Genomic DNA, 65450 nt, shown 5'->3' on the forward strand with positions numbered 1-65450 from the left:
CTGTGATAAGACTGTAATGAAATAATACCACAGGTCAAGATCGATATCATCAAAATACTTCCTGGAGGAAATAGGCTAATGTCAGTCCAGCAGTGAGTCTCTGGCTACGTGAGCTACTCTGCTCTCTACTGTCGGCTCTCAAGCATTCCACTTTTTGTTTCAGGGTGGCCTGATGGTTTTAGGGATGCCGGGTAACCATTTCGATCGCAAGTGATAAATTATGCTGAAATTAGACCACGGTTGGCCAACTGGAATTCAAACCAGCTGTACTCTGGCTCCCTGGTATTTAAGTTGAGAACCAACTTCAAACTGCATGTGGGATTAAAACAAGAAAGAAAATGACTTGAAGTCATATTCTACCAGGTGCTGTGTGTGTGTGTGTGTGTGTGTGTGTGTGTGTGTGTGTGTGTGTGTGTGTGTGTGTGTGTGTGTGTGTGTGTGTGTGTGTGTGTGTGTGTGTGTGTGTGTGTGTGTGTGTTTGTTTTCATAGACCTGATTACTTGTTTTTCGGAATGCTTATTTCTCTCGCCAAACCTGGCAACATAATTTGCGACGCGAAACGCTAATAATGTTTTTTATATAAGTGGTGGCAACATTTTTAGACACCACACAGGTCTTCCCAACAATAGCGAAGATTGAAGTCAGTGTGAACATGGCCAAATAATAACTTAATAGCCAAACTAGGTCTAATGAAGCACGCTAGCATTTAGGCTAACTGTGTTAGCCTGAGGCTGCAGTACAACTTGCACTGTCTGCTCTGCAACTGTTGCAGTGTGAATGAGGGGAGCGGAGAGCGGAGGGCTGTTACTGTGGGGGGGCGGGCCGTCACCCCATTCGTGTGGCCATTGGCTTCAAGGAGTGAAGGACAGCCAGGACAGCCAATGACGCAAATGTGTCGAAAATATGTCTAATGCAAATCTGTAATATGTCGACCTCTGCTCTGACGATTCTTAGACTCAGGCGCTCTTCGAGCACCTGGTAACAACTGGTAGGACCTGCCTACTTTGACAGACTGGAGGAATACCACACTGCAAACAAGACTAGACACTGATGAGGGAGAGAGGAACGAGGGAAGAAGTGAAAGAGGGTGGAGGGAACGAGGGAGGGGTGTGGAATGCACTCAAGCAAGATGGACAGATGGACAGTCAAGATAGAGGGCGGAGAGGCAGTTAGTGACAGACAGACAGACAAACTGAGAAACAAGTGTAACACTTGTATCACTGTTTAACAGGCAACTACTACTAGCTACTGTACCAAGCAAGCAGACAATGAATCCCAATGTGCAGACCACAACAAGAAGATCTAACAGACCAATCAACTGAAGCTGTTTAAAGGCATAATCACAAGGATTTGTCGGCTGCAGTTTGTAAACCCAACAAACATTGTAAAGCTCCTCCCCACCTCAACGACACTAATATTTGGTGGATTTATGGACACTTATGGATTTATGAATTTTCAGATACAGACACTGTTACACACTTACAGTAATGCACCAGAAGGCTTATTTTTCTATGAATCTGTACAACTCTGTAGTTACATTGTTGTACCTTTAAGGTCTGCAGTTGCCAAATATACAGTAGACCACAGGAGGAAATACCAGCCATGCCAAGATGGCAAAAATAACCAGTTACCATAGACCTCCTCAAATAACAATCCATCCAAGCAGTACTGACGATTCCAAGTCAATAACAAGAACTGTACAGCATTTTAGACAAACCCCTCACTCTGATGGAACAACTCATTACACAAAAACTGTGGAAGATAACTAGAAAGCAGTGTGTATGTGCGTGTGCGTGTGCGTGTGCGTGTGCGCGTGCGCGTGTGCGTGTGCGTGTGTGTGTGTGTGTGTGTGAGAGACATGTGTGAGACGTTTGTGTGTATACATTTATGCAAATCTATTTTTGCATCTCTGTTTATGTGTGCACAAGTCTATGTGTCTACGAGTTTCATGTGTGCGTTTGTAGAAAAGAGAGAGTTGTGAAGCCATTTCAGATAGTTCTAATTTGAACTTATTTTGAAGCCTCTCTGACCACATGATAAGACTCAAGGCTTACTGACATGAACAGCTTTGTGTGTGGCAATACCCTCTGGTTGCACTTGGAACATTGCAATAATGAAGCTGTTGTTTGGCACGATAAAAGTGGAGTCGCACGTCTTGATTCTCACAATTGTTCATCCTATTTTGACCCCTGCTGCACCCCAAAGAACATGTACGTTAACGTTATACATATTACTGCACGTGTTCTGGAGCTTGTTATGAACAACTTTGCATCAATCTCGTACAATTGCATAATGTTTTAAAAGTGACATTTGTGACATTTGGCAGCACATATATGAAACATTTTGTCCTCACCTCTCCAGCCAGCTGGCGGAAAACCTGTCTGAACTGTTTCTCCTCATCGCTCTCGTGGCTTTCAGCGTAGACTAGGGGTCTACGTGCAGGGGGCTGCACGTACACACGCACACACGCACACACACACACACACACACACACACACACACACACACACAGCCGCTACTGTTAGAGCCGACAGAACGCTGACACACACATTCCTCACAGTAATTGCATTTAGAATGTTTTCACAAGAAAACTTCCACTCAGGAATATCAAAGTTTCAGTTAATCAACTGTGACTCTACATCCTAAAGAGTTCATTTTCATACGACACTTAAATCCATGTCTGTCTGACTACAATATTGTTACACTGGACTAAATTCATTCGACTATTATGCCACCAAAATGTTGAATGCCCTACCATCAGCCATCAAAAAGTGTGACTCCCTACCCTCCTTCAAAACCGCCATGAAAGAGCACCTGTCTGCAATTTGCAACTGGACCAAGACAAGTCTACTAGCTTGCCAAAATAAATTACCCCCCCCCCCCCCCCCCCCATATTCTGTAAATATACTTTTACTGCTCCCAGTATTGATGATTTTTTGTATATATTGTATGTCTTATATGTCTTGACGAATTGAGTACATAGGACCACTATGGAAACAAGCCCTCAGGCGTTTTTAAGTTATTCTTTTAGCATTATTGTATAACTGTACCTCTGTACTTTTTGCAAACTGTTAATAGAGCATTCAATCAATCAATCAAACATATTTGGCCTTGTTTATCTGTGAGGAGTACATAACTGTTAACTGCAGTGATATCATCAGTTCATAGTGATCATAGTGATATCAGTATGTAAAACAACTTCTAAAACAATGACCAAGAAGCCACTGTACCCCCACTATGTATTAATAATTCATAAACTATAGCATCTCTGAGGTCCCCTGTGAGCCTGGGACTTAAATTGCCATTAATCCAAACGTCACCCTGTTCAGTGCATCTGCTTCTAACACTGACTAACACAGACACACATTAATAATGTGTAAACGCTAGGGGTGTGCCGATACACTAATTTCACAAAACGATACGATACGATATTTGGCTCACAACTTCGATACGATTTCGATACGATACGATACGCACTTTTTTTATTATGAAAATATATGGAGGAGAAAAAAAGAAAATGCAAACAAATAATTCTGTTTTTGCATTATTCAGACATGCAAACTTGTAGCTTTTCAGCTACAATAGCCGTTTTGAATCCAAATAGTATGACACCTGACCCGAAAAAAAAACATGTTGTCACTCTTTTCACTTCGGGGCCGTTTGCATGCCTGATTATTATGATTGTAAAAAAAAATAAAAAATTCAAAAACGATATTTTTTTTCCCCAAAACGATACATATCGTCGCGAAAACGTATCGCGATATATCGCGGGACGATATATCGGCACACCCCTAGTAAACGCATAATGTTTGAGTTCATAAAATTATTATGGAATATAGCTGAACACAGAGTTCATATGAAGGAATAGAATTGAAGGTAGTGGCGGTTTACTCACTGGATCTGAAGGCACAAACTGACTAGGATCGATGTCGCTGTAGAGGAGAAAAACACATTTATTACAGTAACTGTGTTCTGAGTCTGACAGAATGCCTGACAGGCTGTTTGTCTGAATGGCTCAGTGACTTGATAGAACTGATGAGACTGATTGAATGACAGTCTGTTTGACTGACTATCTGTTTGACTGACTGACAAACTGACCCCATAGTAGTATGTAGTATTAAAACTACTATGAAACAGAGAGCAAGTGATGTGTGTGTGTGTGTGCGTGTGCGTGTGCGTGTGCGTGTGTGTGTGTGTGTGTGTGTGTGTGTGTGTGTGTGTGTGTGTGTGTGTGTGTGTGTGAGAGAGACAGAGAGCACTCACCTCACAATATCCACAATGCCCCCTATGAGTTTCTTTGCAAGACCAAACATCCTGATTTTAATCTGAAAAAGAGACAGACAGACAGACAGACAGACAGACAGACAGACAGACAGACAGACAGACAGACAGAGAACATAACTTAAAGGATTAGTGTATTTAATGACTGAATCAAAAAGAAAGAGGTCATAATTAATAATCATGGACCGTCCACATACCTACCAGAACCTGTATTTCATTAACACCTTCAAACTAATTTGGATGCAAACAACAAAGCACCGTAAACAAGACTAACACCATTAACTCTGGTGTCCCTATTTTGGGTATGTCACTATAGGCAAACGTAAAAAAAAAACATTAAATGTTTTGGATAATAAAACCCTCTTGAATATTGAAAATGGCCGATCTACACGATCATGTGTCACATTGCGACACATTGTGAACCTGATGGCTATATATTGGCTATATTCACTATTTGCCGTATAGGGATTACTTTTTTTCTGATTTATTAAATTCTAACATTAAAGGTAACACAGTTAGTGAACACAAGCACTCAAGGAGCAAAAGCTCAGCCCAGATGTGCACAACTATAAGCACATGCTCAGCTTCACACAATTTGCTAAACACCGGACACACACTGTTTTGCAAAACACACTTCTCTACATTAGGCACAGTAATCTAACACTATGTCACTTCTTTGCCATGTCAAGTCCCTGCCTTTCAAAATGCCACACCTATCAACCAACAGATCAAACAAGGCTATCAGGTACAGACACTTGGGTGCTTAATTGTAAACTCACCAAGCCGGTGTAACTTGCACAATAAAAAGGCAACAGGTAAGTTTACATGGAAGGCAGTGTTTGATCAATATATTAATTATGTACTGTACTCTGTAACAATATCTCTGTAAAAAGTCAAACCCAAACTATATCATTAGAAATGTAGAAATGTTAACCTGTGATCAGAGTGCTAGTATAGTATAGCCCACACTGGGTTAAGAAATGCAGTGACATACCAGAACACATGTCTTTGCCACAGTTGTTATATTACCATATTACCTCTGATCTGTTCATTTGTATTGGCTTTCATCCTTACTGTAGGGTACTTTGCTCTTCATTTAATTAATTTGTGAAGCACTTTTAAAACAATGGTTTTGAAAACGGTTTCATAGACTAAATACAGTTATTTATTTATCTACAGTGTTTGCTGTTTCTCAGCACAGCAGCCCCATGGTTTACACACAAATATAAATAGTGTATCATAATACTGCATCAATAATTAACAACCTTTATCAATAAAACACATTTGAGAAAGAGCTGCAGTCTGTGTGTGCAACTACGACAACTATAGTACTTCATGCAGGGGAACACACTATGGAAAACTCCAGCCCAGCAACGCCTCCAAACTCTTCAACAGTAGGCTAGTTTATCAGGACTGGAGGCAGCCCCGTCGGGGCGATGGAACAAACATGGGCATATAGATAGAATATGTACATAAACCACCTAGACCTACCGTACAAAAAAAAAAGATTTAACACTAATAGTTCTTCCAGGACTTCTACTCACAGTCACAAGTCTTCCCCCTATTAAAGTGTCGACACCGCACAATCTCACATACATACGCCCAGTTCACACACCTTTCGGGTGAAAAAGGACCGTCTAACCAAAACTATGAATATAAAAAAATAAAAATTAACGATTGGAATACTTACGGAGTTGTTTTCCTCTGTGAAGAACAAGGGAAGAGAGACAGTGACAGTAGTATAGAGCAGAGAGAGAGAAAGACAGTTCAGTCAGTGTGTCTGTCTGGTAGAAGGTCACTCCCTCCTCCCACAGAACAGAATGCATGAAAAACCAGCTTTACAAACAGCTCATGAGCTCAAGTTCCTTTTCAATGCATCATCACTGAACCCAGCCCACTAGTGTAGCCTACACTACTGTCTGTATCCACACCCAGTGTGAATAGTACAGAGCGAATATAGGCGCTGGAACATGTGACCGTCTGCATGATTCATTTTAACAACGAGTGCAAACAAATAGCATTTTTACTATTTTGAGTGACGTAACACTGGCATTAGTAGTTTTGTTTTAATAGTTTTATTACTGTAGCAGGACATTGTTAAACAGTCTGTAGCAGTCCTAGCCCTGAAACATCATGTGAACCATGGCAATAGCAGTCCTAGAGATGGGTTTTGTGGTATTTTATTTTATTGTTTATTTTTCTTGAAATGTGTTAAATTGTGGATATATTTTTATTTTGGGTGAGATATTGTATTTGTTTGGTGTAAAATAGTGACATCTGCTGTTCAGATCTTTGCATTATGGCCTGCTGTATAGACAGATCACGTGACAGCTGTTTGAGCTAAGGTGCACGAATAAAAGCCTGGAGATCGAGGCTAAGGTGCACGTAATCAGAACAAACAGAGTTTTCAAACAGAGTTTTCAGGTGAAAGGACCTCTGTCTATGTCAAAAGGAGTCTCTACAAAATACAAAATAAGAAAAAGTAAATGTAACAACTCCTGAATATTCTGGCCAGAAAGCACAAATGGTATGTCCATATGTGTCTTCTGCTTGTTTGTTTACTTTGTACAAGTTATTGTTATTGTCCTTTGTGTTACGTACGTATGTGTGTGACAATTCATCCATCCATCCATCTTCAACCGCTTACACAGAGTCGGTCGCGGCCGGCAGGGGCAACAGTTCCAGCAGAGAGCTCCAGCCTTCCCTCTCCTGAGCAACATTAGCCACTTCCTCCACTGGCCAGGTGTTCCCAGGCAAGTGTGGAGATGTAATCCTCCCATCTGGTCCTTGGTCTCTCTTCCCAGTGGGACATGCAGCGAGGGCCTCCCTAGGGAGACGCTCGGGAAGCATCCGTACTAGATGCCCGAACCACCTAAAGCTGGCTCCTTTCCAAGTGAAGGAGCAGCGGCTCTACTCCGAGTCTCCCTCGGGTGATGGAACTTCTCACCATATCTCGGTAACACACTTGCTCATAAGGTACCCGTAATTAACGCTTAATTTATGATTACGTAATACATTATTTAAGTGTTAATTAAGCATTAATTAAGCTTTCATTCATCATGAATTCCTTGTCATGTATGAAGTCACTTTGCTTAACTAATGATTAACTAATGATGTTAATTAATGATGAATTACAAGGAATTCATGATGAATTAATGCTTAAATAATGTATTAAGTATAAACTAGAAAAAGTGCTCCTCGGAGCACAGGTCTCCGCCAGGTCAGGTAGGTTATTGTGGGCCAGCAATGTTCGGAATGTGTACTAATTTGCATGATGTTTGGACAAAATTTGTAGGAGTTATATAAAAAAGAAAAATCGTCCTCCTGGTGGCGCTATAATAGGGCAGTGTTAAAAGGGTGGCGTATAATGCACAAACTTTTTTTTCTTTTTTTTTCTTTTTATTGCACTTTTTTTTTTCTGTCTATGCACCTTAACGTCTATAAGTATATCATGCACAGTATACATACATTGGTGCTATGCTCAGGCACCTTAGTTAGTTTCTTTATCTCAGGTACTTTGTAAATATGTAGATAACTTGTTTGGCCTTCTATTGTTCTCTTGTTCGATCTCCTTCCCACTTGCCCCCCTCCCCTCTTCTTCTTCTCTCTCCCCACTCTTCTTTCTATGGAACTAACGTTGCGATGGGAATGATGCCGCAATCGGACGCTGCGTTCATGATTTGCGGCATTTTGTTCAAAACGGGCCACTCCTGCAAACTTTATATGTCAATGTTAGCCAATCAGGATGGAATATGAAAAATCAAACAGATCGATCCCCCAACGGAACCTGAATGAGTCTGTAACCTGCATATATGGAAGTATCCAATCTGATATATGATGAACCCTTGGTGTGTGCCTACTTATCACCTCACTGACATGTACAATTGCTTTCAATGACCTGTGCCTAACTCGATGTAGCGTTTATAGATCATGGACTGTTTTCTATATACATACATGTTTTTTGAGATTTTACGTTGTGTATTAGTTTTGTTGTCTGTTATTATTTTTTTTGGAGATACTCTGTTTATTTGCTTATTTGCTTCAGTTAATGTCTGTACTACCTATGAGTATGTAAAATAACAAAAACGAATAAACAAAACGTTAAAAAAAAAAAAGATCCATCTTGATCACTTGGCTATACAGATCATGTGTACCGATTTGCGTGACATTTTGATAAAATCTGAAGGCTTAATCAAAAACAACAGGTTGAGAATTGATTGCATGAAACAATCACCTGTGCATCCAGTCTCAATAGTAAACAAATAATTGGTCTATAGAGTGCTTCTTGTGGACACATTACATTAGTGATTGCACTTGATTTTGATTGATTGAATACTTTATTTAGAAGTTTGCAGAAAAAATCACATGAAAGTATACAGTTCAAAACTTCAAATACAAGGTCAAATATAGCTGCAAGCAGCGATAATACGGGGCCAGGAGAGAGAAAGAGAAATGATAATTCCTTTAACAGGTCAGTTCATGAAAGTCCTTGCAGTCTTGTTTCCAATAAGGGCCTGTGAGCAATTAGGGGTTAAGTCTTGCTCAGGGACAAATTTCGTTTCATCGACACATTTGCTGACCTGGCCTGGAATCGTACCTGGGTCAACCAGAGCCTCTGGCTCCCTAACCACTCAGCTATGGCCGACCCTCAGAGAGAAGAGAGAGAGAGAGAGAGAGAGAGAGAGAGAGAGAGAGAGAGAGAGAGAGAGAGAGAGAGAGAGAGAGAGAGAGAGAGAGAGAGAGAGAGAGAGAGAGAGAGAGAGAGAGAGAGAGAGAGAGACGGAATAGATTGAAGAGACATGGAAACGGAATAGATTGAAGATAGAAACGGAATAGATTGAAGAGAGAGAGAGAGCCATGGAAACGGAATAGATTGAGTCATGTTTTTTGCAATTCAACTTAAATGAGTCTGCATCAAGTGAGGCTTGAACCGGCAACCTTGCAATCGTGAGGCACTCTTAGGTAACTGCAACACTACCTATAGTGCTATAGCTTTGTCCAGGCTGATATTGTCTGTTGAGGATCACAAACTCTTGCCTTCTGTCATGACCCAAGCCCCTGTTTCACTAACACAAAGATCACTCGTTCACAAACCATTTACCAATGAAGAAATTGTACATCTCCTCAGAACTAAAACTAGTGAAAGTAGCCGATCTACAAGCTCACAAACCATTAAAAGTTGTCAGATTGTACATCGGCTATTTTCACAATGAAGTATGTTATACATTGAAAAAACATACTCTCATTGCTATCTGAAAAGTTGTGAGATTGTAGATCAGCTATTTTCACAATGAAGTATGTAAAAAACACTCAATTAAGTATTTCATGTTATCTTTAACAATTGCAAATGTATTCATTGATAGTCATGTTGTGTGAAATGCAACTTAGATGAAGTCTGCACCAAGTGAGGCTTGAACCTGTGACCTTGAGGTTGTGAGACATACACTTAAGCGGGACGCTATTGGACCAACAGACAAACCTCTGAAAAAAGAGATCACACTGATCATACAGTTTCATGCAAATAGCTGAAAAATCCTGGGTTTAAGTGTTTTTCAAACTGCTCAAGATTGCGGACAATCTAAGGGCGGTGCTTACTGGTTAACGTGATAGATGTGTTCCTCATTAGTCAAGGCACATGTGTAAGCAGGTCTAATGGCTGTCGGCCAAACGAGGCATGACTTTTGCCTGTTTAAAGTTTCAATTTTCAAAAAATTGCTATAGCGCCCCCGTTTGACCAATTGGAGTAAGATTGGTTTCAGTGATATTTGGAATGGCCCTTTACATTTCTGCAAAGTTTCAAAGAATGGTAAGTCTGCATGTATGTGTTAGGGGCAGATGAATAATTGTCATAAAACTGTAATATTCATTGGCTCATTAAAGCTTCATTTTTTCACTTATGGAAAATATTTTGCAAACGTTTTTTGGCATAGGTCCAAAGTTCATGTGTAAAAAGTTTCGTGCAGATTACTCAAAAATCCCAGGAGGAGATAGGTTTTAACTGTTTTTCATATAATTCAAAATGGTGGGAGATCTAAAGGTCAGAGGTCAAAAGTCAGAGTGTGAAAGTTGTTCAGCATGAGGAGACGCATGTGTGCATCGAAGTTTCATGGCTGTAGGTCAAACAGGGCATGAGTTGTACCTGTTCAAAGTTGCCATTTGAGTGCTATAGCGCCACCTTTTGACGAAAGATTGTGAGATTTATTTCTTGATCGTTTTTCATGACCATCTATCATATGGCCGAGTTTCATAAAAAGCGACTGCACGGTTCAGCCAGAACTGCCAAAAGTGGCAGAAGAAGAAGAAACGGAATAATTCCAATAACAATACGGGTCCATGCTGGAAGCCTGGCCCCGTAACTAAATAGGACTAAAAACAAACAAGAAAACCCAAGAAAGACATTGCTTGTTTCAATTGGGGTCCCTTTTTACTCAATTCATAGGGCACATCATATGTTTCATGTAATCTGTTTTAATGTGGTTCAAATGTTTGTTATTGTTTTCATTATTATGTATTGTATTTCATAACTGTACTTTCTTTCATGATGTAATCAGGTTGTTCTCAAAAAGCTTGCTCTCAATGGGCTTCCCTGAAGAAAATATATGAAAGGGAAAAGAAAGAAAATACGATTATTTCCACTATTTTAGGATTATTTTAAAAATATGATTCTTTGATTATTCTGAAAACGCATCCTCGCACCCAGCCATTCTAAAACAAGGCTCTGCTTGCACCCAAGACGATGTCATCGCCCCGCCCTCTCCAGTGACGTACCCAGCACACACAGCAGAAGTGGGCGGGGCGCGAAGCGTCTCTCTTGTTGTAGCCTGGGCAGCATTCCATTTTCGGGTATATGATCCGGTGTAAAAAAAAGAAAAAGTGGCCGGATAGGCAGAACCGGAAAGACGTCTCACCCCAAAATAGGTCCGTGCTAATAAAATCCTTGATACGGCATTGTTTAGCTTATTTTTTAAATGTAAATGTGCGTGCACTATCCGGAGACTATTTAGCGTCGGTATTATCCCACGGGGAAATTCTATTCCATTTAAACCGCAAAACCGGATAGGCAGAACCGGAAAGAGGATTCTTTTTTCTTTTTTTTTTTCAGTAGGCGTGGTCTAGACCGGATCATATGTTGTCTTCTGGAACGCAGACCAGGCTTTCCTCCGAGGTGGAAAGACTGGTGATGCGAGGTTACTCTTGTTGTGAGTTGGAGGATCGGATGTGTTCCGGGACCGACGACCTGGCTGTTTCCTGGTAGAAATGGCGAGCTCCGTGCAGTGGGCCAAGCTGCTGCTGCTGCTGCTGCTTCTAATGAACGTTCTCGGGACGTCAAAGGCCGTCTCAGAACCGGGCAAGTGGGTCCTGGACGTCAATAGCGTGAGTGTCCTGGCGTGGTGGCGGTGGTGACTGTGTGTGTGTGTGCGTGTGTGTGTGTGTGTGTGTGTGTGTGTGAGTGTGTGTGTGTGTGTGTGTGTGTGTGTGTGTGTGTGTGCTGGCATGATGCAGTCGGCCACTGTGTGTGACTGTCTGCGTTGTGTGTCGCTGCTAGCTGTAGAATATAACTCTCGTAGACGTATTTATGATTCTGACGTTTTCAATCTACGAGAGTTTTAGGGTTCACGCCCCATGGAGACAGGGACTTTCTGCGCTATGCCCCGTAGACACTCCAAACATGTACACATTGAAAATAAAGGTGCTTACCCCCACGCCCCAAATGTTAACTGTCTCTACGTGGTAGTAGTTTAATGTAATAATCCATATCTTTCAATAAAGAAGTGTTTTAATGCCGTCTGTGTCCGAACGCCATCTTTTCACCCTCGTTTACTTCCTGTTTACATTGAGTGTAATTCCGGGTTTTACCGAATGCGCCCCGTCACTACCGTCCATTGGGAACTTCCGACAGAATCGGCCACAGACGGCATTAAAACACTTCTTTATTGAAAGATATGGATTATTACATTAAACTACTACCGCGTAGAGACAGTTAACATTTGGGGCTTGGGGGTAAGCACCTTTATTTTCAATTTGTACATGTTTGGAGTGTCTACGGGGTATAGTGCAGAAAGTCCCTGTGTCCATGGGGGTGAACCCTACAACTCTCGTAGATTGAAAAGGTCAGAATCATAAATACGTCTACGAGAGTTGTATTCTACAGCTATGTCGCTGCCGTCCATAGCATCCAGCGTCATAGTGTTGTTGTTGTTGTTAGCTGTATAGCCCCTACGGAACCTCTCCCTCCGCTGTACGCTGTATAGCTCCGAGATGAGGTCCCTCGTTAGTTACTGCCGTCTGTTTTCGAAATGGTCGCACGTCGTCCACTTTACATGTTTCTTACCCCTTTCTGCACATCGTATCCAAAAAGTAAAGCATTTCCGCCACTCTCTCAGATGTTTGAAGTTTTAACGCGCCATAAAAGCTATCCAACGGGTTGAAGAAAGTATTTAATTTGCCTCGGTTTTCATCCGGTTCCATAATATTTTGCATTAGAAGATGCAATTCAACATTTGACCAGTAGGGTAAAAAGTAATGTTATCTCTACGGGCGCAACTCTTGCGCAATGTCTTAAAAACCATGTAACCGGATGAAAACCGAGGCAAATTAAATACTTTCTTCAACCCGTTGGATGGCTTTTATGGCGCGTTAAAACTTCAAACATCTGAGAGAGTGGCGGAAATGCTTTACTTTTTGGATACGATGTGCAGAAAGGGGTAAGAAACATGTAAAGTGGACGACGTGCGACCATTTCGAAAACAGACGGCAGTAACTAACGAGGAACCTCATCTCGGAGCTATACAGCGGAGGGAGAGGTTCCGTCGGAGCTATTAGCTGTATAGCTTTAATCACAGCTTAACGCTATTACCATTCAGTATATAAACATTTCACTTCTTATATTGTGTTTCCTACTAGAACAAAGACTCCACTGTACCACCTATTAACGCGTTACTCACTCTCTCACATGTAAACAGTGGTGGAAAAAGTACTCACATGTTTTACTTTACTTAAGTAGAAGTATCAATACTAAGAATCATCAAAATCTACAAAGTAACTAGTAACTATAAGTTTTCAGATAATTGGAAATACTCCAGTAAAGTGAAAATACCTAAAAATTGTACTGAAGTACAGTACTTGATAGAATCTCTCGGAACCCTATACCTTTTTTTTGTATTTGTGAAGGCGGTATCCAGGATATCCTGGATAAAAAGGTATACAGGGTTCTGAAAGGGGCTAAGCACTTGAGTAAATATACTTACTACTTAGTGCAGGGGTCTTCAACGTTTTCAGGCCAAGGACCCCCTAGCTGAGAGAGAGATGAAGCAGGGACCCCCTCTATATTCTATAAAATTGTGTTTCAGATTAAACTTTTTATTTGTTTTACTTGGTCTGCTCTTGTTTCCCTCTACACCTATACCTCTTTGCCAAAAATAGCAGATCTACAAGCTCACACTGTGAGGCGTTGTGAGCTTGTAGATCGGCTATTTTTTGCTAAAGTTCTCCTCAGAAAAGGGATGCTAGGGTTCGAGTGGTTAAGGTAAAAAAAACATTTTATCACACAAAGATTTGGCGGACCCCCTGTAGTAACTCTGAGGACCCCTTAGGGGTCCCGGACCCCCTGTTGAAGACCCCTTACTTAGTGACCTTACACCACTGCATGTAAACAAAGTGGGCTAAGCTGGAGTGATGATGTGTCAGGGTTCGATAGAAGCTGGTTTGTTCACATCTGACATAAAGATTGAATGGTTTGGATTTTTAACCGTCCCTGTGTGAATGACTGTCTTTGTTGGTTGGTTGTTAACAGCCGCTCCAATCACATCATCACAGTATAATAATGGTACCAATCACAGTATAACATTACAATACAATCACTAATTAGAACGTTATGTTGTGATTGGTATACAATACTATACTGTAATTGGTACAGGCAATCCAATCACATTATGATAATGTTATGCACCTACCAATCATAGTATATCATTCTAATACCAGTCACCAGTATAGTATACACATTAATACCAATCACAGTATAATGCTGTTATTTCTAACCCATCATTTGTCATAATGTTGAATTACACTTTCATTTTCATGAATTACACTTTCATTTCCTGTAAGAAAACATAGCAGCAGAAGATGACACATAACTGATAGTTTGAAATAACTTAACCCATTAAAACCGGGAAAGCATCTGTGTGTCATTCTAGATTTTTGCATTGGCTATTCAAAAATAGCAGATGTACAAGCTCGCGGCACTGCGTGCCCCGCTGCGAGCTTGTACATCTGCTACTTTTGACCATTTTTGAAAAATCTTGAAAGTGTGAGAACTGCTGATTTTAGAAGGCATTTGTAGAGCCGTTATTATGATAGATTTATACCTGGTTGCACCACATGTCACGCAAGCCGGCGTGCCACAAAGTATACTGTTCGCACATCTGGTGAGTGTCAGTGTCATAAAACCTACATCTTTTCCTTTATGAAACACTTCTTATGTTTTACACACACCTTTTAAAGAAAATGTTTTATCTGGTCGCAGAGAGTTGCAATATTTTATACCTTCAGAAAAAAAATAGAACACAACACTGCGTGACACGTGACACGGCCTAAGGGCACGGTCTCACCGCACTTTTATTTTACCTTTAATTTCAATCCACGCATTTGCATTGACAAAGCATTGGCAGATCCCGCCCCAGAGGTAAAATAAAAGTCAAAGTGCGGTGTGACCGTGCCCGTAGGATGTTGAACGATATATTGAAAATCCTATCAACGTAATCTAGAAAGTTCTCTCTTCTGGGTGTGATCGTGTGAAATTTCACAATTTCTGAAGCACACCCGTTTCCTTCTGCTTCTTCTGCGTCACAATTTAATAGCTAACTTTGTCAGTTGGCTATTATAAAATGTAACCAACATTAAGGAGATCTGTCCTTAAAATGTAGACTATAGCTTGTAGATCGGCTTTTTTTGCCAATTAAATATAAAATCATATCACTTAGAATGGAAATATAACATAAGCAATAAGCACAGAATAACACAAAACTCATATTCCATGCTTAATAAAATGAAAATGAGTAAACATAACTTCAATGAAACTGCTTTCCAGGATAAAGATTAACAAATTGTGTACTTTACTTGCTTCTGTGCGTTTTCCACTGTGTTTCATTGTTATCCTCCACTTTATTTGCTTTTTAAATTAGCTTTTGATTATACTAGTGTTGGCCTAATGCCTGAATTTATTTGCTAGACCTTAATGGTTTGTCACTGGCTCCATGTGATGATAATTTTCTAGTTTATTTGTCCCCTACATCAGGGGTTTTCAACCTTTTTCATGCCAAGGACCCCCAAATTGACACATATGATCAGCCCAGTGACCTCCATTTGAAAAGATAGTATGAAGTAGTATCATCATCAGTGTTCATTTAACTCTGAGAGTGTACAAATGTTAGGGTCCATTTGGTTCCATTTGTACACTCTCAGAGTTACAGACACACAAGGTTCAATTTGGTTCCTAACTATTCATTTGTCTGGGGACCCCCTGGAACCCCCTCAAGGACCACTGGTGGTCCCCGGACCACTGGTTGAAAACCATTGCCCTACATCGTCACTGGATTGCTCTGGTTAATCCCCAAAAATGTCTCCTCTCTTCCATTTAATTTGAAACTACTCTAGAACAGCAGCTAAAGGCTTAAATATAGTGCAATGATTCAGCCTTTCTCTGTGTCACTTGTGTTTTAGGAGACACTGAAGTCACACAAGTCTCTGTTCCTGTTTACTAAGACGCTCTTCAACAACACCTACATAAAACTCAAAGGTAAGCAGTGATGGAAGAAGTGCTCACGTTTTTTACTTAAGTACCCTATGGTATAAAATACTCTGTCAAGTACAAGTTCGGTATTCAAATTTATTGAGTAAAAGTACAAAAGTATTGTTATCAAAATATACTTAAAGTACCAAAAGTAAAAGTACTCATAATGCAGAAAGTCCCATTTCCCAAGTTTTCAAATAAATGTATAAAAATCCTTTGAAAATAGCAGATCTACAACCTCACAACGCATCGCTTTGTGGCGCGTTGTGAGCTTGTAGATTGGCTATTTTCAACTTCCCCAAAGTATATACATAGGTCTGAAGTTGTTTTGTAATAATAATCAAAATCTACAAAGTAACTAGTAAGTAACTCAAGTTTTCAAATAATTGTAGTGGATTCAAAAGTACAACATTTGCCTTTGAGATATAGTGGAGTAGAAGTAAAATTATTGAAAATTGGAAGTATTCCAGTATTGTAAAAAATACCTAAAAATTGTACAGTACTTGAGTAAATGTACTTAATTACTTTCCACCACTCAGGTAAGAATGAGAATGGTATGGAAATACTGTATATGCGCTGAGAAAACAATTACACAAGAACATGGTTGACGGCCACGTTTTGTCCATGTTGGACGTAGTGAGTTGCTTCTGATTGGTCAGCTGCCGGAGGGCTATTTTCAGCCTTGTCTGTCTGTCTGTCTGTCTGTCTGTCTGTCTGTCTGTCTGTCTGTCTGTGTCTGTCTGTCTGTCTGTCTGTCTGTCTGTCTGTCTGTCTGTCTGTCTGTCTGTCTGTCTGTCTGTCTGTCTGTCTGTCTGTCTGTCTGTCTCTGTCTGTCTGTCTGGTATGTGTGCATGTATGTGATTGTCTGTATATTTCTATGTGTGGTAGGGCAGGCCTAGGGTTGGGCACTTGACTTAAAATGTATCAAAACCGAAATTTAGAATCATTATCCGACTTAATCTAGCTCATGCAGGTTAACCGAATAAATCGAGAAGCAATTCATTTTTTCTTATATCAATGAATCAACATGAAAATATTGTAATCGATTTTTTCCATGATCGACTAAATTGATTAGTCTGATCAACCATTTGTTTTACAATGGTGGCATGCAAAAATAGACGATCTGCAAGCTCACAGCATGTCACATCACAATGTGTTGAACTTGCGTCTTCTGCTATTTCTATATCATTCATTAATCATAATTGAGGCAAAAGTTCGAAATAATTGTGATATTGATTTGAAGTCATATCGCCCAGCCCTCTGCAAGTGTGTATATCACAAGATTACTGATGATAAATCAAACCCCTCTGGGGCCGCAGTGGCTAAGCTAAATCGCTAGTCTGGGAGTTGGGAGGTCTCCGGTCCCATCCCCGGCTCCACCAGGCTTTGTGTTAAGGTGTTGACACCACTAATAACCCAATCTTTTCCCTACGGCCCTATACTGAAGCTAGTGGTCCACTGTGTCACAATGTATATCTAGGATCTATAGGCCTGTCACAATTATTACATAATCTACTAATCGCAATTATTTTATATAATCGCAATTATTTTTGCGTAACCATCATAATCAATTCCATGTAAAAACAAGTAATATATTTTCCAGAAATGTCAAAAATAGTGGAAATAGCAGATCTATGAGCTCAAAACGTGTCGCGATGCGACGCGTTTTGATCTTGTAGATCGGCTATTTCCACTATTAATGTTGATTTTTAAGGATAAAGTAGTTAAATATGTGTTATTTGTCATATGTGCCCCGTGCAACTTTTGTGTCTAAAAGCCAAACAGAAATATAATATTTATTCATAACGTTCCATTAATTTTCAATGACAGAAACACAATTAAATCGTTAATCGTTAATTATTTGAGTGACAATTAATCGTCAACTTAAATTTGTTATCGTGACAGCCCTAACGATCTAGCATTCTAATATTAATAACGGTAAAATTGGTATTACTTTGTTGTGTGTGTGTGTGTGGGTGTGTTCCAGGGATGTCAGAGACGTGTGGCACTTCTCCTGTTCAGCTGAATGTCTCCTGGTATCTGAGGAACTCCCATTGTTCTGATGAAGTCTTTCAACTGGATGGACTGGATGTAAGACCTATTCTCCTCTGTTTTGTTCTGGGTTCTGCTTTCACAGCTGGTGTTATTTATAGCAAATGGGCAACGCGCTAATAATATGTTTAATACTTTTAACCGAGGTCCTCGTGCTGAATTGTTCTGTTGTTCCTCCTAGCTACCCAGGGTTGTGTGAACAAACGGGGTAATTGTAGGAGGGGTAATACTATCCATGATAGAGGAAGAAAGTGGATCGTTTTATGGATGGATACCTTCTATTTCAAAACTTTGCGCACAGTTCCTACACAGCTCAAACATGAATATCAGCGTAGTGTTTGGGGTTTAATGCCCCTATGGTTATTATGCAGTACCCGCTATACCTGTTGTACCCAGGGACGTGCACAGATAGACTCGAGGTGGTGCTAGAGCACCTGCCCTTTGCCCTCTTGACCAGAAGTGCCCTTTTGAAAAAAAGAAAAAAAAAGTGTTTTTGTTTCAGTTTACAGAAGGGGTCTTCAACAGGGGGTCCTGGACCCCTAGGGGGTCCTCAGAGTTACTACAGGGGGTCCGCCAAATCTTTATGTGATATGATTTTTCTTTTTACCATAACTACTTGAAACCTAGCATCCCTTTTCTGAGGAGAACTTTAGCCAAAAATAGCAGATCTACAAGCTCACAACGCCTCGCGCTGCGAGGCGTTGTGGGCTTGTAGATCGGCTATTTTTGGCAAAGAGGTATAGGTGTAGAGGGAAAAAAGAGCAGACCAAGTAAACAAAAAAAAGTATAATTTACTTGAGCACCTGCCCCTCAAAATATATGTGCATGCCACTGGTTGTACCTGTTGTCAGAGTACCTAATGCAGTTCCCATTATCATAGCACTGCAGGCCTGTCTATGACGTCAATACTATGCCGTCTTATTGATGACATCAGGGAGCTCCATGTATGGGCATAAAATGAACATAGACAGACAGACAGACAGACAGACAGACAGACAGACAGACAGGCAAACAGATACAGAGATCTCCAATCTCCGTATATGGGGAACGTTGTCCCACGGCGGTGATCTCCATGGGGATCCGTTGACGAACGTCGGTTGTGAATGAATTTTCGGTTATTTTAAGATTAGATCATTTGAAGTGGTCAAACTAGCAATATGTTCAGAATCATCTTCCATATATATTTTTTAATATTTCATATAAAAGCAAAGGTTAAAGTCTGAATCTGTGATTTCTTCACATGGTCGGCAGTATGTTGAACAGCAGGAACAATGTTACTAAAGCATCCTAATTTTACATTTTACACGTTGTGTTCGTCGTGTGTGTGGGGGGGATCCTTTCACACTGTTTCACAAATCGCACATTGGGACATTTTCAGTCGTGAGATTTAATTTAGCTTTAATCCATGCACTGGGCACATCACTCTGTGATACGCACGCCGAGTGGGAGGTCGATCAGCCCGACGGTTCTCGAGATATGTGGGGGAATCACACGCTCCCTGGATTGATTGATTGAATACTTTATTAACATGCTTATTAACAGCACAGGTAGTACGGTAAAGGGTTCTGCTAAAAGGATAACACTAAAATCCCATGGGGGCTTCTTTCCATTGTGGTCCTTTGTACTCAAGTACAAAGGACTGAGACAGACTGAGACTGAGATAGACCGTCACCACACTAGTCGACTAACACCAACGTTCCCTTAACTTCTGTTAATTACGTCTCTACATGAACACAATTGGCCCGTGTTCGGGGGAGGGAAGCTGGGCAGGGAGGGGGATAATTGTCACTGCATGTAATCCTACGGGCTGGGGGTGGCACCTGTCAGCAAGGAGTGTTGGACAGGAGGAGTAGGACGAAGGCTCTTCGTTCTCCCGGTGAGGGCTCCTCACTGGCAGTGGTGGAAAAAGTACTCAAATGTTTTACTTAAGTAAAAGTATCAATACTGCAATGTAGAAGTACTCTGTTACAAGTAAAAGTACAAAAGTATTGGTACCAAAATGTACTTAAAGTACAAAAAGTAAAAGTACTAAAATGTTTGAAAATAGCAGATCTCAAGCTCACAACGCGTCGCATCGGCTATTTTCAAATAGCCTATGTACAAAATAGGGCGAAAGTGACTAATGTATGCTTTATAATGTAATATATTTATATCTGCAAAGTAACTAGTAACTAAAGTTTTTAAATGATTGTAGTGGAGTAAAAGTACAATATTTGCCTCTGAGATGTAGTGGAGTAGAAGTAAAAGTATTGAAAATTGGGAATACTCAAGTAAAGTACAAATACCTCAAAATTGTACTTAAGTACAGTACTTAAGTAAATGTACTTTGTTACTTTACACCACTGCTCACTGGTAGGTGAGTCTGTAGGATACGACAGCAGTGACAACACAGGCATGTGTGTGGGGAGGAATCAATTGGAATTGAACTCTCATAGCATTGCCATTCCGAGCTTGAGGGAATAATTCAAAAAGCTATTAACTTTCCAACGGCTTATCGCAGCTTTGAAGTTATGCCCCTGATCCACATGGATATCTGTGGTACAGATGGAATGGTAAAATGTCTATTTGAATGACACAAACGTTTTGAATCCAATGTTTCGACAGCCTGCTAATGTTTCCATCATTCAAGTATGGTTCCACGCTAGTGCTGCCACCTGGTGGTAGAGACAGCCATGTTTGAAGTGTGCACAGGCTGTCAAAATATTGAATTTAAACCTTTGTTTCACGATGTCTGCATTACAGACATCATTTTGGATTACGGGCATACCTTCAAATACATATACCATTGGAGAATGCAGCCTAACGGGTCAGAAATTGCTTATTGGAGCTTTAATGTTAGGTGTAGACTATCATGGTACCATGCTTTCATGGCTAGACACTAGACAGAGGACATGCTGTACCTTAAGGTAATGACCTTAACGTTCAAGGACATTCCTTTATCACTTGCAAAAAGATGCAGCAGGTAGCAGAATTGCTGGCAGGGAAATTCCAGCACCCCACTGCTGAATGAAAACAGGAAATGCTAGACTGTTTGACCTTGTTCTCTTCAGACTGAACGGTTGCACCGTCTTTTAAACCACTGAAACTGGACCTCATTGCAGAACGCAGCCCTATCGCATTCTGAGAACATTATACACTCTATAATCAGGGAAAGGAATGTATACTTCAGCTATTTTACCGATGGTTTGAAACACAAGTATGGACCCATGGGGGGACTCCAGTCAATATATAGGGTTTAATTGGGTTAAAATATTTTTTTATCTAAGGCAAGGCAGTTTTATTTTTTATAGCACATTTCAACAAGGCAATCCAATGTGCTTTATACAGAACATCAAGCAAAGGAAACACAATTATAAAATGACATTAGGATGCATAAAACAAAATAAGTAAAAGTTAATAGATACAGTTACAGTGCAGAAGAGAAAAGGAAAAAAAACTCAATCAAAGGCAGCGGCAAACAGAACAGTCTTTATTTGTTTTAAATCCACATTCATTGAATTATAATAATTATTTCTGTTATTTTGTAGAATATTTGTTTGTGAAATATAATTTTAGTATGTGTACTGTAATGTGTAATCTATTAGAATTTAGTGTCTTAATTATCAGTATTATCAGTCTCTCTTTATTAGTGTTTGCTGTGGTGTTCATTTTGACCGCAGTTTTTGAAGTACAGTAGTTTTATTCACAGCCTTTTGAATACAATTCCATTTAGATGTAGTCACATTTTAGTCACCTGAAAGGTTTTAGCGTTAGTCTAGTTTTAGTTGAGTAAATATCATAAGATTTTAGTCGACTAAATCTACAGTTGATTTAGTCGACTAAAATGTCTCTTAGCAGGCCGTGTTGGCGACGTGATGCCTGATTTATACTTGGCCAAGTGCTGAAAATAGCAGATCTACAAGCTCACAAAGTGTCGTAGCGCGACACGTTGTGAGCTTGTAAATCTGCCATTTTCGGAGAGTGACGCCCCCACACAACCAAGCATAAAATGTGTTGTCTTAGGACCTCTTGGACCTCTTGGACCTCTTCTCCACTAGTTCCTCTTGGACCTCTTCTCCACTAGTTCCTCCCTAACATTTTAGTCTAGTTTTTATTTGTTGACAAAATTGTCAGTATATTTAGTGATAGTTTTAGTCATCAGAGCTTCGTTTTTATTTCATTTTTATGTCGTTTTCGTCAGTGAAAAAAGGTAGTCGACGAACATAGTCGACAGAAATAACACTAGTTTTGCTGTTAAGTCACGGTTTGTGGTTTGGTCCGGCTTCCTCCCTGCAGCCACAGAGTGTAGGAAGTTACTTCAGGTCAACAGAGGTCATCAAGGACGGAGGAAGCGGCTTCTTCGTCTTCCACCAGTACCCCCTGATCAACTGTACCACCAACATCATTAAACCAGATATGGTAACACAAACACACACACAAGCACACACACACTGTACAAACCATGCCAATAAGTACTCAAAAATGTCAATTATACATTCAAATGGATATACGTAGACATACACACGTTATTATATGTCTTATACTTACAGTGTATTACAGTTGTTGTTTTTTCCCTCAGCTCAGCGTGAAAGACTTTGACCCTCCCACCATGCTGACAGAAGCACAACCGGAACAGGTGAGGATGGGGTTGTTTTAGGTGCGTGACTGACCAGTGTTGCCAGATTCTGTGAGAGAAACAAGCAACCAGGTCTAGGAAAACCAGCCCAAAAGAAGCAACTGTGGACCACATGTGCACTTTAACATGTACATCAGCTATTTGAAAATAGCCGATCTACAAGCTCACAGCGCGTCGCATCGCGACGCGTTGTGAGCTTGTAGATCGGCTATTTTCAAATAAAATCTTGCGGGGAAATTATAATAAGCAGATCTGGCAACCCTGTGCATGACACCGGTGTGCAATTAAGTATGAATTATTAGGCTTCAGTGTACAACACTAGCAGCAGCAAGATGTTGAACAACCGAAGCGCCAAATATGTATCGATGCTTTTACCATCTATTCCTCCCTCCCAACTGACTGCTTGGTGTATATGCTGTTGTTTGTACACAGTATAGTAGCCTACATTTTACTTGTGTTCGTGTTGACTAACATTCATATGTTTGTTGATCGCTGAAACCTGCATGATGGCATTCAACCGATTAGTTGCGAACACAACAGATGTCTGTGTAGTTTTAGTGCTAATATGACCGCCCCACTAGTACTGTATGTCTTCCTATCCTAAAGGTCCTTACACACCGGGGCGATTTTTTCGTGCGAATAATGCGTTTTTTTTTAAAAACCTTATAAAGTCAATGGCTCCGTACATGGATCGAAAAAGCGAAGCGAAAAAGCGTCTTTTAATTATTCGGAACGAGTCCGAATTTTGCGTATATTCGCTATATTCGCCGGTATGTAAGGACCTTAACCGTTTCTTTCTGTCTTTCTGTCTCTGTGTCTGTCAGCCTGTCACAGGGAAGACTGCAAGCAGGAAAAGGAGAGATGTGGTGCCGCAGCCTCCAAAGCCCAAGGTTTGGACAGCTATGTCATACAGCTTCACTATCATACAACCTCATAAAACCCAAGTATATGTAAAGAAGTAGGGGTCAGACATAGCTACCCCATAGCATGCGCCATAGAGGCACTAGGAGGCAAATTGGAACTGAAGTTCAACGGAATGCTTTGAATAGAATGAGAGCCGACTGGACCAGCTTATGAACAAACAATATATTTTTTGATGATTGCGACCTCTTGACAGTCGGTTCAGGAACAAAAAAGAAGACATGTTTTCTGATCTCTTGTTTTCCGATGTGCACACTATGTAATTTTACTGAGGTATCTAAAGAGCATAGAATACGTTTTAGAGTGGTCAGTAATCACTCTGGCAGATTTGTCAGGTTTCAAGGCTAGCCCAGTCAGGACCTTTCTCTGTGGTGGTCTTTAGATACCTCAATAGAATGTCATAGTGTTCACATCGAAAAACAACAGACAACAATGTGTGATGCGTCTTCTTTTATTTAACAAAGGTTGCAATCATTAAAAAATAGTGTTTATTCATAAGCTTGTTGTCCTGCCAGCTCTCACTGATTTCAATGCATTCCATCGAACGTCTGGTTTGCCTCCCGCTCCCAGTGCAAATAGGCTTAAAGATGCAATGCTCCCAACAGACAACACAAGACACTTTGAATGAATATACTGAACAGTGTAGAGTGCAGAAAATGTCTGCATTTTTTACGACATACTGTGTACCTCACCTTTCATGGATGGTTCTTGTTATCATGTCAACTCAAAACTATCGCAGAACTTCACAGGTTCTGTGAAGTTTCAGGTTATGGAAGGTTCTGGGTTAATCCTTTGTAGTCAAAAAGAGCCAATTGATATCAACCATTTTCTTTCATCAAAGCTATTATTGTGAGACGACTTCTTCCTGTTCATTATCCTGTCCTGTTTGCTTGCACCTCGCCAATGCAGCTGTGTGTTCTGCCTCTTGTTTATTCCCGCTGTTGTGTGTATGTGTGTGTTCTCTAGCTGGCAGGGGAACACCCTCATTTTGACCAGGTAGCAAAGAGCTGGGAGGACGGTCCATACATGTTTATTCTCCGTATCGTAGAGGTTAAAGACAAGAGCAGAGCCCCCGATCCAGGCCCCACGCCCATCCCTTGGAGCATCCAGTGTAAGCACACACACACGCGCACCCACACCACACCACACCACACCACACCACAACACACACACATTTACAGCAGTGGTTCTCAAAGTGGGGTCTAGGGACACCCTGGGGTCCTTAAGGAAGTTCCAGGGGGTAACCAGCTTTTCAAAATATTTTAACAACACAAAACTTGTATGGCGGTCCCTGGCACAACATGTTTTCAGATGGGGTGCATGGCCACATGAAACGTTTGAGAACCAATGATTTACAGTATACTGTATGACCCATGATCAAATAACTTCATGTCCAATATGGTGTTTTTCTGTGTCTCCAGTGCAGATCAGTATGCAAGGACCCCATGACTATATATCAGCTTCAGAATGGCCCCTCATGATGGTGAGCAAGCACGCACGCACGCACGCACGCACGCACGCACGCACGCACGCACGCACGCACACACACACACACACACACACACATTACGATTTCATTAGAAGACTGCTAAATTATAACGCGCTTCGGTTAATGAAGACCTCGTCTCTCTGTCCCTCTGTCCCTCTGTCTTTCTCTCCTTCTGTTCCTCCTGCTTCCTTGTGGCCTGATGCCCTCCTTCTCTGTTCCACTTGTTCTCTCTCTCTCTCTGTTCTCTGTTCTCTCTCTCTGTCTGTCTGTCTGTATCTCTCTCTGTCTCTCTCTAGTTCTACATGGTGATGTGCATAGTGTACGTGTTGCTGGCTGTGTTCTGGTTGGTGCTGTCTGCGTGTTACTGGAGGGACCTGCTCAGGATTCAGTTCTGGATCGGCGGGGTCATCTTCCTGGGCATGTTGGAGAAGGCCGTCTACTACGCCGAGTTCCAGAGTATAAGATACGACGGACTGTCAGGTATGGAACAGGATCAAAAGAAGTCACTCACGTCCAAAAAAAACAAAAGACTTTAGAAGGCAGGTGCTGGTCCCAGAACGAACAGAGATCAAATGCAAACAGGAACTATCCATTCCATCCAAGTACTTTAACCCATTAAGACCGGGAAAGCATCTGTGTCATTTTAGATTTCTTTGGCTCTTCAACAAATAGCAGATCTACAAGCTCAAACCTTGTATATCTGCTATTTTTGCAAAATCGTGGAATACATATTTTATATTTTATACTCTGTACCGCGCTATGAGCTTGTAGATCTGCTATTTTTGAATAGCCAAAGAAATCTGAAACGACACAGATGCTTTCCTGGTCTTAATGGTTTAATACAAAGTCACTTCATGGGCGCTACAGTCTTCTTGTTTGCCTTTGATCTCTGTCATGGATGGAAGACATACAAGGAGAGGTAGATAGAGCCGTAAGAGACCATATTCACCACCATATATCGCCATTTTGGAATTTAACATTGAAAGTGCCACCCCGTTGCCGTGGCAACCGGGGTGGCACTTCATTGACTTAATAGCAACATGGCCGCCGTGTGAATATGGTTTAGAGGGGAGACACGGTGAGGCTTATCTTCTTGAGAAGGCTGGTGTGGACTGTCAACTATATTGACTTCATAAAATAACCTGGAAATATCTGCACATAACCACATGAAGCGTAGCGTCACTAGTCTGTGCATATCATTATTGGTGAACATTCAGCAAAAATAGCCGATCTACATTGGTCACTGGTGCAGTGACAGAGTGATCACCCTCCCCACTTGACTTTCCCTTCACGAACACGGCTAGTTTGTGCTCCAATGGATGGACATCTGGCTATGCCTTTAGCATAGCCAGATGGCGGATTCAAACCCCTAGTCTCCGCAGTGGCGGGCAGGAACTTTACCCCTGTGCCATCCGAGCGCCCAGCCCCATCGTTTCTATGCAATGACATGAAAAGAAACCAAACCAAACAAGGACACACACTTTTAAAAGATGGAGAGGTCTTCTGGAAGCGAAGGGGGTGAAATTGGGAGGCAAAGTAAACACAAGCAAAGAGTCTGTCAATAGAATACTTTTTTCAAAACGGGCAACCACTGGCAGTTACACTTGGCATTAAGTCAATTATTTCAAACATTATTATTTTTCCTATAGTTGTGAGGACCATCAACTGATTTCCAGTGACCACCGTCTGACTAAACCTAGTTCTGACCATGACACACACACACACACACACACACACACACACACACACACACACACACACACACACACACACACACACACACACACACACACACACACACACACACACACACACGGGGGGAGGAGAAGATGAATTGTGTTGTTTATTGATGTCATGTGTCAGAGTCGTGTAATGATTATGATTGTGGTGGTTGTTAATTGAATGAATCCTTCACCAGTCCAGGGGGCGGTAGTGTTTGCAGAAGTACTGTCAGCGGTGAAGAGAACTCTGGCCAGGGTGTTGGTGATCATTGCTAGTTTGGGATACGGCATTGTCAAGTGAGTCAACACACGCACGCACACGCACGTGCGCACAAACAAACAAACAAACACACGTGCACAGACATGTACAAATACAAATACAGACCCACAGTGAGTGATATTCATCAGGTTACGTTAATTAATTCTCTCTCTCCTCTCTCTCTACTCACTCTCTCACTCTCTCACTCACTCTCTCTCTCAGGCCCAGACTGGGTGCGTTGCTGCACAGAGTGGTTGGAGTGGGACTTCTGTACCTCGTTTTCTCCATCGTGGAGGGAATCCTCAGAGTCAACGCCGTAAGTCGTGTGTGCACACGCGTTTCTAGATGTGATGTAGGACTGCACAATGTACAGTATGACATGTTTTGAAATTAATGATAACATTTCTCCTCCCCGACCCCATTTGCTAGTGTGTTAAGCATGTTATTTATTTTATACAGCCTATACAGTGTGAATTTCTTTTGGTTATGTGTGTCTGTGTGTCAAGGTCTGTGTGTGATCTGGCACACGTGTGCCTCACAGGGCCTGTGAGCGTGCCATGTGTCTAACCTGTGTGTATCTCTGTAGGATCGTGGAGATAACAATAGCAATAGACTGCTGTGTGACCTTGTGCTGGCCTTCACTGATTCCTGTGTTGTTTGGTGGATATCCTTTAACGCACACACACACACACACACACACATACAAGATGACTTAATTACTAGATTTTACTTAACCCATTAAGACCTGAGACCGATTAAAAAAATGTCTTCTAAATCCTAATCCTTTTCTGAAAAACGTTTGTTTCTATGTCAGTGGTGCTCGAACCTTTTCATGTCAAGGCCCCCCAAAATGATATGTATTTGGCTGCGGACCCCCATCTCAAAATATTTTGTTCCAGGGACCCCCAGACGCAAAGAGTTTTAAAAAATCACTTTAAATTGTAGATCTGCTATTTTTGAACAGCCAAAGAAATCTAAAATGACACAGATGCTTTCCCGTTTTTGAACTCATTCAGTGCCAATGTAACACGTACATTTTTTCCAACGCCTAGAGTGCCGTCAAAACGGTGTTTTCAGTGATCACGCTAGATGGCGCTCTTTGCCAACCTATGAGCGATCCTATGACTTACGGAGAAGAGTATACCCGGAAATAACGTGATCACAACAAACCCAGCCCCGTCCCATCTAATGTTAAAAGGATTTAGAAAAATACATTTTTCTCTGCTTTCTAGTTTTTTTTCTGTGTTTTTGGCGAGAACAAGCGGTGGTCCAGTGGTTTTCAACCTTTTTCATATCAAGGCCCATTATTTATCGGCATTTGAGCCACGGACCACCATTTGATGAGATTTAGCCTCTCAGACTCAAGACATAGAATATTTTGTTATCGTTGGATAAGATTTTGTCAAAATAACAATTCTTCTACATTCTCTAAATTTGTTTCGGTGACACACTTTTTTTACGCCGATGGAAGCAGAGACACTCCTCCGTCTTTTGTGACACTCGGTGTGTCGATCGTCCTGGAGAGAAATATTGTTACTCTTTGAAAGGTTAGTAAAAAAATGCTCAATCACGCTGGCACTGGCTGCAGACTGTTCTGAAAAACTCTGGCAGTGAATGAGTTAATGGGTTAATTACTCACAACCAATAGAAGTATTTTCAAAGCCACGGCGCAAGTAACAAATGTTGGCTTGTCTCTAGAGCGATGACAAATGACAGAGATGGGTGGGTAAACAATTAACAGCCAGATAGGAAAGGATGCTTTACAAGGTCTCGTTTTATCAGTGCCTGACGGCTAGCAAACAATCACAAAAGATCTATGGCCTGTTGGCCGACTACCAAGATTCAATCATTTATTACCATTTCAATGAAACGTTGATTGGAAATTGTCTTTGTATGTGCCGGGGCTAAACAAAACAATACAAATACACACAAGCATTAATATAAAAAATACTCGTTAGCATTTGTTTAATATTGTCCCTATTCTGGACATGTCATAATAGGTGAACATCTGTTTAGTTGAAAAACTAAATGTAATACAGTAAAATGACACAAATAAGTTATATAAATAAAAGTATTCAAATGTACAAAGATCTTCCTCAATCAGAACCCATAATGATGGATATGTAATTGTGTAAATGGCTGGTACAATGAATGGAAAATATGGGCATATACTGTATGTATCCCATTATCACTTGAGACATTAATCAGTAGAGTCTAGACTATCCTTGCCAATGGAGAGGATTTAGTGAAGGGAGAGGGAGTCCATAAAATTGGCCTAAATTCCATCCTATGTTGCAGGTTTGCTTTTTAAATCATATAGGATCTTCTCAGAAGTACCAATGTGTTTGAGAAGGAGCGTTTTCTGATTTCCACTTTTGTCATCAACTTTAAGGTTGTTCTTCATGAGAACAGACTTGAGGGCAGTTCATTACGTGCTTTAAGTGTGACATATCTTGCTGAGTATTGAGAGTGCAAAAATATTAGATGGCTAAAAAAACACCTTACTCATTCTCATAATGCCTGCCTTCTGTCGGTTTGTCTTTCTAGAAGATTACTTGATAGCTGCATGATGTGCCTTGTAGAAACATGTATCAAACAGTTTGTTTGTTTTAACCTGCTAGAAGGATAACACCGGTTTGCCTTGTTTTTGTTTTAGTTGGCACTCCATTTCTTTGGCTATTAAAAAATAGCAGATCTACAAGCTCGTAGCGTGGCGAAAATTCGTGAAAATGTGTGCAAATCTTTCAATATACCGGTATATATTTTTAAAGCGAACACTTGTACCTCAAATCTTTGCTTCTGGTCCTTGACATGAAAAAGTCTGAGAACCACTGACATTATAGCGACATAAGTTTTTTATTTTTTTAACTGTTAGGATTTAGAAGACATTTGTAGAATCCCCCAAAATAAAAGATTTGAGTAACAAATGTTCGCTTTAAAAAAATACATATATTAAAAGATTTGCACACATTTTCACAATTTTTTGGGCTATTTTTGAATAGCCCAACGAAATAGAAAAATGACACGCAGATGCGTTCCCGGTCTTAAAGCGTTATGGAAATGTGAAAGTACAGAACTGAGACCGTAGACGGTAGAAAAGCTGAGAGGGAGACACTTGAGGAGAGACGGACGGTAGGAAAGCTGAGATTGGAGACTGGGTAGGGAGAGACAGACAGTAGGAAAGCTGAGAGGGAAATAATTTAGGCTAGACAGATGGTAGCAAAGCTGATACTGTGAACACCACCCCTCTGGTACTTAATGGAGATTAAATCAAATGCTGACTATTACTTGCAGCTCTTTGACTAAAATGGTGCTGCTGCTGCTGCTGCTTAGGTGCTAGGTGGGATATTTCTGTCCTCCCTGCTCTTATACCTCTCCCTTTCTCTCTTTCTCCATCCATTTGTCTTCGCGCTCTGCTTGTCCTCCTCCCTCTACCCGCTCCCCTCTTCTCTTTCCTATTGCAACATCCCTCCTCTCTCTCTCTCTCTCTCTCTCCCTCCCTATTCTCTCCCTTTACTCTGTATGTACAACCCACCCTTGTTCTCTCCATCTTGCAAGCTCTTCTTTCCTTTCTCTCTCTCTCTCTTCCATGCCCTCTGTCATGCTCCGTGTCTCATCTCTCTCTAGGCAGAAGATGATGTAGTGATGCTGGCTGCTATTCCTCTGGCTGTGCTCGACTCTACCCTCTGCTGGTGGATATCCGCTACTCAATAACCTGTGTGTGTGGGGGGGGTAGTCCCCCCCCTCCCCCTCTTCTCTGTCTCGTCTCCCTCCATCGTCTTCCCCTCATCCTCCCTCTCCTCTGTCTCTCTCTCTCTCTCTCTCTCTCTCTCTCTCTCTCCCTGTCTGTCTGTCTCTCTCTCTCTCTCTCCCTGTCTGTCTGTCTCTCTCTCCCTGTCTGTCTGTCTCTGTGTCTCTCTCTCTCTCTCTCTCTCTCTCTCTCTCTCTCTCTCTCTCTCTCTCTCTCTCTCTCTCTCTCTCTCTCTCTCTCTCTCTCTCTCTCTCTCTCTCTCTCTCTCTCTCTCTCTCTCTCTCTCTCTCTCTCTCTCTCTCTCTCTCTCTCTGTCTCTCTCTCTCTCTGTCTCTCTCTCTCTCTGTGTCTCTCTCTCTGTCTCTCTCTCTCTCTCTCTCTCTCTCTCTCTCCGTGGTGTCAGAACAGACACATTAACTGTCACAAACCTCTGAGATTTACTGACATTTCTATTATTAACACACACTCAGTTCTCCTGCTCCAGGGAACCATATATATATATATATATTTATAAACCTTTTAGGAGATAGCTGATGCTATCTGTATGATTCTGTATGCGAGTGATTCAAGCACTGCTTATTGAGTCTGAATCCTTTTGAATCCCTTATGGAGACGTTTGGGTAAAATTGTTTGTGCAAAGATCTGTGCAGCTTTTATTGCACTCTGTGACATGCCTTTCAGCCTTGTAGAGCAACAGAAATGTATTCCATTTGAAAAGTGAAACCTGACGCAGACTTATTGTGGTGAAAAGACGCTTATCAAACCCCAGCAGTCATTAGTTCAGTCATTATTGGCAGACATGCAAGGGACACGATGCCATAAATCCTCATTTGCAGTGGTGGAAAAAGTACTCACATTTCTTAAGTAAAAGTATCAATACTGCTATGTAGAAATACTATGTTACAAGTAAAAGTCCAGAATTAAACTTTTACTTGAGTAAAAGTACAAAAATATTGGCATACCAAAAGTAGAAAGTACTCGTTATGCAGAGTTTAAAGTTTTCAAATCTTTTGAATATAGCAGATCTACAAGCTCACAATGCATTGTATCGCGACTCATTGTGAGCTTGTAGATCTGCTATTTTCAAATGGCCGGAATGTATATAGGGTTGAAGTGGTTAATGTCTGTTTTGTAGTAATAATCAAAATTTACAATGTAACTGGTAACTAAAGTTTTCAAATAATTGTAGTGGAGTAAAAGTATAATATTTGCCTCTGAGATGTATTGGAGTAAAAGCATAAGAAATTGGAAATACTCTAGTAAAGTAAAAATACCTCAAAATTGTACTTAAATACAGTATGTGAGTAAATGTACTTAGTTACTTTACACCACTGCTCATTTGTGTGTGGTGACAGACTTTGCGGAACAGCTTGTTTTTACACATTTGTTTTTAGGCATTTGTGCTTTGTTGAGACAGAAAGGTGATGTCATATTGGTTATAGCTGTGTCATAGCAGGTCCTGAGGCAGGAACTGAACCCATCCATAGTCCCAAGGTTATGCGGCTGGTTGAGCCATCCTTCAATATCCGGCTTGGCTGAACACAATTGGTTGTTTTCGGGGGGGGGGGGGGGGGGGGCGGCGTCTGTCTGTCTGTCTGTGTGGGGTATTGAAAGGGACACAATGAAAACTCCTTTTTCTAGGTTTTTACCTGTGAATCGCGGGGCTTAACCCATTAATACCGGGAAAACATCAGTGTCATTTTAGTTATGTATATATATATATATATATATATATATATATACGTATATTAAAAAAAAAGCTTTTTCGCTGTTTTGCTCCATGGAAGCTTGCATTGACTTTATAAGGTTTTTAAAAAAAAACGTATTATTCGCATGAAAAAATCGCCTCCGGTGTGTAAGAAGCTTTAGGATTTAGAACAGTGGTTCTCAAAAATGGCAGATATACAAGCTCACTTTGTGCCGCAAGCTTGTACATCTCTTATTTTTGAAAAATCATGAAAATGTTTGAATAATTTAGCATTTTTTTAACACAAATCTTCTCTTCTGGGGGGTCCCTTGCACAAAACATTTTCAGATGCGCCGTCTGCGGCCAAATACATTTCATTTTGGGGCTCCTTGACACAAAGAAGTTTGAGAACTATTTGTTGACTCGGCCCTGGAGAAGCATCTGTGTCATTTTTTTATTTGAGCTAAAAAGCATTATTTTACACTTTGGCTATTCAAAAATAGCAGATCTACAAGCTCTGCTATTTTTGAGAAATCGTGAAAATGTTTGCAAATCTTTGAATATATATATTCTTTTAAAGCAAACATTAACTCAAATCTTTGCTTCTGGGGGGTCCCTGGAACAAAATATTTTGAGATGGGGGTCCACGGCCAAATTCATATCATTTTACGGGTCCTTGACATGAAAAGGTTTGAAAATCACTAATATAGAAACATACGTTTTTCAGAAAACCGTTTAGGATTTAGAAGACATTTTGCAGAATCGGAACCTCAGGCCTCAATGGGTTAATGGGCTTAAGACCTGATACTATGTGAGTGTTTGTGTGTGAATCTGTGTAGTTCCTTAACTGTGTGTGTCCACATCTTCGTGAGTCTGGCTCAGACCATGAAGCTGCTCCGTCTCAGACGCAACGTGGTCAAACTGTCTCTGTACCGACACTTCACCAACACACTCATCTTCGCCGTCATAGGTAAGGACAATTACCGTAATTTCCAGACTATAAGCCGCTACTTTTTTTCCCATGCTTTGAACCCTGCGGCCTATACAACGGTGTGGCTAATCTATGGATTTTTACAGCTAACGGCCACTAGGGGACCTAAATCTATGGATTTTACACCTGCGGCTTATAGTCCAGTGCGGCTTGTGTATGTACACATTAGTTTTTTCCCCTAAATTTGGCTGGTGCGGCTTATATTCAGGTGCGCTTTATAGTCCGGAAATTACGGTATTCAAACAAATCAATTGAATCTATTATTAAAAATGATCAATACTTTAAAAAGTAGGGTTGTCCGATATTGGCTTTTTTACCGATAACCGATATACCGATATTGTCCAACTCTTAATTACCGATACCGATATCAACCGATACCGATATATGCGGGGATTATTGTGATTAGGGTAAGCTCAAATTTCATATCACACACACCATATACAGTAAGAACTCCTGTAACTTATTTTTAAAGCAAAAAAAAAATATATATATATATATTTTTTCTTTTCAAAAACCGATACCGATATTTTCCCGATATCAATTTTTATGCTAATATCGGCCGATAATATCGGGAGGCCGATAATATCGGACATCCCTATTAAAAAGTAATCCCTATTTTGGGCATGTCATTATAGGCAAAAGGTTTAAAAGGAAAATGTCTCCTAACGCGTCAAGATGTGACGCGTTGTGAAATTGTAACGTCTATTTTCACTCGTTTTGCATGACACACTGATAAAGTATAAACAACACTATAAAACAAGGTAGGATAAGTGTAATTATTTGTTTAAAACAAAATGTTTTTTGTCGAAAAGTTAAAGCACTATATTCTGATAATAATCGCGACCTCGTTGACATTAATTGTCTGCCTTTGAAAATAGCACGTCTGGGCCAAAAATACATAGTAAAAAAAGAGTGCTCAGGATCACGATATCTTGGGTTCTGAAAAAAAAATTCCCCAATGCTTGTCGGCAAGCATCACCGTTGTGCGACGACATAATATATCGTTGCTGTCGGGCATAAACCTCTCCAAATTCGAGCTATTGTTTTTTTCCGTAAATTAGCACCCTACTTGATCACACTACAGCGTCAAACAAAAGTAGCAAAAGTAGCAGATCTGCTCGAAACACGGCTCGAAACGTGGCGCGAGGCGACACGTTTTGAGCTTGTTGATCTGCTACTTTTGCCGTTTTTGAATTTTAATCCTGAAAAGTAACAGTTTTGGACACCGGAGGTTTCCACCCGACAGAGACGATATACAGTATTTGTATTTGCAAGAACTTGTGTTTGTGTTTCTCCAGCATCGGTCATCTTTATTATCTGGACTACAAAGACCTTCAAGATGTCTAAATGCCAGTCGGTAAGTATTTAGTCTTCAATCCCTCTGTCTCTCTCCATTCATCTGACCTTGCCATCCTTTCTCGTGTGTGTGTGTGTGTGTGTGTGTGTGTGTGTGCGCACACAAGATTGTATTTCTTTGTTTATGTTTGTGTGTTGCTGTGTAAGTGTGAGCGTTTGAGTGTGTAACATGAGTGTTTGTAAGTCAGTGTACATGTATGTCCATGTTCTGCTGGTCAGTCCTGTCAGCGGTTTGTCAAAATTCACACCAGCATCATCGTAGATGGACGGATAGATAGATAGATAGATAGATAGATACATGGATGATGGATGGATGGATGGATAGATAGATACTAGGCACAGAGAGAAATAGAAAGATAAGAGAGAGAGAAAGAGAGGTGGGGCTTAGTCATTGTGTGAGCCAGACAGCCATCCATCCATCAAGCTGGTCTGGCAGCCCATCCATCCATCCACAACATCAGCTATGTACCTATGTCTGTCTCTCTCTCTCTCTGTATCTCTCTCTCTCTCTGTATCTCGCTCTGTGTCTGTCTCTCTCTCTGTCTCTCTCTCTGTGTCTCTCTCTGTGTCTGTCTCTCTCTCTGTCTTTCTGTCTCTCTCTCAGGACTGGAGGGAACTCTGGATAGACGATGCCTTCTGGCGCTTCCTCTTCTCCACCATCCTGTTGGTCATCATGTTCCTATGGCGACCGTCAGCCAGTAACCAGAGGTGAGCGGAGCTCTGCAGGACTTGACCTTTCTACCATCACGTTTGGATCATTCCATTAACCTACATGAGCCAAGTCATGATTAAGTCGCTTATTGGTTCTCAATATCGGTTAATTGCCCAGCCCTACGTTTTACAACAAATGATTGATATATTGATTGATTGATCATGGCAGGTACGCATTCAGCCCCTTGGTGGATGAAGAGAGTGAAGAAGAGGAGCAGGAGCCCATGATGAATGAAGCCTTCGGTTAGATCACCACTTTATAGCCAATGAGTTACAGTATAGTATAATGACTGTGTACAAATTGACCAGTGGATTACTTAATTAACACTCTTGCAGTTTAATGTTCTTTGTTTCGCATAGAGGTGAAGATTTCATAGAATTGTACACTGAGTAGGACCTGAGTAGTAAAATTGATTAGTATGGGTCCATACTCGTAAGACAGTGGTTCTCAAAGTGCGGTCCACGGACCCTCTGGGTTCCTTGAGGGGGGTTGAAATGGACCCTAAGGGTCTATTGCAACAACCATTTACCATCTGACGTCTGAATTTTCTTCTTATGACCCATCCGAAATAAAATCGTATTGATAAGACACCTTTCATACTCCATACTGCCTCCCGAACTAAGGTGATACCCCTCCCCCTCCCCCGCTCAGTAATCTGATGGAATTAATCACGTTTGGACATCTAGCGCAATTATTCTAATACCTGGATATCGGACCTTTGTCACGGAGGTATGGATGTGTTGTTGTTTCTTGACAGTTTGTATGCATGCATGGTCACTAGAGGGGGGGCAGAGGTGTAAAAACCTCTCAGCCTTTTCCGCTGCTGACAGAATAGCCTGCTCTGAATGCGGAAATAAAATTAAATATCACACAAGTTCACGACCACCCGGCCAATCACACTGAACCGTCCGAACACAATTCGGGCAGTAAAGACATCTAGGTGTGCTGGGGTGACCCAACCAAAGTTCTGAGACCGCCCATAAAAAGTTCTTGACATCATTTTGTATTGACTAGCTGCCGAGCCGACCGATATGTCTGAGTCATAGTGTCGGAGAGCTTTGTCAGTGGCTACTGGGAGGGTCCGCTCTCCCTCCCAGCCAATTTTACTATAGGAGGATAACCTACTTTCGTAAGAACAAAGTTCGGATGTCGGATGGTAGCATTTTAGCCCCCTTTACAGGACTGTAACAGAGTTATGGGGGTCCTTGAAATTAAAACGTTTGAGAAACGTTGCTCATGGATTTGACTGTACCTACTCAATCACTGACACAAAGTTGTGTGTGTGTGTGTGTGTGTCCAGAGGGGATGAAGATGAGGGGGGGGACGAAGAATGAGACCAATGGGACTGCCAAGCCTAACAAAGTGGTGAGGAAAACAACCATCTGTCCATTGTGTCTCTTTATCTTTCATAGCGGCTGTGTGTTCTTGTTGGGCTTCTTGAGCGAACACGCAGTGGCGAGCGACGCACATCAGCCAGGGTTGTTTCCGCCTGCATTGACATAAGGGAGCAACAGTTAATCAAACTAATCGATTTAATCAATTATATATTTTTAGCGGCGCTAGCTGCTCTATACCTGACTTTGTCCGTGTGCGTACGTCAACGTTCTGATTGGTCAGGTGCGTCAACAAAGTCAAGTGATTGGTCAAGCTTCACGTGGCTATAAACACATTATAAACACATATCAATGACAAAATGTATCAAAGGCGCCGCTACCTTCACACAGGGTGTGATCTTTTAATCTATAATTCAATCAAATCATTGATTAATAATGGATCCCTATTTTATAGTCATTGTAGGTATAAATAAAGTAAAGAAATGTTAAAAACGTTCAACATATATTGACAATAGCCGAACTACCAGCTTGTGAGGTTGTAGATCTGCCAGTTTCACTATTTTCTCAAAGGTCATGATTGTTCTGCAACAGTTTTAAACATGTCTCGCAATAAAGTAATCTATAGTTGCTGCCCTACATTGGCAATGCATTGCACAATTCATTGCATTACGCGTGACATGGGAGATTAATTAGAGAAATTATTACCAATCAAGACCAAAGTGGAAGAACGGGTTAAGAATGGGAAAATTCCCACAAGAATCGAGAGTTCAAGAAGCTTAATTTATACTCTTGACAAGTAAAATAAAATAGTAACTTGAGTAAAATAACTTAGCTAGCAAAGTGGCGATGGGGTCGGCAAAAAAAATCCCACAAAATATTGTGGTATAACAAGGTTTGAGAACCCCTGTTTACAGAGTATTAATTAAGTTTTCTTCCACCCGAGTCCTCGGGGTTCCCTTGTTCTGTAGTCATCCTACAGTCTCTCTCGCTCTCTAATCAGGGATATAAAAAAAACCTAGCAGTAATACAGCTTTTTGAACGATAACAAACCAGCATGACTAGAGCTACTGTTGTACAGTACATAAAATTGATAGTAATAGTTTTCCTGTAAGAAAAAAACAAACAACAAAACTGTGGGAACCACTACTAGTAATAATATTACAAACGGATAATAAAATCATCTCGATCTATCAATGTCACCATCAAATAGTTGTTGTGAAGGTATTTGAAAAATAACTAAATGATGAAATGATTGGACCAAAATAAAATAATATTCCTATAGAGCAAATGGACCCTTACAGGTCTGTAACTCTTAAGAGTGTACACACATTGGGGAGTCATGGGGGTCCTTGAAATAAAAGAGATAGAGGCAAATTGTGATGATTTGGTAATAAGTGTTTTCAAGGTAAGGCTACAGTATGATGACTGGTTTTAATCACAGTAATTAATCATTAATGGTTTGCTTGAGGTAGGCCGGTTTGTTTGGAGACTATACTGGCTAATATTAAAAGAGCTTTAATTCCAGTGTTTGGAAGTGTTTTCTTCTCTTCACTGTAATTAAGTCTTTAGCCTTGACGAGTTTTTATGCGTTTTTGCCTCCTTGTTATTGATATTCTGTCAAATTACAACTACAGAGGCTGCTCCAAATACAAGGAGATTGTGTGTTTTTATATTTTTCCAAATTGTACGATTTACGAGTAAATGTTTTTTCACATGAAAAGTGAAGACACCAGAGGCATACAGTACGTTGGATCACTCACACGTTCTCCACTGTGGAGGAAGACAAACACAGGCTTGTAGATCTGCTGTTTTTGAAAAATAGTGAACATTTTGTGCAAATCTTTGAATATTACGTTTGAATATACGTTTTAAAGCTAAAATCTTTGCTTCTGGGAGTCCCTGGAACAAAATATTTTGACATGGGGTCGGCGGCCAAATACATATAATTTTGGGGGCCCTTGATATGATAAAGTTTGAGCATCACTGATATAGCAACATACATTTTTCAGAAATATGTTAGGATTTAGAAGACATTTGTAGAAATGGCCTCAGGTCTTAATGGGTTAAGATATAATTACAAAGGGTGTTATGCTTAATTCATACTTCGACTTACAATGGTGTCGCACTCTAAAAGTAGCCAATCCACCGAGCTGGCGATCCGTCACTGTTGTACGACGACAACAAAAAACAAACCAAAAACAAATAAACAATGACAATGCACCAGCAGGAACACTAAAATATGTGTCTTTTTGTTCTGCAGGATGAGGATTTAAAATGGGTCGAGGAGAACATCCCTTCATCCATGGCAGATGTGTAAGTCAACACCCTGACTCGACTTGTATGCTTGCTCTGCATGACTCGACTTTCTAGCAGCTGTTCTTGTTGAATAACACGGTCCATAATAAAGAGAATGATGCTAGCACTCACGTTAGACTTAGTAAGACAGCAAACAGGATAATCGCGATGCGTTACGCTCAATGCCAGAATAATTAATGATTCGTTACGCTATCTAACTTTAACATAAAGATGTACCTGAAGCACAGCATGTGAGTGCTGGCATCAATCAATTTGAATTTCTTGGGAGTCGTGCACCGGCAGGTTTGTTGTATCGTTCAGTTTTGATTGAAGTTGTGTTTGTATTGCTCCTAGTTTGAATAACACGGTCCTCATTGTTATTTGATGTCAGTGTATTTGATACACTGACTACTCATAACAAGACAAGCTCCAAGCAGTAATCCACTGTTGGGGGGTGTCTTGTTTTGCAACTAACTATCCGGATTGATGGTTCAGTGCTTACCAAAATATCTGTATTGGTGGTTCATACAGGTAGCAGCACAGGTGACATTTGTGCATTAAAATATCAACCTGGGTGGCTCATACAGAGCACAAGTGAATTAACTTGGTGGCATGTTAAAGCTAATAGGCTCTATGCACAGCAGCCATATTGGGAATGAATTGGGCCCCTTCCTTACTTCCTTTACAGGTGTTACCAATAATACTAATTAAGGCTCTGTTCCATTTAGTGTGGCATAGTGGTTGTCTTATTTTCAAGGACCACCATAACTCTGAGAGTGTACAAATGGAACCAAATGGACCCTTACGGGTCCATTTGGTTCCATTTGTACACTCTCAGAGTTACACACCCACCATAAGGGGCCATTTGGGAACCGAAATGGAGTGTTTCTAGTGAGCCAACATGCACAATATCAGCACCCTGACCAGAATGGAACAGAGCCTTCATTAGTATCATTGGTAACACCTGTGAAGGAAGTAAGAAGAGGCCCAATTTCTTTCCAATATGGCTGCTGTGCATAGAGCCTATTGTCTAACTGTAATGTTTTATGGTCAATGTATGCTTTGCGCTACGCAAAGCATACATTGTGTTTGTCATGACATTTTGAAGTGTTGACAGACGCATTGATGAGGAAAGTGGCGGAGGACCTTTGGAGACGCTGTCTCGTGTGAATGTTAACAGACGCTCATAAAATGTCACGTACTGTGATTGTTGGGAAGACGATGTACTGTAAGCTCTGTTCCCACATAGATGCGCTAGAAAGACTACATTCACTCACTTGTTTACATTTTGTGCAACGCTCAAAACTCAGAATGTATGATGTTGTTTAAAATTGACCTTCTAGTGTTCCATAATCCAACGCATGTGCAATATCTGCACGATGCACTATCACTTTTCGACATAGTAACACGTACAATCTCCATTGTAACACTTTGTTTCCTGGGATGTCCTTTTTTCACAGACCCGCAGAACAAATGTGATGCTTTTGTTTCAACTCTATTTGGTGGTTATTCTCTTTTATAATTTGGACCCTCCCTTTACAATATGCTCTGACCTAGGGTTGTCCGATATTGGCTTTTTTACCGATAACCGATATACCGATATTGTCCAACTCTTAATTACCGATACCGATATCAACCGATACCGATATATGCGGGGATTATTGTGATTAGGGTAAGCTCAAATTTAATATCACACACACCATATACAGTAAGAACTCCTGTAACTTATTTATAAAGCAAACAAAAAAAAAATCTTTTTTTTCAAAAACCGATACCGATATTTTCCCGATATCACTTTTTATGCTAATATCGGCCGATAATATCGGGAGGCCGATAATATCGGACATCCCTACTCTGACCGCTGTTTTTTATTCACCACCATAATGCGTTGTAATGCATATTAAATGTATATAATGCAGTATGATACGCAACAGAAAAAGGCTGCAAAACTGTTTGCCTGATAAAAAGCGGGTAGAAAATGTCGTCCGCTATACATTTGGCTATTCCAGACCCTGCTTGTACATGACAAATAGCCCCCTTTTCAGACTCCTTGCAAGTGTACATGACAAATAACCCCTTTTCAGACTCTCTGATACTAATGGAAGTCGTACAGTACAGTAATGTGGCTTTCAAGCAATGTGGCAAATCCATTTGTATATAGTAGTGGTAGTGGTGGGTGGTTTGACACCACGTTGGGCCGCTATATGAGAAGCGTTTGTAGCGGTCCTTGAACACCCTTGAATTGGAGTGAGCTATTTTGAGGTCAGGGAGAGCATTTGCATTTTTGAATAAAGTGCAGGAAAATGCTGAGCCGTTTATTTGTTAGAGTGGTGCAGATCAGATGTGAAGTAATCCTAACCCTCGTGAATGAATTCTCTCATAAAACATGGCCTGCTAGTATTAGCGGAGTCAATTATCATAATAATCAAAAGTAGCAGATCTACAGTACAAGCTCGAAATGCGGCGCGAAGCGACGCCTTTTGAGCTTGTAGATCTGCTACTTTTGCTACTTTTTTCATTTGAATCCTGGAAAGTAACAGTTTTGGATGTATGAGGTTTCCACCTGACAGAGACGATATTCGTGGCCCTATTCTTAACCCATTAAGACCTGGAACTGTGTCATTTTTTGATTTGAGCTAAAAAGCATTATTTTTGAAAAATCGTGAAAATGTGTGCAAATCTTCTGAATATATATTTTTAAAGCGAACATTTTTAACTCAAATCTTTGCTTCTGGGGGTCTCTGGAACAAAATATTTTGATAGGGGTCCACGGCCAAATACATATAATTTTGGGGGTCCTTGACATGAAAAAGATTGAGCACCACTGATATAGAAACATACGTTTTTCAGAATACTGCTGAGATTTAGGAGACATGTAGAATCGGCTTCAGGTTTCAATGGGTTATCCCTTTCTGCATACAATATTTTATTAAAATATTGTATGCAGAAAGGGCCAAGAGGTTCAGTTCCACTAACATCAGAAGGAACAGGTGACGTGGTCGTGGTACCCGTCTGATACTCCAGTAGGTGTGTACCTAATAAAATGGCCACCGAGTGTAATGTTGTTATCTCAGGTGTTAACAGTGTGTTGTCCTCTCTTCCACAGTGCCTTGCCTCCGTTACTGGACTCTGACGAGGTAAGGATGCCTTTAATGCTACCTTTACAACTCCACCGGGTTCTAGAACTGTGGTTATTAACTTGGGTCTTGGGGGCCCAGATTACACCTGGCTTTCTAATAATGATATAGGATAAATGGGTCATTAGGGCCCCACTTTCATATTTACAGCTACATTTTTTGCTGGTGGTCTCATTTCTATGGAAACCCTTTAAGCAACGCATTTTAAATATACTCGTCATGGATTGATTAATTCCTTTTACGTGTTCGACACAGAAGCACAGTGTCTCTATGAATGGAAATGTCTTACATTCATACATTTATTTCTATGACTAGCTTTCATTCTTGCTCTAAACAGGGACAGCAGGTGAATGCTATCAACTAGAGTTTTTTTTTTCTTGATTGATTAAATACTTTATTAAGCAGAAATGTAAACGGCATGTGGTACAGTCAGACATTAAGGCTAAAAGCATAACACAAAGTCCTGGAGACTTGTTTCCATTGTGGTCCTGCGTATTCAATTCATCAACAAAGCAAGAGAAAACGACGGCAGTGAATGACACCTCCTTTCGATGGGAATTTACATTTACCCCCCCTAGTGGTCTCCTAATAGTAGGGGTGTGCCAACATATCGATATTGCGATTCACGATACTTTATTATTATTATTTTTTAAAGCACATTATTTTTTTATTGTCTGTTGTCTTGCAGTATTATATGTAGCATCACATACATGAACAATAGTTACATTGCATCAGTTATAAGTTTATTTTGAAACCAAAGCATTACACTGTGCGCTATGGATTCAAGAGATCTATTGTAACAAGGATGTACAAGTACACACTGTTAAAAACGTATGTTAGGGTTGCCACGCACAGAGTACAGAGTGCCGCCTGGCAGGCACGATGCATGCACATTTTTGTACATTGTACCAGGCCAGTTGGTTATGCACAAAAATCTAATACAATTTCGTAATAAATGCATAATTCCAGATTTTTACCTTTGTATGGGTATTCTTTTTATTTGAATTGATATATGGTTGATAACATTTCTTGCAATATATCGAGTATCGCAGATATCGTGTGATGTGATATTATCGTTATCATGGGCCAAATATCGCCGCAGTCGTATCGTGAGCTACCAATATTGTCCCAACCCTACCTAATAGAATGAATTTTTATTAACCCATTGAGACCTGAAGCCGATTCTACATGTCTCCTAAATCTCAACAGTTTTCTGAAAAACGTATGTTTCTATATCAATCTTTTTCATGACACAGTTCCAGGTCTTAATGGGTTAAAAAAATAAATGTCTTTATTTATTTTTTTCTTTAGAAATTGTTTGAAAATCTTTTGAAATAATGATTTCAGAATTTCTACTTGGCCATATGCTCAGAATTTTACATCTGTGATGTACCAGTCATGCAGTGGAGGTTATGCTCCCGTAGGAGCAACAAATAGAATTGTAGGACGCTTCCAGGGGCCCTCAGACATTCCATGTTTTATGGATTTCACTGTTTAATAAACAATGGGCATCCAGTGCAAAGGTTGTCTTGGGACATCAGAATACCAACAGTAGTACAGTACCGGTAAAGTACATGATGAGTATACACAAATAACATATAATGCAATTGGACATTATGGAACAACGTACAATCAGATATTATAGACCATACATTGCAGTGCATCTGCAATGTATCTGTATGATGTGTGAAAATAATATGAACTATTCATACTCAACAGATAGACTAGTTCACAAAGATGGCAAAATGTTGAATTTTTAAATTGAGTTTAAAACCTGGTGCGATTCCTCCTCAGAACTGCCGAGGGCGCCAGATAGTCGTCTCTAAGCGTAATGTTACCATGGTTACATCACACTGTTGTTTATCCCCCTTGTTGTCATGGCGGGCAGAACAATGAGGTGTGTGTGTGTGTGTGTGTGTGTGTGTGTGTGTGTGTGTGTGTGTGTGTGTGTGTGTGTGTGTGTGTGTGTGTGTGTGTGTGTGTGTGTGTGTGTGTGTGTGTGTGTGTGTGTGTGTGTGTGTGTGTGTGTGTGTGTGTGTGGAAGGCATTTTGTTTTGGCTTCGATACAGACACAAATCTTAAAGTCACATCAGCCATTTATGAATTTCTCCTTGCGGCCACAATGCAACTGAATGCACTCCAGAAAATATGCAGGCAAATGGAGTATATTAGGGCTACAACAGTTAGTCGAACTAATCCATTTATAATACCGATAATCAATACTTTAATTAAATAATTGATTAATAATTGATCCCTGTTTTGTCAGTATGGGGCGAAAAGCTTATAAAAAAATAAAATAAAAATCCCAAATAGTTAAAACAGCCGATCTACCATCTGTGAGCTTGTAAATCGGCTATTTTAACTATTTTTGCTTGACACCGCAGAGACAAAAATAAAGTAATGCCTAAGTGGTTAATCTGTATTTTGATATTTAAAAGAATAATATTTTTAAAAAATGTAAAGGATTAATTATTTGATTAATTGTAAAAGTAAAGAATGCAATAATTGCTTAGAGAATTGATAGTTGCAGCTCTAGGGCAAATATTATACTTCTATCTATATGAACAGATATTATACAATAGCAAATGTATAACATGAGAAAATCTAAAAGCATGTAAGAGATCATTTTTCCTATTTAAAGTATGCTATAAAATATGAAATACATGATACAGGGTCATAATAAGTAAATGAATAGCATTGATCTAGTCATAGTGAGAGACTGTTTGTTCCCCACACATTTGAATTGGTATTACCGTCTAGTGCACATATACAGAATCAATACAAAGGCGAGTGGAGTGCTCCTTTTTGTGGGAGGTAAAAATGTGCCAGTATGCATCGATGTGCTCTGGTGAACAGGCACTCAGACAAACGTATTGAGTTTCATTCAAAGGATTCTAAAATGTCCTTTTTCATAAGAAGACAAGATGTCTTCTGATGCGTACACACTGGCAGCTACAAAGCTGCAGGCTACCATTTTCAATGGAAGCCAGCGAGATGAATACACAAACAGACGGCTGACATTTAGCTTTTGATGCTCGCTACAAAGCTATAGAATAAAGTTAACCCATTAATACCTGGAACGCATCTGTGTCACTTTAGAATTCTTTAGCTATTCAAAAATAGCAGATATACAAGCTCATAGCGCGGCACCGAGTGCCGCGCTACAAGCTTGTAGATCTGCTATTTTTGAAAAATCTTCGAGATTTTTTTTTTTTTTTTCAAAAAACTCTTAGGATTTAGATTTTTTTAAGAATCGCCTCAGGTCTTAAAGGGTTAAGCTGGCTTCAACTTTTTGTGTCTTCAAAGCTACAAAAAGTGTTGTTTCACCATTTCCACTCACCTTCCTTCTCCACGCGATTCCTATCTGTAATGGGTGGGTGGTTGGGCGACAGGCGTGGCTGATACCGGCGTGGCTTCACTGTGAATATCTGACGTCATGTTGATCTGAACATCTATTTGGGATTATTATATATCGTTACTGTCGGGCAGAAACCTCTTATCTCCATATTCTAGCTTTTTTTGTTTTTTTTGTAAATTAACGCCCTACTTGACATACTACAGCATCACACAAAAGCATCGAAAGCAGCAGATCTGCAAGCTTGAAACACGTTTTGAGCTTGTCTATCTGCTACTATTGCTGTTTTTCACATGTTTTGGACCAGTGGTTCACAAACTTTTTCATGTCAAGGACCCCCAAATTGACCCTTATTAACCCGTGGACCCCCATTTGAAAAGATAAGCCAGGGACCCCCATAAGAGAAGATTTTGACGGCTCTAGCCATAAAAATGTTAATATCAAGGACCCCCAGTTTGACATGCATTCGGCTACGGACCCCCATTTAATGGCATTTCTATCCCTGGGACCCCAATTTGTATAGTAAAATCAAAGTTAATTTAACTTTGAGAGTGTACAAATGGAACCAAATGGACCCGATAGGGTCCATTTGGTTCCATTTGTACACTCTCAGAGTTACAGACCCATAAGGGCCCATTTGGTTCCTGTCCATCATTTAGCTGGGGACCCCCTGAAACCCCCTCAAGTACCCCTGGGGGTCCCCGGACCCCACTTTGAGAACCAATGTTTTGGACATATGAGGTTTCCACCCGATAGAAACGTTTTTTTCTTCTTAACTATAGAATGACCTGGATGTGTCGTAACGTCTGTGTATGCAGTCATTGTCAATTTGCCACAGCAACAAACAAATAAAGGAGCGCCCACTGTACATTTGTGTGTATTGTTATCGGATCAGAAGTTTTGAATGGGAGGCGGCCTGCCGATATCTACCTTTTCTTTTTTCTTTTGAGGGAGAGAAAGACGGAAAAGGCTTTTAACCTGCACGTTGTTGCCTCTGTTCACAGGAAACCATGACAACCAAGTTTGAGATGTCCAAGATGGAGTAGAGAGACGGCGAGACCAGGAGACTGAGAGAGAATGTATGTTTTACACAAAAAAAATGATGCACAGAGATGGACAAAATGAAAGGGAAGAATGGCAAAGGATTACTGGATAGATGGATGGGTGGATGGAATAAAAGAATCAGCCACTAAATGGATGGATGTTGGACGGAGAGATGTGTGGATAAAGGGGCGGATGCATAGGCGGAGACAGTGGCAGCTGAAGAGACTGACGGATGAATGGTTCCTCAGATGGACGGTTGAGGACAGACGAGGGCGATGCAGGAAAAGAGAGTTTGTTTTACAAGATGACAATGTCAGTGTCTTTGGATTAGAAAAAGAAAAAAAACAATCTTTTTTTGTCCCTAACCCAGCAGTTCCCAATCTTTTCTGGATCAGGGCCCACTGAAAATCTGCGAAAACGGTTGCATTTGACCACTTAGAGGACCACTTTACCCATTTTCAACCTATCTTCATATAATCGGTCCTCATTAACCCTTTAAGACCTGTAACGCATCTGTGTCATTTTTAGATTTGACCTAAAAAGCATTATTTTACACTTTGGCTAATCAAAAATAGCAGATATACTGTACGAGCTTGTAGATCTGCTATTTTTGAAAAATCGAGAAATATTGTGCAAATCTTCTTTATATATATTTTTAAAACGAACATTTTTAACTCAAATCTTTGCTTCTGAGGGGTCCCTGGAACAACATATTTTGAGATGGGGGTCCGCGGCCAAATGCATCTAATTTTGGGAGTCCTTGACGTGAAAACGTTTGAGAACCACTGATAGACACTTGTAGAATCGGAACCTCAGGCCTTAAAGGGTTAAAGCTCATTATAATAAGGTACCATTTTTGTCTACTCAGAGGAGGGCTGTGGACAGTTCAGAAATCTGCCTACCAGTGACATCATCGATGGGGAATCCAAGCTAATTGTTGGCCGTTGGCTTTCTATTCCTGTAAAGTTGGCGTGCTATAATGGAAGCCATTATTATTCTTGCGTTATTCCAAATCAAAATCAAAATGAGAAATATTGTTGTAAGGAAAACAACTGCCTAATGATGAAGTCACTGGTAGGCAGGTTTCTGAAGTGTCCACAGCCCTCCTCTGAGACACAGACCAGGTAGATTTTGTTTTACCATATTATAATGAGAGATGAGTTGGAAGAACTTAGGACCAATTATATGAAGTTGAAAATGGGTGACGTCGTCCTCTAAGCGGTCAGATGGGTGGGCCATGTGCATTTTCAGAGTTTATTTTAATGATCAATCAATCGATTGTGTTCCGGCTTGGATCAATGGAACTAATGTACTAATGTAATAAGTTCCAATTTATCGGTATCCCAAAGATTTTTTTTCTTCACGGTTTTAAAGAGAAGATTATAATTTAACTTTTTTTTTTAATACTAATGTTACATTAAATTGGAGTGTTTTGCCAATTATTTGGGGGCCCTCTTAGAATATCCTCAGGGCCTCCGTGAGGATATTCTACCACTGGTGGTGAGGCCATCCTCACCACCAGTGGGCCCCGGCCCACAGGTTGAGAATCGCTGCCCTAGCCTTATGCGCTTCGTAATCCATGCCCGTTAACACAGTATTTTGACAGATCCGGTCTTTCGTCCATAAATGTGTTCTCTGCTGTTGGCTGGTTTCAAACACGTTAAAAGATTACGGCTCTGTGTGGGACATTTTATACCTGTATTACTAGAGGAGAGCCATTCCTACTGCTGTTGGTTAACCAAACAACCACCTTGTACTCCGTTCACGAAAATATATTGTATATTTCATTTCTGATAAGCACCAAGCTATATAGGTTTCGATTATTTTGATTTATGGTAGGGAAAGAAATTGACGGTGAGGTAACAGTCTGGATCGTGAAGCAACCGTGTACCTGCAGTTTAGAGATTTGTTTTGTTTACCAGAGTTGATATTTGACATTAAAGGGCTCTTTTTGACTTCAAAGGGTTAACCTGTGTAGTTCTGTGGTTCTCAACCTTTTGTGGATCAGGGCCCACTTGAACGTCTTGAAAGCGTTTGCGGCCCCAGGGGTTGCGGCCCTCTTTCAGCTGCCCTGTTAAGCGGTCAAAGGGGTGGGTGAACTGCGTGCATTTTCAGAGGATGTTTATTTTGATGATCAATCAATCAATAAATGTTCTGGCTTAGATCAGTGGGACTGACATAGTTATACTTTAAGTTATTATTCATTGTTATCACAATGAAAACCTTTTTTGAATATTGTTATTATCAATACAATCTTTAGTGTTTTGTCCACAGGTTGAGAACCACTGGCTTAGTTTTTGGTAGTGGAAAAGAGCTAAAGGAGATGATGAGCCATTTTTATTTTTCTCATTTTTATTGACTTCATGTCGTTTAGTCAAAGTCCCCGCCTCCCAGTGCAGAACTGTGTGTCAGATCAATTTCGTGCCGTTTTAATATACTGGGTCATGACTTCATGCACAATAAAATCCTGAGTGTTAATTTAACTCTGGAGACGTGGAACTCTGCACATGGAACCAAATGGACCCGTAGGGTTTTACAGTGTGGTCCCGATAGCCTGGGGATGCAACCAGCTGACGGGGTCCTTATTAGGGCTGGGCAAGATATTGAAATGATATCAATATATTTGATATGAGACTTGATATAGTCTGGGATTCTGGATATTGTGGTTTAAGTGTTGTCTTTTTCTTAAGCCTTGTTTTATACTTTTGTAAATTGTCAAAATTTGACTATGCGGTTATATTTTTTGAAAAATTTAACAGTATTACTGTATAGTCACAATACAGTACAATATTGGAGGTAGACAGCCTCAAAACCGGGCTAAAGCAGGTCCAGTGCATCACAGGATCAGGACGGCAGCAGTAAAGAATGAAGGCACTGGAGCAACTCGGACAGATTTAAGCCTTTTTATTAAGGCGCAAGTAGATAGAATGATAACGTTTGGATGTTAGTGGTACATCTTCATCAGGTCATGGCCAATGACCTGAAGAAGATGTACCTCTGACATCGTACTTGCACCAAACCACTTAAACCCTCTATTCTTGGTCAAAACAAACCTGAGATACTGTACAACTGTACTTGGAACTGTTTTTTTCCCATCTACACCAAATCTCTTCACCAAAAATAGCCGATCTACAAGCTAACAACATGGCATGACGCATTGTGAACTTGTAGATCGGCTATTTTTGGTTAATGTTCCCCTCAGAATAGGCATGCAAGAGTTTTTATTTTTAATAAAAGGCTTAAATTTGTCCGAGTTGCTCCAGTGCCTTTGTACAATATTGGCGGTATTTGGTCAAAAATATTGTGATGTGTGATTTTGCCCATATCGTCCAGCGCTTATATAACTATTATTGTTGAACTCTGAACTGAAACTTTAAAAACCGAGTTGTACTCCCAAGCTTAAGTGTCACCGCAGGCGTGATTTGAGTTCACAAAACTATTAAAAACAGTAATATGTGCGACACATCCAAACTGCGTGCCTTTAGGAGTCGAGCACAATCACGCGGTTTCTGAGAATCACACACACACACACACACAGGAAACGTGCGCTAAAGACAGATAAGCACATAAGTATATGCAGTGCAAACATTCCATGTCTATACACTGTGTGTTCTCTCCCAACATGGCATGCTGTCAACCCAGACATGCTGTACATGCACTGTACATCCAATTTCACGTTTGCTTACTCACTCGATTCCCCTGGCCCTTATACGCTTGAGCGCACGCACACACATACAGTATATGTCCACTCAGCTCCCTACACACTCTCACATAAACATTACCTCTGTCCGCAGCACATTGTTATTGTGTTTTCTATGAAAGCGCCCATTAGCTCTGACTGCCGTGTGTAGCCCAAAGCCAGCTGTGTGTGTGTGTGTGTGTGTGTGTGTGTGTGTGTGTGTGTGTGTGTGTGTGTGTGTGTGTGTGTGTGGGTGTGGGGGGATGCTTACATGGCTGTTTGTTTGGTTATATATATCTGTGTCACCTTTTGTGTACTTAATTGCAGGCTTGTGTGTGTGTGAGAGAGAGCTTTTTTGTATATGTGTGTATGTGACAGTGTTTGTTTCTTTTCAAGCATGTTTATCAGTGTACCTTTTTGTAAGTGTGTGTGTGTGTGTGAGTGTGAGCGTGTAGCCGGCAGCACAATTAGCCCGTGTTAAGTGTTGACAGTGGCTTCAAGGCTTGTCCAACGGCGCTAAGTGTCCCATACATCATCCCATATAGTCTTACAGCCAATCAGCCGGAAGCAACAGTCTACAGACACCATGCTGTCCAACTCCATGACTGTGGCTGGGCCTCCACAGACCAGACACAATAAAACACCATTACTGCTGGGCCGGTAGAGCAAATAGGTCTTTTTCTGCTTTGTTTTGTCATTTTATGGGCAAAGTTTAACACAGTTGATTCTCAACCTCTTCTTGGATCAGGGTCCACACTTGAAAATGTTTTTTTTTAAAAAGCGTTGCCCACCCATCTGACCACTCGACACTATGCAGCCGTGGATTTTCAAAGTTTATTTTAACTCATTAAAACCAGGAAAGCATCTGTGTCATTTTAGATTTTTGCGTTGGCTGGTCAAGTAGCCTATAGCAAGTTCACAGCGCGTCACTTGAAAAAATTATCTTGAAATTGTGAGAACTACTGATTTAAGGCAGTTGTAGAATCAGCCTCGGGTCTTAATGGGTTAATAATGAATCGGTTTTGTTACGGCGGAACCAACATAGTATAATTGAAGTTGCTCTTTATCGGTATCACATTGAGAAAACATTTTTCAAGGTTCTAATGGAAAAATGCTCTGTATTTATTATTTTTACGTAATTTGTTTCAATATTAGATACGTATATTATTGTTTTGCCAATTATTCGGGGCCCCACTTGCAATACCCTTGCGGCCCACCAGCGGGCCCCGGCCCAGAGGTTGAGAATCACTGGTTTAACACACTGCCCTGTGGAGAAGCCTGATCGATTACAGCCCCCCAAAAAGGGCTCACCCCAACTCACCCCTGATTTATACATGGTTGGGTGCAGTGTTGCACACCAAAAATAGCAGATCTACAAGCTCACAACCCGAGCTTGTAGATCTGCTATTTTTGTGAGCCTGTAGAGCTGCTATTTTGTAGATCTTCTATTTTATAAATCAGGCCTAACTTCCACAATATTCAGGCTATGGGCTGTATTCTCTGAGAAAGCATTTTAATAGCATATTGCTTGTTTTATTTTTGTTTTTTTTAATGCATTTTGTATTTTTGAGATGTGAACAGTTTGATTCCAAAATGCAACAAGATACGCAATTTGTATAATAATGTCCAAGAACTGTTCACCTGAAGTTTGAATTTTAAGGGACAAAACATCATTCGTCATTTGTATCACGTTTTGTGACAAATATTGGTTTGTAAAGGGGAACGTGTAATGTTTTTTTCCCCAACGGGTGAATATCTCTATTTGGAACCGAACTCTTCATATCCATAATATCTGTTTATTGCATCTTTTTTGTTGTTGTTTCAATCAGCCTTTAGCGATATTTAAAGTCTGTCAAAACAACCAAAACTCATCGACTGTGGCTTGGAGATGCCACTGGAATAAACAGCTTCACGTCACTGTGTTTTGGTTTGTCATTTGTCACAAAGGCTCTAATGACGTAAATTATTGAGTCATTTGGTTTGTACAGAAATGAACAGTTGATAATAAAACGTATAAATATAACTTGGACATTGATGTCTGTCTTGATGTTGACATGATTGTGAGGGTGTGAACAGCAGCAGTGGTGGAACGCAACAAATTACATTTACTCAAGTACTGTACTAGTGTACTTAAGTGCAATCTTTAAGTAGTTTTAAGTATATCCAAATGTCAATACTTTTACTTCTACTCCACTACATCTCAGAGGCAAATATTGTACTCCACTACAATTATTTGAAAACTTTAGTTACTATTTACTTAGTAGATTTGAATTATTATTACCAAACATACATTAACCACTTCAGCCCTATTTAAACTTTGTCTATTTGAAAATAGCCGATCTACAAGCTCACGACGCGTTGTGAGCTTGTAGATCGCCTATTTGCATTTGGTCAATATTTTCATCATTTAAAACTACTTCCATAATGCAGCCATACACTGATGAATTATGTATGCTTTTCTCTTCATTGAGTTGATCACATTTTTCATGTTCTGCATGAGACAATACTGCCCTTGATACTGACCAGGGTACTGACCATGCAACTGACCATGATACTGACCAGGGTACTGATCATGAAACTGACCATGATACTGGCATAATACTGACCATGATATTGATATGATACTGACCATGATACTGACCATCATCTTCTGTAGTATAATTTTTTCTTCCTTGCCTTAAGGAAATATCTTTCTAGGGATGGTATATATGGGTCTGATTTCATATTTATAATAAGTTTCAGGAAAAAAAAAACAGAGATGATTTGTATCAAATAGTTAGTAAAAGTCATGAAAGGGGAATTTCCTCGGAGCTTCCTGAGAGAAGTTAATCCACTTTAAATTCTCAAAATCGTCCAGATTGACCGGCTAGTCATGCAAGTGTTAAACAATTCTGTTAATAATGAATTCTGCAACTTGCCTTTTTGACCACGTAGAGACTGGGACGTAAAAGTATCAATACTCCAGTGTAGATATACTCTGTTACAAGTAGAAGTCCCGTATTAAAAATTTACCTGAGTAAAAGTACAAAAGTATCGGCATCAAAATATTCTTAAAGTACCAAAAGTAAAAGTACTTATTTTAATCTTATCTTTTAATCTTTTAATTTTAATCTTTTGAAAATAGCCGATCTACAAGCTCACTTCTGGTTACTGTATGTTTTTAATACTTATCAAAATCTACAAAGTAACTTGTAACTAAAGCTTTCAAATAATTGTTGTGGAGTATAATATTTGCCTCTGAGGTGTAGTGGAGTAGAAGTAAAAGTACTGAAAATTGGAAATACTTCAGTAAAGTAAAAATTAAGTACAATATTGTACTTAAGTACAGCACTTGAGTAAATGTACTTAGTTACTTTACACCACTGCCCCAGGACACCCTGAGTGGCTGCCCTTCAGTTTGAGAAGCACACAGGGACGGCAACACATGGTGTGCCGTCTGAAGATAATTCCCTACTGTCGGTTTGAAATGGGCAGCATACTGACATCTCCCTGCCAGGGCCAAATCTCTGGGATTATGTTATTACTGCAGTAATGCCAGCATACAGATATAACTGCACAACACACACACACACACACACACACACACACACACACACACACACACACACACACACACACACACACACACACACACACACACACACACACACAAACAATATGGAGGCTCTGCATTTTAAAACACAGCGATAACATACTAAGCAGGTGGATAATATTTAATATGTATGGGATAGAAAGCCCAAAACACAAGCAGTACAAACCCAGCTACACAGATGCTGTGTGGTTTACAAAACTAACTTTATAATAATGTATGTAATATATATATAATATAGTAATAAAATAGACAGTAAGCATATTGAACTCACACACTGAAACCTGTATTGAACACGGGACATGGTCTTAAACATGTTGTTGGTGTCGGGCAGAAAACTTTTATCTCCATATTTTAAAATGTTGTGTTTTTTCGTAAATTAATGTCCTACTTTGTCATACTACAATGTCACACAAAAGTAGCAAAAATAGCTGATCTAGCTCAAAATACGTCGCATTTTGAGCTTGGACATCTGCTATTTTTGCTATTTTTGAATTTGAATCCTGAAAATGAACAGTTTTGGACTGCAACGATATATAAATACTCAGAGCAGACAGATTGAACGGTGTGGATTACTCTACTGTATCGAGGCGTGACACTACATAGTAAATCCATACGATTGTCATAGCCTCAGATTATACAAATGGCTGATTTACTGTAAGACATAATGTGGATTATCACAGTGTAGACGAGACAGACATGCAGGAGCTGCTAAGTGCATTTGAAGATTGAAACATATGGGGTCATCGAAAGACAAATGGTTGCAATGGAGTTAAGGGGGGGTGGGGGTTTTGCCGGGATTATAAAGACTGACAGGAGATAATAGTTAACAGTACATATGTGTGTGTTGGATTGACACAATGGGGTTCAAAGTTAGCGGCCATCCACAGTAGCCTAGGAAGCAGGCTACAGCTACAGCAGGTTTAGTCTCAAGGACACTTTGACACGGCTGGGACTGAACATGGGAACTTAACCACTGCAGCCACATCTATGAATAGTGAATAGCTATTTCAGCTATTTTTAAAGTTTTGAAAACCTTTGTTGTACAAAAGACTGATCGATTTGAACCAATTATAATCGATTTGTATTATTATTTTAATGTATTATTATTATTATTATAATGTACAGGGCTTGGAGCGCCAAAGGCGTATGTGAATTCTTTGGCGAAAGCAGAGAGGGAGACAGTGTAGGAGAGACAGACAGTAGGAAACCTGAGAGGGAGACAGTGTAGGAGAGACAGACAGTAGGAAACCTGAGAGGGAGACAGTGTAGGAGAGACAGACAGTAGGAAACCTGAGAGGGAGACAGTGTAGGAGAGACAGGCAGTAGGAAAGCAGAGAGGGAGACAGTGTAGGAGAGACAGGCAGTAGGAAAGCAGAGAGGGAGACAGTGTAGGAGAGACAGACAGTAGGAAAGCTGAGAGTGTTGAGGAGTTAGCCTCAGTAATCTAAAAGGACTGTATATTTCTAGGTGCTGGCGGATATATAACCGCTGTGGAGTGTTCCACAGGCCCGGGGAATTCCCTTAATCACCTAAGTAGTTATGATGAATGGGCCTAGTTTCTAAGTATATTATGAGCATATATGACTCTTTCTATTGTTATAGATTATTACTATTTATCACTATGGAAGCAGCCGCCGAACTCTGTCCAACCGCGTCCTAGTATTTATGGGCAGGATACGATGTCATGCGGTCGTAAGGCTACGTCACACTGGCGTTGTGTCCATATTCGGGACGACCGTCTCATCGCCATCGTCGTCTTGGTAACACTCCCCCTAGTGACAGGATAGTGTCACTATTCCACCAAACGATGATGTTCGTTGTTATTTCTTAGTCTTCGATTGATATCCCCCTGATGATAAGGGTGGAGAACCTGTGCGTGCTCTCTGCCCGTCAGAGATACTGCAAGGCGTTCAACACGTACCATATCCATCCTAGGGTCTGCCTCCAACGCATGAATGCATAAACCCATCCTGTTGGGTGCGTCCAAACGGTCAATCGGGTAGAGTAGGTGCGGCTGGCCGAATGCCAGTCCCCCTTCAGATAGTCGCGTCGGTGCGCTAGGCTTTCGTCTTCCTGCGGGTTGGGGGTTATGACATATCGGATCGCCAGGGGCTCCCTTGGCAGGAGGGCCAGTTTGGTCTCTCGTGGGTGTATTGCGTTATTGTGTTGCTGTGCAACAATTGATGGCACACTATGACGGACGTCGGGCAAGGTGAGTGCCCTCTTCACTTTATGCCAATGATTGGCCGGGAGAGTGAATTTGCGCCAGTCGAGTTCTGCGCCTCCGACGGGTACGAGCGATGTGGATGGATGTGCTATGCAGCTGGTGCAGCGGCGTAGCTGCAGGGAGGCTGGCCTGGATGGATCAGGAGGAACTTGTGTCTGTGACTGCAATGTGCGGTCACTATGACATAAATCACCATGGTAACAAGACCGAGAGTAACAATCGAATTCACGTCTCTTGATTCTGTTACCTGGCTTCTATGTGAGTCGTCATGGTGTGGGTCTCCTGGTCTTGTGCCTCGTTCCACCTCAGTCTCTGGGTAGAAGACTTGAGGCAACGAGGTTTCACTGTTCACTGGGTCTGGGTCCGTTACATCTGACACGTGGCCCAAAGGTCTTGAATGGCTTGAGTATGGAACAGCTTCTATCTCGATCAAGGCGGTGGAGGGTGCCTCCTCAGAGATCACCTGCGTTCCTAAGACTTCTCGGAGGACTTGTTGTTCTAAGCCCAAACGCCTACCGGCTGTGAGTCGGCGTGTCATGTTCGTGGGTGCACCGCTCACTGCGGGGACTCTCTGCGTTGTTAATCGCGATCGTTCTGGGGGCCTTCTCTTGATCCGTGGACCTCTCCCCCCCTGGGGGCATAGCATTATCACTTCTAGTCTTATGGCGTCGGGGAGAATGAGCAGGCACTGCTGCGAAGTTTGGCATTGATGTTGGGACGGGCTACGCCCAGCCTGGCTTGATTGCCGGGCAATAGCTATCGCTGTTGGTCCTAATTGCATGGACTCCTTGTGGTGTCCATGCGCTCCTTGTGGCGACTTCAAGGAATCTTCTTCAAGGACAAGCTGTAGATTGATGTCATTTGTTGCGGGAGGGGGGTCTCCTGCCTGCGGGACTGCTCCCCCCTGGACCGCCTGTGTAGCAGACGGTACAGTAACTGTAGGGGGTCCCTCATTAAGGTCCCGGGCGTCGTCTGGGAGTAGATGACTGTTTGCGTCTTCACGACTGCTCCCCCGTGGAGGGGTGGACATCCCCGGCGCTATGATGTTAGACTGGGGAGGGACGTCCCCAAGGCTGTGTGGCATGGGAGTGACTGCGAGCTCCGCCGTAGGCTGTTGCTGGTCTATCTCTTGTGAGTGGAGCGCGAATTGCAGCGGGTCTGTAGTGAGGACGGTGTCCAGGCTAAGCTCTGCGCTAGCTGGTGTGGTTGTGCTTAGCACGGGGTCGGTGTGCTTGGTGTGCTTCTCAGGGGTGGCACGTGTTGGTGCCGGGGCCTGCCGTGGGGGATTGCAGGGATTGACGTCGTGGAGGACGGACGCATGGTCCCTGAAGCATACCGCGCATGAGAATTTGGATGCACAGTCCGCGTTCTGGTGCTCGCGGCCGCATTTCCTGCATCGCTTCTGTGCTGTGATCCATGACTCTCTAGTTTGTGCCGGCAGCTGCACGATGGCAGGGCACGCGTTGATGAGGTGGGTTCTGTCGTCACAGTACGGGCAGGGGGCGGCCGCCTGGGGTTGTCCACGTGCTGTGTCGCCACCAGTGGCCACGTAGTTAGATATTGTGGACCGGGGTGGCTGTGCTCTACGTCTGTCCGTGGTGGAGCGCCAGTTGCCTTGGGGGGACCTGACACAGTCGCGGGGATTATCGTAGGACTTCTCCCCCCTGTATCCACCGGAGGCGTCCGGGAAAATGTTGTACCGCCCAGGGTAGGTGGGGTCATGGAACTGCCGTGAGTCAGTCGTCGCTGGTCGCCCATAGGAAGACTTGTGGGAGACTGCGCGGCGCGTGGCGCACCTCGCCACGAACGCGGACAAGTCGTCGAAGGTCACCGTCATGCACTTGCCGTGTATCACCGCCACAGTATCGAACCATAACTCCCGTATGTCGGTGGGTAGCCTCTCGACGATGCCTGAGAAGCTGGAAGCACCGGCTCCGAGCGTGCTGCACGCGCCGGCCTTCATCATCTTATTGACACTCTGCAGGAAACTGGCGAAGTTCGCGTAGTCCTCGGCCGTTCTCAACTCGGGCCAGTCGAGGGCCTTCTTGTGGAGCGCCTCAAGGACGTTCTCGGTGTCTCCGTAGGTCTCGTCGAGTTTCTTGATGGCGGCAGTGAGTGGGCTTGAGTCGAATCGGCAACATTCGACTAGCCGGTGGGGTCTCCCGGTCGTGAGGGAGGACAGGAGGTTGAATGTCTTGTTGTCGTCCATGTGTTCGGAGCAGGCCTCCACACTGGATAGGAAATGGAGATAGACGAGATGGTCGCCATCGAAGACCCGGATGGCGGGGGCTGTGAAGCGCCGGTCTCGGTCTAGAAAATCGAGAAAGTCCTGACGGGTCTGTGTCAGATGATGCAGGAGGAGGGTGGAGTCCGAGGTGGTCTCGGAGAAGGAGTGGTCCGGAGGGGGCATGGAGCCCGTCGGGCGGACGGCAGGGTGGTGGGCGCCACGTTCGGTGTCGCTGCTGGAGGTGGAGGATGAAAGCTCGAGGTGAAAGGGAGCTGGGGTGCTGGCCGTCGGGTTGGGAGCGGCGCGGTGGTGGTGGGGGACGGATCCTGAGCGCCGGGGCCGGGGGGCCTCGTGCTCGGATGAGTCGGAAGTGCAGGTGGTGGATGGTGTGTGTGCGCGCGCCATGCGAAGCATGGCGTCAGCGGCCTTAAAGTGGGCATGGCCACGGAGGTCATAGATGTGAGCATCGTAGTATGCTCGCCGTCTGGCATACTCCGACACGAAGTCAGCCAAGTTGACGAAGGCTATGATGTGCCCCCTGTCTTCGATGTCGTTCTTATAACGGCGCCAGTCGATCGTGGCTACGGCAAAGGGTAGCTTCATGACGATGCTCCGCATGAGGTCGTCGCGGGTGGCACTATTGTGTCTGCCGGCGTCCATCTCCCTGCTGGCGCTCTGGAGAAACCTTGCGAAGTCGTCATATTCTTTGGTTGGGGTCTCTGGGATGGTGAGCGGCCTCCAGCCAAGGGCTCGCCTGAAGGGCTCCTGGCCCCTGGCTACGACAAGGTGAGTCGTAAGGTCCGTGTAGGTCCGCTCGGGACGTCCCCGAGCGAGCCCCATCCTGGTGGTGTGGGTTGATGCGGCGACGCGTGTCTCGGGCCTGGTGCCCCTCGCGTGCATCGCGGCGGCTAGGGAAGCCACTTGGCGGGACAAAATGTCCATCTTCTCATCGCTTAACTTCGACCTCTCCTGGGCGGAGGTCTGGCTGGTGGCCAGGGCGGCCATCGCGGCGTACAATCCCTCGACGGCCGGGTGGAGCGCTACCGGCTCGGCTCCCGCGGCCAGGGGGGCTGGTGCGGGGGAAGCAGGGCTGTCCATCCGAGCTATGTAAATGCACTCGCGGGCTGTGGAGCGCAGGCAAGCGGTCTGGCTGGCTAGGCGGGAGGCCCCTCTTTGTCTATCGAGGAGGCTCGTTTAAAGGACCAAATGTTGAGGAGTTAGCCTCAGTAATCTAAAAGGACTGTATATTTCTAGGTGCTGGCGGATATATAACCGCTGTGGAGTGTTCCACAGGCCCGGGGAATTCCCTTAATCACCTAAGTAGTTATGATGAATGGGCCTAGTTTCTAAGTATATTATGAGCATATATGACTCTTTCTATTGTTATAGATTATTACTATTTATCACTATGGAAGCAGCCGCCGAACTCTGTCCAACCGCGTCCTAGTATTTATGGGCAGGATACGATGTCATGCGGTCGTAAGGCTACGTCACACTGGCGTTGTGTCCATATTCGGGACGACCGTCTCATCGCCATCGTCGTCTTGGTAACAGAGAGGGTAGACAGTGTAGGAGAGACAGGCACAGTGTAGGAGAGACAGGCAGTAGAAATGCTGAGAGGGAGACAGTGTATGAAAGCTGAGGGGCTGATGGGGTTGATGTTCTGGAAATGATCATTTTAACCACGTCATGAGTTATCCTTTCAATTATATAGATGAACAGTGGCAGTGAATTACGTTCAGTATTAAGTGCATTTAATTCCGGGAATCTGTGTTTGTAGGACACTGGGGTTGTTATCTCATCAGTAACAATCGTAAGAAATAAAGTTGCTAGCTAACTATGCTATTAAAACAAGCTCTACTACTGTAACAAAACATGTCTTTGTGTAATAGCAGTACAAATGATCTAGCCTGGTAAACCCTCCCTCCGGAAATCTCATTTTCATTCGATGATGAGATTTCCGGAGGGAGGGTTTACCAGGCTACAAATGATCATGTTTCATCAGAATTTAGAACCCAGCTCCTGATTGGTTAACTCTCATGTCTCATGCTCTTGTGGTTGCCCACAACTTGAAACAGTATTGGTTTCCATGACAACATCCTTCCATAATTCCATGGTCATCTTTATCAGAGCAGATTCGTGTGGACACTGCTGCCGTTACCCTTTATGTCCAGTCAACATCTCACAGCCATTCAATTATATATCGTTGCTGTCGGGCAGAAACCTCTTATCTCCATATTAAAAATGTTGTGTTTTTTGTAAATGAACGCCCTACTTGATCATACAACAGCGTCACACAAAAGTAGCAGATCTATGCGAAGCGACGCGTTTTGAGCTTGTCGATCTGCTACTTTTGATACCTTTGAATTTGAATCCTGAAAAGTAACAGTTTTGGACATGGACAGGTTTTCACCCGACAGAGACAATGTAGCCTACGCTTTCTTGACAAGTATTGTTCAAAATGATTCTTTTATGTGTTTTTGTTGTTGTTATTATTACATTTTTTAGTATTTATAATTTAGCATTGCTACTCAGTGCAGTGGATTTGTCTTCAAAGTCATTGTTGGATGACAGATTAAGCAAGTCTGGACACTCTTTCTGCTGATGTTTCTGATTCAAATGCATCCAAAGGATTAAAGGGATATTTCACTTTCAAAAGATGTTTTGGTAATTTTATCGTCTACTCAGGCTTTTGTGAGCCCCCCAGACAGTTTTTAAGTTGCTTGATTCAGTATTAAGATATTTTATATTTATTTTATCAGACACGCCCCCTTCCTATACAAACCCATTATATCTTCAAACTCCATTTTTAACATGTTAGATGAATCAAAAACACCCGTCCTTGGTTCTGGTGACTCTTCCGGCCCTTCTAATACGTGAGAGGGCCGTGTTTTTTCAATTACTTTTTTCACAAAAATATTAAAAATAAATGAAAAAAGTAATTGAAAAAACACAGTCTCCTCACGTATTAGAAGGACAATATCAGTCTGAGTAGACGATAACATGACACAATTGTTTTTTAAAAGTGAAATATCCCTTGAAGTATTACAACTCAAGTTCTCCTAGATCAATATGGCATACGTACATTTAGAAGCAAACAAAGACGTGTTTCAAAACTTGTGTGGAGGTAAACATGCACCGCTGTTGAAATGTAATATTTCACGTTTCTACAAGTTTCTGGCATATGTCCCTGTTCAGGCTTCCTGCACTGTATATGTGAGCGTGTTAAACAATATAGGCTACACAGGAACCTGATGTTTTTGTAAATATTTGAGCCATCGCTCCGTCATGTGACTCAAACTCAGCTACAGTATGTCCTTTCAAGTAATCTGTACCGTTGTTGTGCATTTCTTTTCAACTTCAATGAATATAGAAGTAAAAAGTAAAATATTTATGAAAAACGGTTACTTTTCAGGATCCAAATTTAAAAGTATCAAAAGTAGCTTTTGACACTTTTGTGTGATGCTGTAGTATGATCAAGTAGAGCATTAATTTACCAAATTTTCAGCCCGGCATCTGCCCAACAGAAACAAAATACTCTGTTGTCCTGTGCAACTCAGTGTTACCTACAGAACATCTGCCAAATATGATCCATCATGTTTATCACTATGGACAATGCAACAGCTTTCACTGAAAGAAAACACCAACAACACAAATGTATACATAACTGACTGTGTCCTTGCTATTGATCCAATGTCCACATTACAGTATATATAGGTCTCAGGATCAATGTAGTTGATTTGTATTTTAAACCACCAGCCATTATTGAGTCAAAGCTTAGGGGAGATAACGATCCAATCCAATCACCCATATTAAGTACCAAAGTGTGGTCTGTGAGGCTCAATAGGTCAAGCTTAGCATCAACACAGCTGCGGCTAGCTGTTCCATTTACAGTGAAGCTCAGTGGTTGTGCTTGACCACTTTATCCGTAGCATCCAGTCTATTCCCAGAATATGGGAATATGGGAGTTTCAGAAACTGTGCATAATTTAAAACGCTGAAAGCAAATCATCATGTTCATTTATGACATGCATGTTTTTAGGGGCATTAAAGAGGTGCTGTGCTGTCCAGTTAAAAAAATGGCTGCTAATGCATCAAAATGGACCATTAAAGAGCAGCCTCCACTATGCTGAAATTAATATAAACTAGAAAAGTGCACCCCTCACAGCGTAGAACTCTGCAAGGCCGGGTTCGCTACCCATTGTTCCCAATTATCATGTCTGTATCATGTCAGTATCATGGTCAGTATCATGGTCAGTATCATGTCAAATTCATGGTCAGTATCATGTCAGTATCATGGTCAGTATCATGTCAAATTCATGGTCAGTATCATGTCAGTATGATGTCAGTATCATGTTCAGTATCATGTTCTGTATCAGGGGCAGTATCATGTCAGTATCATGGTCAGTATCATGGTCAGTATTATGGTCAGTATCATGGTCAGTATCATGGTCAGTATCATGTCAGTATCATGTTCAGTATCATGTTCAGTATCATGGTCAGTATCATGTCAGTATCATGGTCAGTATCATGTCAGTATCATGTCAGTATCATGTCAGTATCATGGTCAGTATCATGTCAGTATCATGTCAGTATCATGTCAGTATCATGTCAGTATCATGGTCAGTATCATGTCAGTATCATGTCAGTATCATGTCAGTATCATGTCAGTATCATGGTCAGTATCACAGTCAGTATCATGGTCAGTATTATGGTCAGTATCATGGTCAGTATCATGGTCAGTATTATGGTCAGTATCATGGTCAGTATCATGTCAGTATCATGGTCAGTATCATGTTCAGTATCATGGTCAGTATCATGTCAGTATCATGGTCAGTATCATGGTCAGTATCATGTCAGTATCATGGTCAGTATCATGTCAGTATCATGGTCAGTATCATGTCAGTATCATGGTCAGTATCATGTTCAGTATCATGGTCAGTATCATGTCAGTATCATGGTCAGTATCATGGTCAGTATCATGGTCAGTATCATGGTCAGTATCATGGTCAGTATCATGTCAGTATCATGGTCAGTATCATGTTCAGTATCATGGTCAGTATCATGTCAGTATCATGTCAGTATCATGGTCAGTATCATGGTCAGTATCATGTCAGTATCATGTCAGTATCATGGTCAGTATCATGTCAGTATCATATTAACCTTCTGCCATAGTCTACCACAATCACTATTGTTCCACTTGAATTGATGGAATGTCTTGATCTCCCCATTATTGATAATGACAAAGGTACTCAATAGGATCAATAACGTGTCCATTCTCCTTGGTCATCGTTAAAACTAAATATCTATCTTCATAAATAAAAAAAATTGTAAGATGTGGGGTGAAAGATAACATTTTCACTCTCAGTCATGTTTCTGACACATGTTGTGTTGCACAGTAAACGTGTGCCGGGGATTAATATGCAAACATTGTGTAATCTGTCACAATCCCAGAGGTGGCGAAGGATAATTTCTGTGTCATCCTCACAAACCTTGTTCACGCCGGATGTCCTTTGTGAAGGTCAACAATGTCCTCCACACACACACACACACACACACACACACACACACACACACACACACACACACACACACACACACACACACACACACACACACACACACACACACACACCGAGACTCATACACGTGCTTTAAAGGGATATTTCACTTTTCTACTCAAGCTTTTGTGAGCCCCCCAGACAGTTTTTAAGTTGCTTGTTTCCGTATTTAGATATTTATTTTATTTTATCAGACACACCCCCTTCCTATACAAACCCATTATAACTTCAAACTTAAATTTTTAACATGTTACTACATTCATCAAAAACACCCGTCCTTGGTTCTGGTGACTCACCCTGCCCTCCTAATACGCGAGGGGCCGTGTTTTTTCGATAAAATGACCCAAAGTTTTTTTTAAAGTGAAATATCCCTTTAAATGCCCCTGCACCCGTCACAATACCTCACTCTGAGAATGATTCTCGTTTTGGCTGATTCCAGTGGCTGGAAAGTAACTAAGTACACTCACCAGTTACTTTGCAGATTTCAATTATTATTACAAAACATACATCAACCACTAAAACCCAATTTCTATACTACCATCTATTCGAACATAGCAGGTGTACACAAGCTCAGGTCTGCTCTGTTAAAAACGTGTGTGAAATGGGACATATTGCATAATGAGCACCTTTACTTGTAACAGAGTATTTCTACATTGACGCATTGCTACTTTTACTTAAGTCCAAAAAAAGGAAATCTGAGTACTTCTTCCACCACTGGTTGATTCTTGGTTGTGTGTAAATGTTGGTGGTCCAGGAACTGAGGCTTATCTGACAGTTGTGCTCGTTAAGTCACTCTGATTAAGCGCGCCAGTGATAACATGTCTTCTAGATGTGGGTCAGTTGGGTGTAAGGGAGATAAGAGAGAATAAGGGCCATGGTGGCATATGGAAGGGTCGCACAAGCCCAGTGGCAGTGGTGGAAAGTAACTAAGTAAGTACGTTTACTTAGTTACAAGTATTTCCAATTTTCAACACTTTTACTTCTTCTCCATTACATATCAGAGGCAAATATTTTACTTTTACTACTTTCACTTATTATAAAACATACATTAACCACTTCAGCCCTGTCCATATTCTGTCTGTTTGAAAATAGCCGATCAACAAGTTCACAACGCGTCGCGATGCGACGCGTTGTGAGCTTGTAGATCAGCTATTTTCCAAAAGACTTGTATACATTTGAAGACTTGTGAAATGGGGCATTCTGCATAATGAGTACTTTTACTTTTGGTACTTTAAATACATTTTGATGCCAATACCTTTGTACTTTTACACAAGTACATTTTGATTAACGGACTTTTACTTGTAACAGAGTGTTTCTACACTGCAGTATTGATACTTTTACTTAAGTAAAACATGTGAGTACTTTTTCCACCACTGT

The 65450-nt window shown here is 41.4% G+C and overlaps 2 protein-coding genes across 2 annotated transcripts in view; one reads left to right on the top strand and one right to left on the bottom strand.

Moving 5' to 3' along the window:
• Positions 1 to 6119, bottom strand: part of capns1b (calpain, small subunit 1 b) — an 11936-nt gene extending 5817 nt beyond the window's left edge. Inside the window, exons 1-4 of the mRNA XM_084063806.1 lie at positions 5972 to 6119; positions 4264 to 4325; positions 3896 to 3932; positions 2354 to 2446 (exon numbers count right to left, since the gene is read on the bottom strand). Coding sequence (XP_083919932.1) covers positions 2354 to 2446; positions 3896 to 3932; positions 4264 to 4313 — 180 coding nt within the window. The 5' untranslated portion in view covers positions 4314 to 4325; positions 5972 to 6119. The remainder of the gene's footprint in view (positions 1 to 2353; positions 2447 to 3895; positions 3933 to 4263; positions 4326 to 5971) is intronic.
• A 5373-nt stretch (positions 6120 to 11492) lies between these two features.
• LOC311050221 (transmembrane protein 87A) lies at positions 11493 to 52496 on the top strand. The gene is made up of 20 exons (XM_084064204.1): positions 11493 to 11655; positions 16000 to 16075; positions 18057 to 18160; positions 22397 to 22519; positions 22680 to 22736; positions 23561 to 23626; positions 24624 to 24768; positions 25079 to 25140; positions 25443 to 25626; positions 27065 to 27164; positions 27349 to 27442; positions 27713 to 27790; positions 33426 to 33534; positions 34854 to 34912; positions 35516 to 35619; positions 35792 to 35865; positions 36924 to 36988; positions 39218 to 39270; positions 42359 to 42389; positions 46749 to 52496. Exons 1-20 carry the CDS (start codon positions 11539 to 11541, stop codon positions 46788 to 46790), a joined length of 1743 nt encoding a protein of 580 aa, XP_083920330.1. The 5' UTR covers positions 11493 to 11538; the 3' UTR covers positions 46791 to 52496.
• The last annotated feature ends 12954 nt before the right edge of the window (positions 52497 to 65450 follow it).

Source organism: Gymnoscopelus microlampas (assembly GCF_963454915.1).
Source record: "Gymnoscopelus microlampas genome assembly, chromosome: 8".
NCBI lineage: Eukaryota > Metazoa > Chordata > Actinopteri > Myctophiformes > Myctophidae > Gymnoscopelus > Gymnoscopelus microlampas.

Coding starts and splice junctions, on each gene's coding strand:
- LOC311050221 (XM_084064204.1), top strand. CDS start 11,539: ATGGCGAGCTCCGTGCAGTGGGCCAAGCTGCTGCTGCTGCTGCTGCTT. Junction 24,769..25,078: donor CATCCCTTGGAGCATCCAGT/GTAAGCACACAC, acceptor CTGTGTCTCCAG/TGCAGATCAGTATGCAAGGA. Junction 27,165..27,348: donor TTGGGATACGGCATTGTCAA/GTGAGTCAACAC, acceptor TCTCTCTCTCAG/GCCCAGACTGGGTGCGTTGC.